The sequence below is a fragment of the Dreissena polymorpha genome, chromosome 1 (assembly GCF_020536995.1).
Source record: "Dreissena polymorpha isolate Duluth1 chromosome 1, UMN_Dpol_1.0, whole genome shotgun sequence".
Classification (NCBI taxonomy): Eukaryota; Metazoa; Mollusca; class Bivalvia; order Myida; family Dreissenidae; genus Dreissena; species Dreissena polymorpha.
The window spans coordinates 188,777,111-188,849,199 of NC_068355.1; the positions used below are offsets into that span (position 1 = coordinate 188,777,111).

The 72,089-nt window shown below is 34.9% G+C and overlaps 1 protein-coding gene and 2 long non-coding RNA genes across 4 annotated transcripts; all 3 read right to left on the bottom strand.

The window, feature by feature from the left end:
- Window positions 1-2,255: 2,255 nt before the first annotated feature.
- Window positions 2,256-2,899, bottom strand: LOC127865163 (uncharacterized protein DDB_G0272724-like). The gene is made up of 2 exons (XM_052405081.1): window positions 2,892-2,899; window positions 2,256-2,589 (listed from the first exon to the last, which is right to left on the bottom strand). Exons 1-2 carry the CDS (start codon window positions 2,897-2,899, stop codon window positions 2,256-2,258), a joined length of 342 nt encoding a protein of 113 aa, XP_052261041.1.
- Window positions 2,900-27,370: 24,471 nt separating this feature from the next.
- On the bottom strand, window positions 27,371-38,473 carry LOC127864292 (uncharacterized). Of its 2 annotated transcripts, XR_008041681.1 has the most exons (5): window positions 37,485-38,473; window positions 34,139-34,687; window positions 32,236-32,444; window positions 28,750-28,881; window positions 27,371-28,189 (listed from the first exon to the last, which is right to left on the bottom strand). It is a non-coding gene; the product is annotated as an uncharacterized LOC127864292 (long non-coding RNA). The 2 variants fall into 2 exon arrangements; XR_008041680.1 differs by lacking the exons at window positions 27,371-28,189; window positions 28,750-28,881 and adding an exon at window positions 31,628-31,737 and having other exon boundaries at window positions 37,485-38,469.
- A 108-nt stretch (window positions 38,474-38,581) lies between these two features.
- Window positions 38,582-48,081, bottom strand: LOC127864296 (uncharacterized). Its single transcript, XR_008041686.1, has 4 exons — window positions 48,014-48,081; window positions 43,139-43,288; window positions 40,788-40,946; window positions 38,582-39,895 (listed from the first exon to the last, which is right to left on the bottom strand). It is a non-coding gene; the product is annotated as an uncharacterized LOC127864296 (long non-coding RNA).
- Between the last annotated feature and the right edge of the window lie 24,008 nt (window positions 48,082-72,089).

Below are 72,089 nucleotides of genomic sequence, written 5' to 3' on the forward strand. Positions count from 1 at the left end.
ATATGTTTTGTAAAAAAATATTACATGTTCGTAAAACTACCAATACTTGCATGGTTTTGGGGGAATGTGGAAGACTCCCATTATGTATTACTTATTTTACCAATTGTATCAGGTACTGGTGTAAACTATTGACTATGACATCTGATAGATACCCTAGGCAATGTTATATTATGCTTAAATCAATAGATGATGCTGGAAGAATTTGTTGGGCGACCAAAGTAAAATCTATACTTTTCACATACGGTTTTGGATATGTGTGGATATCACAAGAAATTGGTGATTGTGATATGTTTATCAATGTTTTTAGAAATAGATTGATTGACTGTTTTACTCAAAACTGGCATGACACTGTGAGTATCTCAAGTCGTTGTCACCATTATAGTCATTTTAAAACCCTACTTAATATTGAGCGATATTTGATAATAGAAATGCCAGCCAAACACAAAATAGCCTATGCTAAATTTAGATGTTCAAACCATAAACTACAAGTTGAAACTGGCAGACATCTGAATATTACTTTCCAGAATCGCGTGTGTAATGTTTGTTCACAAATTAATATTAATATGACATTTGTGGATTGTGAATATCATGCATTTTTCCATTGTACTAAATATACAAGTATTAGAAATCAGTTTCTGTTCAACTGGTATAACTCTGGTACTGACTTGTATAACTTCTATGACTTATTGTCAACGAATGATTTTGAAACTATTAGAAAATTAGCAGTGTATATTTTCTATCTTATGGATTCTATAAAAGACTAGATACATGTATCAACATTTACTTCAGTACAATAATAGTGTGACACAATTTTGCAGTCTCTGTATATTACATGATATGTATGTAAAAAATACGCAGTGTATGTTTTCTATCTTATGAATTCTAGAAAAGACTAGATACATGTATTAACATGTACATCTGTACAATATTGCAATGACACAGCGTGATAATTTCTGTATATTACATGGTTTGTTTGTGGAAAATGTGCAATGTATGTTCTCTATCTTGTAAATTCTAGAAAATACTAGATATACATACATGTATTAACTTTTGCATCTGAACAATATTGCTGTGGCATAGCTTTGCAATTTCTTTATGTTACATGGTGTGTATGTAGAAACTCTGTGGTGTATTTTTCCTGTCTTACGAGTTCTGGAAAAGATTAGAGACTTATTGTCTGTATACTATCACTATGACGTAACTTTGTAATTTCTATATATTACATGATATGTATGTAGAAAATCTGCAGTGTATGTTTTCGTTCCTATGAATTCAGGAAAAGGGACTAGATACATGTGCTAACATTTACATCTGAATAATACCACTAACACACAACTTACATGATATGTATTTTGGGCCGGAGGCCTCTGTTTCTTTAATAAAATGTTGACTTGACTTGACTTGTCAGGCAACTAAAGTACAAAACACACATGAATGCGTCATCTTGAACATACACATATATGAAACCGAATTTTCTATCATACATGGTAAAATAATCAAGCGTTACAACATCTTTAAATTTAATAATGTATTTCATGACTGTATCAATTCATAGCTACATTTGAAAATAGCCGACGGATTTTATGCATAAATTAGGTGTAATTTTCCCGACAGTTCATACACCGATGAAATGCAGAAAAATGCTATTCAATTCTTATAATTACAACACAAACTGATTTTAAAGCTGAAATTCTATCGTGGTAAGGGTCATAAAAGCCATTTTTAATTTAGGTATGAATCTATTTTCAGTTTCGGTTTCATCTCCATTAAATGGGAATATCGCTGAAGTTCGCGCAAAAAAATAACGTCATTTCTCTATTGACCAATAAAAAACAACGTCATTAAGTTTCTCGCAAAACATTACGTCATTTTGGCAACTTGTTTATGACCAGAAAGTAGTGTCATGAATATTCATGTTTGAATTTGCATACATCGGAAAATGAAAAACAGGTCACGTGAACAAATTATCCAATCAGAATGCAGCATTCATATGAAAGTGACAGAAGTTGTAATTATTTTCAAATAACGTTGAATTCGGATTATCGGTGTTCGCAATAACGGTGTTGAAGTGTACATATTTATTTTTCACGTAATTACATGTATTTTCATGAATGTGTTCAACAACAAATTGCTACCAATAAATGACTTTAAGTGAACGTTAGTATATTCAAAAGAAGTACGAAGTCTCCATGGTATAAGTTTCCCCATAATTCCGAATTTGAATTTAAATAAGTGCATAATCATCAATTTTGATATTACAAAAAGTGGTAGTGATAATGGGGGCGGTGGTTTTTGTGGATAGCGGTGGACGTTGTTGTGGTGGCTGTTGAGATGCGGTGGTGGTTGTGGGAGTGTGGTAGTTGTTGTGGGGATATCAGTAGCGGGGGAGGTAATTGAGTTTGTGGCGGTTCTAGCTGTGGGTAGGTGGGGATGGTGTAGATGATGGTTGCTGTGGTTATAGTGGTGATGCTATAGTGGTGGTGGCCGTGGTGGTTAAGTTGCGGTGTGTTGGTGATGTTTGAGCCGGTGGACGTGAAGGGGCGGTAGTGGTTATGGTGGCAACTGGTGTTTGAGTCGGAGGTAGCGGTGCTGTTTTAGTTATGGTGATTGAGTCAAGGCCGCATAAATGTGTTCAAATCACGGTGTTTAAAGGCTTAAGACGAGTTAGGGTCGAGTTTTCAGTGTGTGTTATTGATGTTTTATCTGGTTGTTTATTTGTTTTGTTCGAAACATTTTGGTAAAAAATAACATTTAACAATATACTAGTATATAATCTGAAGAAGTTAAAACGATATTTTGCAAAAATTGACCTCTGTCAGGTTTTTCGTGAGAAATTAATGTTTGTAAAAAGCGAACATTTGATATAAGGGAGGCTATCGTGGTGCACTTACGAAGTCATTATAGCGAAGTTCTTTCCCTTGTTAATATGTATATTGAAATCTGCATAATTGCGCGCAACACAGGAAAACGAGACATTTGTGTACAAGCATGCACTATATATTTTTATTTTTGCAAATTATTATTTTGATCAATTATATTTCGCTTTAATAGAACTATGTACGCAAAAGTAAAAGTTTGTGTCGGAACCTCAAAACCAAATTACGAAGGCAATGGCGAACAAGCGTTGAGCGTCGAGTAAAAAAACAGCAAAAAACTCCGTATACAATCACGCAGAGTACAAAAGAAAGTGTACTCCTGGTACGCCATGCTAATTATAACAGGCCATTAATTCAAACCACCGAACCAAACATAACGACTCAGTAATAATTTTATATGTCTTCTATTGTTTGTCAAAACAAAAAGACGATCTTTGATTTCACAAAAATTATAACAAATATAAGAGATAATATGTTTTCACTGAGCATGGACTAACAAATGCAAAACCATTAATGTGTAACGTGAATTAATTTATATAATTCGTATCGGAAACTTCATTTCCCAATGTTGGACAGAATTGACCGGCAATGCGCCGGGAGAAACGGTCCAAAATTGGAAAATGTATTGCTTGTCAAATGACGCTCTGGGAAACGGCGTTTAACGCATGTGCGTAAATTGTCGCCCAAGATAGCTCTTTGCAGTCTGCTCAGTTTGACCACAGACGGATTGTCTGAATTTTCGTTAATAAGATAGTTCCTTTAAAGGAAAACATCCATAAAGGCGGAGTTAACGGACATTTGAAAAAAAAGTCTGAATAATGAAATACCGGACAGACGGACGGTCCAACTGTCATATGCCACCCTACCAGGGGTTTAATAATTAGCTTAATATCTAAAAGAGTTGAGAAAATAACCCTCAGGAAAACGGTTATTATAATGAACATTTAGGTTTAAGGCCTATAACTTCGCCAAATATCAATGGGCCGGAACGAATTACACAATTTATCTTTCAGTCATGTAGGTAGACTCGCATACCAAAAAAGCTCAATATCTGATATAGTTCCGTTAAAAACCTACGCAAAACAGAAACATAAAAATAAATAAAAGTTTCATGGTCCAAAATAATATAAAGTATAAAGAAGGGAAACTCCAGCTGCTGGAGCAGTATTGCATCCTCATTATATACAATTAGTTGGTCCTTTATTCAAGGCAGATGACCAATTGCCAAAGCAGCACAAAACAGCACAATGCACAACAACATAAACCCATATACGAATAAAGCTATGGTCACCGCCTTGGAATGATCAATGCAAAGCATTGGGGGTTGAAACCGGTTTAGTGCACTCAACCTCACACTTGGCCCAGCAATATTCATGATACATATAGGTGTAAATAAAATAAATTTAACCGCAAAGCATTGAAACTCAAATTAAACAATAATAAAAAGGAATTAAAACGCATTCAATGTAATTACCATTAAATTACTCAATGGTAGGAAAGAGACCAGAGCAACGCAGTTGTTGACAATTGCGATGGTTCATCTGTGTTGATGATGGTGAAAGTAAAACTGTGTAGTAATAGATGTAAACATTTAATTAGGAGTTTTCTTTGAAACTTTAGAGGAGGCTTGAATTTAAAGAGAAAATAGTATTATGGTTATATGTCAGTCATACTTTATGATACATTTTTTATAAAGGTTTTTGATTTTCAAAGTTTGATTTCAGTCTTCATACATTTCTGAAATACTGTTCACACCACTCAATAACACAATACTGGTTTACTTGTTATATTCCATAAATTTATATTACAAAACAAGTTTAGTTAAGCATTAAAATTCACCTTGAAAAATGCAACATTAAAAAAAATAGGGAGGGAAGACTCCTCCCGCACCCTCCCTGGTTGTCTCCCCCCCCCCCCCCCCCCCCCCCGCTGTCTAAAATTCCTGCGTACGGTCCTGGAGAACTTAAAGAGAGATTTACAAACCTCTATGTCTTGTATAAGGCAAGCAGAGTGTATAGAGTAACAGAGTCTACCCGTAGGGACAGAACTTGGCACAATATTCCCTCGACTGTAGGTCAGGACTTGTTCGTCTCCTCACTGATGGTAAAGAGACACTTTAAGCTGACCATATCATTCAGATGGCCAAAATTGGATGTGGCTACACAATGATTTACAGTTTTTTTTTTACACATTATGATTATGCACATTCCTTGTTTTGTAGTAGTTGGGAACAACTTAAAGTTGTAGCCCCACAGAAACTTGGAGCGGTCCGTACCGCATCCAAAGAAAACTTAAACAATTACTTTACTGAATTGTAATTTTGTTCTGAATGATACAAGCTACCTTAATGCTCCGGAGCTTATCTTTCCTGTGGACGAATCTGTTTTATCAACAGAGCATAGCCCTCCCGCGATTGTATTAGGAAAATATACAGTATTATAAGCTGTTACGTCACCAATTGACAATGATTGGGGCAGCAAACGCCGTGACGTCGGAAACTATGTATCACCCTCCTGTATTTTTAACGGCACAAGGTGGTCAGATGATTCTTGGGTGGTTTTGAAGCGCTGTCTTCCGTTCGTATGTCAGAGGGTGGATGGATCAATAGAGGCTTTTTTGAGCGTTGTCTGAACACTTCACAGAACATCGAATCAGGACAAAACTCGCCCTCCGACTCTTTTACCCAAATCAAAGATATGTAACTAAAACAAAATATAAAGACGGAAAGTGTCGTCCCTAATAAATATGAGCAGATTTCACTGTCTAATCTTGGACGACACTTTGCGCACATGCATTAAGTCATGTTTTCCTGCCAAATTTTGACAAAAACACTCAAGGACCTGTATTACCAACTTACAATAAAAAATACTAACCCGCCCTAAAGAAGAGAAACATATTTATAAAACATTAATTAAAAACAATGACATTCCAGCTTGTAATACTAAATGGAATTCAGAATTTTTAAATATTGAATGGAAAAAATTGCATGCACTTGTATTCAATATAACTAAAGAATCTTATATCAGATGGCTCCAGTTCAGAATAGTCCACAGAATATTGGGGACAAAATCCCTAATGTTCAAAATGAAAATTGTCGCTAATAATGTATGTACATTCTGTAAATTGAAAGTTGAAAATATAATGCACTTGTTCTTGTACTGTCCACATACCCAGGAAATTATTAAATTTGTTGTTGATATTGTTCGTAGAAGTAGACCAAGCATACATATTCACATTACATGTCAGGATCTTGTACTTGGAATTATTAATCCAAAATGAATGATTTAAATATAGTATGCCTAGAGCTTAAACGGTAAATCTTTCATTGTCAAAGAAAAAAACAACAGAATTCCTTCAAAATATGGACTTGTAATCAGTATGAAACAAACTTTTGAAATTTACAGAAATACAATTAAATCAGAAGAACAATTAACAATATGGTCTCTGGTTAAAATATTTACTGACATCTCATATAATGACATAACCAATCATAACACATAATATAAATAATGCTTATAACATATTTATTTGTTGTCGTTGTTGTAAACTCTGCACTATCAGTATTTCGTATACAATGCAATTCAGCACTTTATATTTAATTCTCTTATGTGCAATATTTTATGTTAAATGATATACATCCTTATATTCAACATTAATTTAGTTTGTATTGTACAAACTTGTGTTGTTGTTTTTTTCTGTTGTTGTAAAATACTTGAACTATAACACAATTATAATGTGATATGAATGTATGTTGAATGTACTACAATTATATTTATTATACCACATTTATGTAACCATCAAAAAAGCTGTACATGAACTACTTTGTGTCATGTTGTTTTTTTTGTTGTAAAATACTAGAACTATAACACAATTATAATATTATATGAATGTATGTTGAATGTACTACAAGTATATTAATTATATTATATTTATAAACCCATCTAAAAAGCTGTACATGAAATACTTTGTTTTATGAAATTTATAATACTTTTTATGAATTTATACAATATTATACGTATGTATGCATGTAATATTATAATAGTATAAGGAGTGAATAAAATTATGCACGAAAAAAAAAATCGTGTTTTCCGAGAACGAGGTATATATTAAAGCTCCAGTAAATCAAAACTTCAAATAATTTTTGCAGACATCAATAGCAAAGCACAACGGAATCGATTAAACATCAAGGAATCAATTTAATAGTTTTAATTGAAAAGTTCTATTTGAAATCCCTAAATACGCATTTTGCATCATGCTTATTGATAAATCATGTTTCTATTCGTGCGATATGTGACGATGCGATGGAGTTGATAGAGTAAGTACAAAACCTCCGTACCCAGCATTGAAGTGAATTGATTTGTTTCTTAACAAGCGCTTTTAGAAAGGAACATAATTCAACGTCTTTCTTTTAAACAAAATAATTTTCATTGAAATAAATGTCATCAGTCGTGAAACGTTGGCTATCTTCGGAATCCTCCGTAAGATGTACTGTAAATGGTCTGCTAATCCTGAATTAAGTGTCATTTCCTTATATTAGAAAGTATGGATTTTAAGCATGCGTTTATATTATTCAGAAGGAATGGGTTTAAATATAACTTTGTCGCAAGAGTTATGGACAAATTTACTTCCGCTTTTGTCACAGGACTTCCAAAACTATACTTATGGAAGTCACTCTGATAAAGCAGAAGATTAATTTTATTAATCAATCTTATGGAGGATTCAGGAGATAGTCCATGTATCACAATTGAATAAGCGTACTAATGTTAAATACCAGGTTTCGTATTGTATATTATAAACACTGCACAACGGTAAACCAGGTCCCTGTTTGTTTGTATAGGTCCCTGTGAAAACTAAAACGCAATTCATTCGGAAAATTCGTGGCAATCGGAAATAATTAATCATCTTTCGCTAAAACTCAACATAAAGCAACACAACTGTTTGGGTTGATCATTGTCGATGTTATTGTTTGTACCATATATGTTTAAATAGTACTTTGCATTTTGGCACGGTACTCAATCGTCCAGGGTACTGCAGTAGACACAATTGACTATCGAGAACACGGTATTATTTCAATATGAGGAACAAAAACTACCGACAAATTTAGCGTCATGATTAGGCGTAAATAGTTTTTATTATTTAATCACAAATATGTGCAGTATTATTCAGTTGGTATGGAAGTCGTTCGTGAAAGACTTAAATGCCACCGAACTGCTAGCTTGCTATAAATAACACAGTTTGACTTCGATTGCCTATTGAAAAGTATTGTGCTAAGAATCTAAGATGTTCCATTTATAAGAAACAAAGATATTTTTATAGATCCGCGTCAGTTAAAAATGGGTCTTATGCCATGTGCGACTAGCGCAGGTATGGTCCAGCCTGCGCATCTCGCAGTAGGTCAGGAGATACATAATAAGACCACGAAACCTTGAGAAACTGCGCAGACAGCGCTTTATCTACCCTAGCCAACGCGCCAAAAGACCTATTTTCGCATGACGCGACTAGAAAAGTATGATTTGAATGCGTGGAAAGAAAACTGCATGTCTAAAGAAAACTACATGCTTATCAACCATTTGAATACCATATACTTCGTTGGTGAAAAATAGACTAATAGTTAAAAAATGAGGACACAAAGGATGTGATCTCCCATATTATAATTTTTATTTACGTGTGGTTTGAATACACATGCACTTGATAATACAAATTTCAGCGAAGAATATGCGACACACAAGTCACAAAAACCAACAACAACAATTTAAATAGTTTTGTTCCATTAACTTATGTAAAGCGTATTTGTCCAACTGTTTTCCAAGTCACAGTATTATATGTTAGCTATTATATGTTAGCGTTTCCGATCGACAAAATCTGTCAGCTCGCGACTAAAGTTGATAATGTAAAAAATGGCGACCATCAATTCTAAACTATAACTGCGAGTTTTGAGGATTTATGAAAGCGGAGAACATTGAGCGCGACCATCGCACATTTTGTAAACGAATATTTAATGTTAAGATGTCAACAAACTTATTATCGCTATATGCCAAAATTGGTCCATTCCCCTTTGTATATGTACAGATATGTCAAAATCGTTAAATTCTTTTTGAAATAATATACTGTAAAGCAGGGTAATTGTATTATAAAACAAACTGGTCCATCAAAGAGATAAGAAATTGAACACAAACATAACGCAAATAATTGGTCATCAAAAGTACGGGACATTCTTAACCAAACTGGTTTTAACGATGTATGGCTATTCCACATATATACGGAATTAAAATCAGTATTCGAAAGATCGTCTTATCTTGATATTGTTGAAAATAAAAAAAACATTGGAATATTATTGCTAAATTAAGTTTGTCGTCTCACAAATTATTTATTGAAACGGGTAGACACCGAACATTGTTATAGATGAATGTAAATGTGTTAAACGTTTATGATATCGAGGGTGAATATCACTTTGTTCTTAAATGTCCTTACCATGTCGATGTAAGGAAAGCTTTAAATGGGCCTTTTCACATTTGTCATTCAAATGCTTTATATTGATAGATGTAAATATTGGATATAAAATGATCCAGTAAAAAATCAAGAATAAAATATAAAAACAAGAAGGAAAAAAGGTAACCTTCAGTAGGGCTCGAACCACTGACCCCTGGACTCCTGGAGTAAAAGTTATACCACTTAGACTACTCGGCTATCCTTCCGGATACAATATATAATGTATTTTATTCTATATTTAAGCAATCCTTGTAGTTTCACAAAAAATAACGACAACAACAGAACTCTCCAAATTATTATTTCGTTTCGCGTTGCAACGCTTTATAATTTTCGGGATTTTAAGTAGTCAAAAGATGCATATAATGGCTATTTTAGAGCACGGTACATGTCCAGTATTACTGTTTCCTCACAAATATCATAACTAAAAATTTGCGATTCTGGAACAACTTTGTTCAATTTTGTCAATTTACTCAAACGTGAAAAGGCCCCTTTAATTCCAAAGTATTATAAATCTCGCCTAAATATGATCCAGTTTATCGAACTAATTAATAGTTCAAAGAAAAAAGTGTTAAGAAAACTAGTCATGTTTTGTTTAAAGGCTTTGAAATGCGAGAATATGTTTTTATATATGTAGAATACATTATATATCTTTAATAAAGCCAATAAGCTTAGAATAAAGTAATACTTGTTGTAATCATTAAACAACGTTTTTACATTATGTGGTCACTAAGTATTTACCTTTTCCATGTGACATTGTCACTTAAACATGTTGTATATCATTGCTTTTTAAATCGATCTTTCTCTGATATGATGTATGTTTTGTATTTAATTTAAAAGCATGCTGTTATTGTATATGCATGTTTATGACGATGAGCTGTTTATATGCTTTAGTCAAAATAAACTATTATGTTCTGTTATGTTCGGTTAACTTGCGACTATTATTTTTGACTGATGTAGGTCAATGAAGTAAGCGTTTACCGCAGATTGTTTAACACATAATTACAGGTTTACCATTTACTTAATATAAAACGGTAATTTGTACAGTACATTAAAGACACTATCGGGCATCATCCTCACTCTAAACAATAGTTACTTATGAACAGGTACAAGCAAAATGGTTAGAAATTGCATCCATATGGCGAGTAAAATGTAAAAACAACAACATTTAAAGCATCTGCGCGTAAGCAATTTAATTTCAGTAAATGTATATTTCGCTTTTTATAGCAATTTGTTAATATTTGCTGATTCAAGTTCCTTCGTACGCATCTTGTGTTTTATAAGAGTTCGAAATAGTTGCTGTCGTTTGTAAAGTTCCATGCACGAAAAGCGTGAGCGTTGCCACAGACCAGGTGTTGTTACTACATATTGACGTGCAATTTAGTACATTAAGTATTTTCATTAGGATGAAATGTTAAAATCGGAATAAATGCACACGATGAGAAAGTATTGACCCATTGAAACTATAAAAAAATACGTTAATTCTCGACTTAAACATGGCAGTAGATGGTACGTTCATATCAGTATTGGTGACGGGTGGAGTAGAGGAGTTACGATTTGATGTCAGTACATGAAAATGAATAAAAATGAAATTGGAAATACATTAAATGAAGCATTTTTTTTCAGTCTAAAATATGTAATATGTTAAATGTCGTTTGATCGACATTAAATACAATTCTCGTTGATACAAATACATTTATTATTAGAATTATGGTGTGGTTCATTCTTTGTTAGACTCACATACTTTTCCTTAGCACCGACTTAAATGTACGTTGAATTTCTTTTTTCATGTGTACTCACAAGTGGATTTTGTGTGAATCCTTTTTAAGATTATTAGAGATTGTATTTAAATCAATTAAATTTTCCTATTTTTATCAAAATCTCACCACTGTAGACAATTAAAAGTTAATTACATTGGTGTTCATAAGTCAAACTTCATGTCCTGTGACTGTAAGTAATATAAAATACGTTCAAAGAGTGAACAACTGCAGTGCATTCAGCGCTTTGATTGTATAATATTCAAACGCTAAGACGGAAACGCAAACCGCAACGGAAAGCGGGTTGTCTGTACACTCGTGAACCACATTGATAGAACGTAAAACATATTAACAAATCGTTAATCAAATACTATTATTTTTAAGCGACTGAAAATAAATGAATTAAATGCATATTTAATACTGAAATAAAGTGTACCATGCGTCCAACTAGACCTACGAACTGTTATACATGCCGCAACAACTGTTACACTGATCTTTTTTAAACTCCTACTATTATAGCATTATATATTACATATGAAATATATACCATGGAAAATTGCTTGTAGGCCTAGTTATTTATACTTTCAATACTTTCATCAAATGTTATTAATGATAAACAGGAAGGCCAGAAAACTGCACTGCTACATCCACCGTACTACGGGCGGGACCATACATTAATATTCTTTGAAGTCCGTATGGAAAAACCAAGCCTGAGATTTTTTTTCGATAATAATGCCAATTCAAAAAGGATTTTATCAACTCTACAAATAACTTTCTGAACATAAATGATAAATGTACATGTTTTATCTTTATTTAAAGATTTCTGTAATCATATTAAAAACTGAAAACGAAAACAGTTTGGCCAACCCACCAGCACTATGCATTTGAAATCTAAGTGAAAACTTACAATACATATAAGCATATAAGGAATGGTGTATGTTCTTGTGTTATACAAGTTAGACCTCCGTAAACAAAAACGATTCCTGCCCATAAGGCATAAGCACGCCACAGGCGGGACAGTTTATTACTGGACCCCAATGGACAGAATACAGTAAGATTGTCATGGAGTCTCTAACGATCAAACAACAATTTCTTTGCCTTTCCGCGGAAACCCAGTGTCTGCGTCTCATCTGTGTATCGTTGCGTTTTACCGAGATGCTGTTGCAAAGACAACACCAGTAAGATAAACTTCGGGTTTTACTTAGAAATATTTCACGCGACATGGGGCGCTATTGGTCTCCACCAAGAAAGATGCCCGTTTAACGCAGTGGTTCGTACACGTACTACGTAGGCGACCCGGGTTCGATCTCCGCTAAATGCCAATGTCGTTTGTTTGTCACCATTGAATGTTTTTCAGCAAACACTTTAATACCGAGTGGCTGGAAATTGCAACTGTAGTTAAAAGATAACTCCAACTTTTGCGAGTCTAGTCAGTAAATTCACCATTAGTTCTTGGAAATACTCTGGGTACACACAGAATGCAGCCTTCGGCGCGGAAGGACCTCATCAACTTCGATATGCGCATACACGTTCGTTGTTCCCATGGCGTCTTAATGCTTTCTGGACACGTTTCAACGGCACTATATTACCATTAAAATCCTGTAGCGTTATATGCACAACTAACATATGTCTGTTAGCAATAAATATACACTGAGTATAAAGTAATAATCAAGTAGGTGTTTATACGTAAGGCTTTTTGCTTTGGTCAGGTCTGTATCCATTTCAAGAAGGCAACTCGTTCAGTTATGATACAACACAAATTAAAATCAGCACTATCTATTTTCGTACAGTCTATTTGTCTGGACGTCCTTTTTGTGCATATGCATATGCCGCGGGATAAAAATATGCTGTAAACGGGTATTTTAAGCAGTTTATGCCAACGTCCAATCAAGGTACGGTAAATATATGGTCTTCAAAAACCTTATTTTAAAAGTTTTGTTCAAATATTGTTTGAACATATTCCTTAATACATGTATACATGTATAAAACAGTATCAGATACCGGGCCATATGAAAAGTTTGGTATAGGGACGAGGGCATATGTTCATTAAAATAAAAACATATTTTCCATAAAATTACAGAAAATAATGGGATTTTCAAAATTTAAGTCAATTCAGTAAAACAAGTTTAAAATGCCATTATCCACTTCTTCTCATGTTTTTAAAACAGATTTCAAATAACAATAAAAAGATATTTCTTCATTATAAATTTACTAAAACTTATATTTTCTCCTTGGCATATTATTTTAAAATCCTTCAATGGAAGTACATTGGTCCATTTTAACAGGAGTAAGAATATATCCTGTTATAGTTTAGCTGCGCTGTGGGATAACTGGGCTTAATACATGTAAATGTCTTCCCAGATTAGCCTGTGCAGTCTGGATGTTAATTCTTAAAGGAAAACTTTCATAAATTGGAAAGGTGTCGTCCTTGATAAGCCGGTGCGGACTGCACAGGCTTATATAGGATGACACTTTACGCATTCAATCCATTTTTCCCAGAACGCATCTCATCTCGTGTATGTTATTCAAATCATTTTACTTTTTTATATACCGGCATTTAAGATTTTTTTATTTAATATATATTTTTTATTAATGTTGTTAGTTTCTTTTTCTCAGGGCCACTCATTCCATAAATCTATATTTGTAAAAGTATTTAAGATTAAGGTTCTGCTTTGGAAGATCGTTGACCTTATTGCTTAATTTGGCCAGCACACAACTCATGATTATGAAATTATAGGACTTAGGCAAAAATAAGGTGTCGTTTAAAGATTGCTCATAAGACGTTAAGTTGCGTAACATTTTCCCTTATTGTCTATGTTCTTTGGAAACTGCGTTAGCCATATTTGGTATTATTCCTAGACCGAAACAAGTGTAATTAAGGGAAATTGAGGATGATTTATCGTTGATCATTATACATGCGATTATATTAATAGACTATATGCATGTATGCCATAGATAACTCCCACGTGCATGTTATTTATACTTTGTGTTCCGTGTAAAATACTGAATGGAGCCTCGTTCTGGGAAACCTGGGATTGATGCGTGTGGATAAATTGTCGTCCCAGATTACACTGTGAAATTCGCACCTTCTAGTCAGGGACGACACTTTCCATCTACACAAGATTGTCTTTTAGAATCGACTTCCTGTAAACGCAGAATTCCATAAAAGCGGCGTCTCTGATAAGCCTGTGCAGACTACACAGACTACTTTACGCACATGCATTGAGCCCAAGCTCAATTGTTCCACGTACTTTTTGTCACAACTGAATCTGACAAAGTGATGATAAACTATATACGCAGTTTTTGATGTTACATAGTGTTCCACCAAGGTTTTTCTCACAGACCATAGCTATCCCTTCTGATCGTATTCTCCCAAAATGTGTATCATGTAGTCGCTGTTGAAATAAAAGATAATCGTTCAGGAGAACTGTTATATCAATATGTTTTGAGAATTCTGCGTTATTAAACTCGTGATTTATTGACAGCAGATTGAAAATGATTATATTGATATGCTTAGTACGTATTTACTGAAGCATCGTTCTGTGACAACTGAGCTAAATGCTTATTTGTGTGCACAGGCAAATATGACACGACACTGTCCGCCTAAACCGGATAAATTTAAGAAGAGACTTAATTTAAACAAACAATACCATTACAGCGGAAAGTTTCTTTCATGATTAGCCTGTGAACACTGCACAGGCTAATCCGTGACGACACTTTACGCGAATGCATTGAACATAGTTTTCCCAGATCTAGGCTAATGTGCGGACTGCACAGGCTAATCTGGGATGACACTAAACGCACATGCATTAAACCCAATTTTCTCAGAACAAGGCTCACATATCTTTGAAATCGATGTTTCACGTTGACGTTATAAATTAAGCATACATTGCTTTTGATTTGAACAATAAAAATAATAAAACATGTCACTTTTCACTGAAATGTTGGCAATGAAATTATCTTGATTTCTTACAACTTTCAAAAACTATTTATTGCCATGATTCGCTTGTTCAGAAAATACAAGCGTAACTGCGCCTTGATGATTTGTGATGCATGCGGCAGTTTAATATGTTTCACTATTAACTTGACAATAAGAACTTATGTAATTGCACGCTTAAAAATTGGGAAAGATTTACTTCTGTTATAATGATGTATTTACTAGTTTCGAAAGGGTTGATGACGATCTAATCATAGTTTACGTATCGAGACACGTGTTCGGCTGTAGATCATTGCAGCTTTACATGTGGTTATTGACCTATTACTGAATTCCGCAATAATAAAAACGCAAAAATACTAAGACACACAACATGTTTCTTTAAAACAACCTATTTCCATCTATTTTGCATAATACTTGATAACAGTCAAAGTGTCGAAGTCTTAGTTTTAATTGTCAACATTAACCAAGAAATGTCGCATAGGTTTCACATTATAGGAATGACGAGCAAGCGTGTGCACACGACAACGAAAACAAACCAACTTTTATTTCAACGACAAATCAGACGAATATCATATACAATTACATGTCATTGATACTTTAGCTATCCGTTTCCGACAGACTAAAGTACATACGTTAATGCGATGAAGAGAGGACGAGCGGAGTAAACTGGTTTGATAATGATTACTCTAACTTTATCAATTGTGCGGTATTTAATAAAGTAGATTAAAGCATCTGTCTGATATAATTTCCCGCCATAAACATTTTTTTGAACTTGGCATTTAAGCGTGATGTTGTTTACTCACTACTTGACTTCCCGTGTTTAAATTGCGATTGATTGTATCGCTTCCGAATTGTTGCATTAACATTCCATATGCAGATATGACAAGCTGCTTTCATAAATACAATTGAGCCGTGCTCTGTGAAAACGGGGCTAAATAAGTGTGCGTTAAAGCGGCCTTTTCACAGATTTTGGCATTTTTTTAACTTAGTCATTAAATGCTTTATATTGATAAATGTAAACATTGGATCTTAAAAGCTCCAGTAAAAAATCAAGAAAAAAAATAAAAAAAGGAAAAAAACATTGCCCGGAGCAGGTTTCGAACCAGTGACCCCTGGAGTCCTGCCAGAGTCCTGAAGTAAAAACGCTTTAGCCTACTGAGCTATACCGCCGATTATACAATCTTGATGTATTTTATACCTTATATAAGCAATCTTCGTAGTTTCACAAAATTTAACGACAAAAACAGAACTCTCCAAATTATTCAATCGTTTCGCGTTGCAACGCTTTATAATTTTTAGGTTTTAAAATCGTCAAAAGATGCATATAATGGCTATATTAGAGCATGGTTAATGTTCAGTATTACTGTTTCCTCACAAATATCATAACTAAAACGAAAACTTACGAATCTGAAACAACTTTTTTCAATTTTGTCAATTTACCAAAGCGTGAAAAGATCCCTTTAAGTGTCGTTCCCGTCTAGCCATGCAGTCCGCACAGACGTATCAGATACGACACTTACCACGAAAACTAGATTTTCGCTCATAAGATACTTCCTTTAAACTAAACAAGAAATATATTTTTAAAAGATATACGGCGTTGATTGTGGTCGACGTTTATGAACGATCAAAAGTTGTCTGTATGAGATAAAAAGTAGCGGATGCCTTTTTTCTGCGCAGTTCTTAGCTACATCACAAGCAATTCAATTACGGGGTGTTGCGCCAGATTTCGTGGCTTATTTTGCTTTATGTGATATTATTACTCAGATATCTATATTTACAGAATAGAAAAACACAAGAAACATGAAAATAAACGAGTGCATATAGGTCAGCCGGCAATACTCGAATTTTATTTAATTGCATAATTATAGTATAGTGAATTATTGTGCTCATGCTTAATAAACTGGTCTAAATGGATAAATATTTCTAATTAATTTTATCAAAATTGGTCCTTATCATGCAAATGTTGAAAACATATTAAAAATCGATGATTGACATACCACAATAATATCGCCGAATATCTTTATTTAGTATCTTTCTGATCAAAACAGACTTCAAGTGCACAAAGTTTACGAGACGGCGTTTATATAAAGATTTCTGCAACTGACCGCAAACTGACCTCGATATCTTGCGGATTGGAATGCGATGCATTAAAGTTAGGTAACAATTCTGCTGCTGAAACGACGGCTTGTTTACGCCAACTGTACACGACCAAGGCAACAGCTGTGCCTAAAATATTGATATATCGACAAAGCGACTAAACGAACTATTTACTCCATCAGACAAAAATAGCATAGATTCCAATTTTTTCCTTCAATGAAAAAATCGCAACCCCTTCTGCGAACTCCGGTGATGAACTGTATATAAACTCTGACTTTCACACACTGGCCGCGAATTGACCCGAAACCTCGCGGGTTGAAATGCAATGCAAGTAAGTACTAAATATAAGAATATAGCCTTTAGTATAAACGCTTTTGCGCTGGTAATTCTCTGAAAATAAAAGGTGAACGCACAAACTGTATTTATGTCGAAAATTGATTGTAAAACTGTTCTATCTATTGAGCCTTTTCATTAGAGATAAAATTGTTTCATGCAGTAAAACAGTGTTACAAAGACGCGGATATGTTTCCAATGTTCTTGTGTTATACTCAAATCAGCCAATGGAATAAATGAAGTGTATTCATTCGTACCTAGCCGCGGGGAATTTTATTTGAATATTATTGGACACTTACAAAGGTCAAGTCAGGGTGAAAAGCTGGCTTAATACAGCTTACGCCGAAAAATTCCATCAGAGCGGAAAGTGTCGTCCCTGATTAGCCAGCACGGACTGCACTAGTTATTCTGTGACGGCACTTTACGCACATGCATTAAAGCCCGTTTCATCAGAGACAGGCTTAATTGAACTTATGGCATATTAAACATGACCAGTGGGAGACCCGTTTTTTTTGTCATTCCCGGACATTCGGCACCCCGCAAATGGGTCGGACAGGACAATGGCACCCGATTATATTGCACATTTGTATGGTCCGCAAACTTATGAGGTGCCGATCGTTGGGTAATGCAAAAAAGCGCATTGAGCCGATTGTCCGGCTGCCGTTGTTCCGGATACCTTTATAGGCTTAATACTTAAGTGTTCTGTGTGTCAAACATTTCCACTTTAAATAATGTAAACACAATTAGTGACACATTTGCTTTTTAGCTAAACATTTTCACTTCTGTAACACGTTTTGAACTTTAGAATCACATTTGCAACTTTTAATTACCTACCTATGCGCGTGAAAACTGAATCTTCACTCGAGCGCTTGTAATCACGCATATCTATCATTCACGAAAGGTCGCTGGATTGATGTCCCATAGCTTTTTGCTTCACGTTTTATTTTAATAACAGGCAAGTTTAATTGTTCAGGGTTTTTTCAGTGTAATTTGACTTTTTTTTCATAAAATTAATGCTTATGTCAGAGATCAGAGAATGTTCGCTCAGTTGCTGCAATGAAAGTTCAAATTGCCAATATGCTATAGGAGAAAAACAGTAGAATAAAAGAGACATAGGGTATGCTTAAAAATTTGCAAATACGATCGCATCAGTCGAGCGATCGCGTAGCCGAAGCCAGAGGCGTTGTGTTGCTGACTTCCTCTTGAGTTCTGATGCATTCAAGTGGCCGCAAGAATTATGATAATTATTTTCATAATGAGACCCTCGCACCTTTCATGATTTTGTTTATGTATATGACACCTAAATGCTTATTAGATACACAAGATTCGTCGCTTGATATGTATGACACGTCGCTATACCGGGGCAATACTATTTACTTCAGTTTGTATCCTTTTTTAGCTATGACAATGCCTAAATCCAGATGTTTAAAAAGATATTACGATGGTATTTGATGCGTTAGTATGATATGGCTGCTAAATAGTGAATACTAAGATAAAGTTTGTATAAAGACACCTCCTGCATCGCAGAAGATATAGTTTCACAAAATAAAAGTGCACGAAAAAACAGTGATGCTACCTGGTTGCGAACGATAGCATCGTAGAAAACTTCGAAATCCGACAATGAAGTTATACAAAGTTGTGTTTTGCTTGCAATAACGTACTAAATGGCCAAATTATGTGCATCATTCATGATTGGTGCCGAGTCATCCGAAACTGTGCATTGTGTGATATGCGCCAAGCGTAACCCAAGACCAGTCTGAGCATTCGCGCCGTGTTTATCAAGTGCCTTAAAGGGACATGTTCACATATTTTGGCATGTATTGAAGTCTGTCATTAAATGCTTTATTTTTGATAAATGTAAAAAATTGGATCGAAAAAAGCTCTTGTAAAAAAAACAAGAATAAAATTACAGAAAAAAAAACACAAGTAACGCATAACTGGGCTCGATTCACTGATCCCTGGAGTAAAAGTCTAACGCTTAGACCACTCGGCCATCCGTGCTCATACCATGGGTGCTGATTTAATACTTTATATAAACAATCCTCGTAGTGTCACAAAATATAACGACAACAACATGAACTCTTCAAATTATTCAATCGTTTCGCGTTGCAACGCTTTATAATTTTCAGGTTTTAAAATTTTCAAAGAATGCATATAATGGATAATTTAGAGCATGTTAAATGTTCAGAATTACTGTTTCCTCACACATATCATCACTACAACAACAAAAATCGAATCTCAAACATTTTTTTCCATTTTGTTCAATTAACCAAAACGTGAAAAGGTCCCTTTAAATCCCCGAGAGGTTTCGTGGCCCAGTAAGCGGATAAGGTAGCTCCTTACCAGACTACTCGGATGCGCAGGCGGGTCTTGAGCTAAACTGGCCGCATACGGTTAAGACCCATTTTCGCATGTCGCTCCTCATAATAACTATGCCGAAGCAAAAGCCCCGATTTTTATTTCAGACAAAGTTTGTAATTTTAATAGTTAAAAACTGTTACGACTATCTTCATTGAAAGCGTTTTATTTAACTGTATAGTTAACGGTTAAATTCAAACTCATACAGAACAAATCATTAAGTCATCAAACGCTACAATATAACTGCAATTTGAAATAAAGACTGCAATGAACTAGTTAAAACCACATACTCCTAAACCCAATATTCCAGTCAGCAATGATATGTGTGTGAACATGAGACAAACACATATCGTTTACATTTTTTACCAACATGCGGTCGTTTATTGTTATTTGTGAGATTTTGTTAAATAAAACATTGCATATGTTTATTGCAAAAGTAACTTATCTAAAGACGAAGTAATGTATGCGATATGCGGTTTTGTTAAGGTCACCATTGCCAAAGCTATATATGCATGTGTCGCAGATTTTATTTAACATGTCATGTTTATGTAGGTTTACATAAACGGCGGGTTTATGAACAAAATATCGACGTATTTACGTCTAAAGATGTTTATCACAACGGTAAATATTGGCATGGCGTAGAGGACATATCTCATATGGGGACCGCGGTGACGGGCTAATGGGATTTTCACACATATTTGATACGTTCATATTTTATATGCGGGTCCAATGCCCTCTGGCGGCTTGGCGTACTCTCTGGTCAGTCTGTTGCGCGAATTCACTTAATAAACGGCGACAGTCCTCCGTGGGGGATATGTTCATCCCCTCATCATATGGTGTGAAATATTTTTATTCACTTTGTCGTCATGAAAATATATGAACATGATAATATTGTTTACCACGAACAACCTTCCTAACTTTAAAGGACGTATTTTAACATACAACGAAAATGGTTAGTTTTCAACAATTTTGTGTTTTACACTTTAACAATACCAACGACAAGATAGGGACATCAAACAAAGTTAATATAAAATGTTAGACAATGCTATCGAGGTATAAAACAGTTGCAGAAAACGAAATTTATCGAACTTATTTAGTTCCCTATTATGAATGGATACACGTTCAGCCTCGTTCTGGAATTCTGCGAGTAACGTTATTTCGCGCCCTAATCAGTTTTTGCTTATTGTGCAAAAAGGTCTATAGCTGTAAGGTTATATAATTTACACAATTATATATCTTTATACAACGAGACTAAATAATGATAACTCCTTGATTTGGTGCTTCTCTTGATCATGACAAAGCGAATGCCGAATTCTCACTACAGCAGTAGAATTTAAGATTACCAGTGCACTTTACGTTTCTCTGATGCCTTGAAGGTGAGTTTGTTTGCTGTAAAAGACAACAACAACAACGTTAACACACGTTTGTGCACTAAAAGAGTGTTGCAAACAATTAAGCAAAGCAACATATTTCCATCTAAACCCTTAAATTCCAATAGGAATTGAGGCTTGAAGAAAGCAGACAGACAGATAGACAGAAAGATAGTTTATTCAGATTTATACAATTGTACAATGTCTTCATGCTTAAATACACATTCTATTCTCTGTCTCGAAACAAGGCATAACAAGATAACATTACTGAAAATAAAAATACCAATAAATACAATCGATGGTAAGAACACCTAGGTTCTATCAAGGCGGTACTGAAGTTAAATGAACAGTATTATTAAGTATAGTATTTCTTTTAACAAAAGCTTCTTTAATAAATCTACAAACATTATACATTATTGATTTGTCACAGGAATTTATATACAGATGGGTTTATACAAAATGAACGGCTTATATAAGTTTGTCTTAACTCAGTGGCATATACATATTAAAATGGTATTCATCTTCTAAATCAAAGTCATAACAAAACAGAAATAACTTGTATACTTTAAAGCATACTTCAGGAATAACCGCTGCAAGATTTGACGTCGGCAAGAGGTACAAAACACTTGAGCCGAGCACTTGGAAAACGGGGCCTAATGCATGTGTGTAAAGTGTCCTCCTGATTAGCCTTTAGGTCCGTTAAGTTATTACTTTACGCCACTTTTAGCCAGAACTGGATTTTCGCTGAAAAAGATACTTCCTGTAAACGAAAACTTTCGTTAATGAGGAGAATGTCGTTGCATGTGCTGACTGCACAGGCTTATCAGGGACGACACTTTACGCCTTGATTAGATTTCGTGAAGTAGTCTTCGTTGAAATGTAAAATGCAATAAATGGGGAAAGTATCGTCCTTGTTATCCTGGGTGGACTGCACAGGCTTATCAGGGACGACACTTTACACACATGCATAAAGCCCCGTTTTCAAAGATCTCTGCTGAATTATTTTCATATTTAAATTCCTCCATTTGAAAGCCATATGTACGAGGCACGCGTAAACAGACTATCAATGGCGTTCCATGTTTTGTCTGTCCGCGTGTTTGTTTATTTTGGAATCGATTAAGCCTTGCAAATCTGGATTTCAAATTATGCGCGTCGCTCTGGTCACTGCATTAGAGGCGCTTGATTCACGCTAATTAAGCGCCTGTTTGAAAACACACAAACCACGCGTCGTCCCTCTAGATGTTTATAGCGGACCGGAAGTATTTGAAGTAAAAAAAGTGTGTGAGACTGATTGTCGTCCATTTTCTGCACGTGCGCACCTGAGAGAATGTTAGCAGCCGACAGATCGGGATCGAATACGCATTGTGTTTTGATTTATAATTGAGCCCAACAATCGCATATTTTGTAAAGTTTATACAATAAGAGGACAATGGTATGACATAAAAAAATCTCTTTAATCAATGAACAACATAACGTCAACGGTGTTCGTTTTCCTGTTACCGTCAAAGAAGTACTTGTTTGTTTGTTACCCATATCTTAAAATATTTATGGGCCTTGCTCTATGAAAAGGGGTTTGATGCATGTCAATAAAATGTCGTTCCAGATAGCCTGTGTAGTCCGCACAGGCTAATCATTGATGAAACTTTCCGCTTTTATATTTTTTGTTAAAATAAAGTATCTTCTTAGCAAAAATCCTGTTTCGGCGGAAAGTGTCGTCCCTGATTAGCCCATGCAGACTGCACTGGCTAATCTTGGACGACGCTTCATGCACGTGCATAAACCACTTTTCCCTAGAGCTCGGCTTTATATATTATATAAAATACAAAAGCAAAACGCCAAACACTCGTATACCGTTTGAGGTCACTTACCATCCAGGGCTACCTAAAATAGAAGACATCATTGACCGCCACTGGACCACAATCGAAAAATCAAGCAAGCTTAAACGTATATTTCCCGAAAAGCCCATTTTGGCATATAGAAGACCCATACTGGTAAGTGCCAAAAGTACACCAACTTCCAAAGAAGCTGTTCTAGGAGAATCAAAACCATGCGTTGCCAAATATGCAACATGATGCGCCCATCAAATACATTCAAAGCCACATCTGGTGCCATTTCGTCCATTAAAGGTAACCACAACTGTAAAACTGCAAATGCCCCATACCTGATGACATGCAGTATATGTAAAAAAAAATATGTTGCGAAACAAAACTGGCATTGAACAAGCACACATCAGCAAATCTGGCCACTCGTTTGACAATATCATTTTGTTTTGTATAGAAGCAAAAACACAATGGTCCGACGACCATTATATTATATTAAATATTTATATATATGTTTGTGTATGTATATATATATATATATATATATATATATATATATATATATATATATGTATATATATATATATATATAAGGCGACTCAATACTCTTCAGCCCCATGGAATAAATAAAAACGACATAAAAAATAAAACAACTTAACGCTAAATTCTAACTTCCATTTTAATCATTTAAATGTTAAATCGATATAATAAACATTGTAAGCGCCATTTTATAACACACAATTTTAATAAGTGTATGTACATAATCATAAAACGAAGAATAAATATGACACAATACTGAATGCAAAACGTTCACTGCAAATTATAATATTTTTCATTATAACATCGATATAATTTATATTACGGGCGTCAGTCTATACCACAATTTAAATATGCATAAATATATAAATAAACAAGGGCTGTTTGTAAAACATGCATGCCCCCCATACGGGCTCTCAGTTGTAGTGACAGCCATTGTGTGAATATGTTTTTTGTCACAGTGACCTTGACCTTTGACCTAGTGACCTGAAAATCAATAGGGGTCATCTTCGAGTCATGATCAATGTACCTATAAAAGTTTCATGATCCTAGCCATAAGCGTTCTTGAGTTATCATTGGGAAACCATTATACTATTTCGGGTCACCGTGACCTTGACCTTTGACCTAGTGACCTCAAAATCAATAGGGGTTATCTGCCAGTCATGATTAATGTACCTATGAAGTTTCATGATCCTAGCCATAAGCGTTCTTGAGTTATCATCCTGAAACCATTTTACTATTTCATGTCACCGTGACCTTGACCTTTGACCTAGTGACCTGAAAATCAATAGGGGTCATCTGCGAGTCATGATCAATGTACCTATGAAGTTTCATGATCCTAGGCCTAAGCGTTCTTGAGTTATCCGGAAACCATTTTACTATTTCGGGTCACCGTGACCTTGACCTTTGACCTAGTGACCTGAAAATCAATAGGGGTCATCTGCAAGTCATGATCAATCTACCTATCAAGTTTCATGATCCTACGCCTAAGTGTTCTTGAGTTACCATCCAGAAACCTTTTTTTCTATTTCGGGTCACCGTGACCTTTGACCTTGTGACCTGAAAATCAATAGGGGTCATCTGCGAGTCATGATCAATCTACCTATCAAGTTTCATGATCCTAGGCATAAGCGTTCTGAGTTATCATCTGGAAACTATTTTACTATTTCGGGTCACCGTGACCTTGGCCTTTGACCTAGTGACCTCATAATCAATAGGGGTCATCTGCGAGTCATGATCAATGTACCTATGAAGTTTCATGATCGCCCAAGTGTTCTTGAGTTATCATCTGACAACCACCTGGTGGACGGAACGACAGACCGACCGACCGACATGAGCAAAGCAATATACCCCCTCTTCTTCGAAGGGGGGCATGCAAAATAAAACGACACATAACTAAAAAAAAACAAGACTGAAAGCCAATAAGTTAACCTCTATTGTGCATTCGCACTGGGATTTCGTTAACTCATATCTGTATACACCCCTGAAGAAGACGTGTAGTCAAAAGCGCTAGGGTATAAGATACACATTTTTTACACTGTTTGAACAATTTCTTTCTATATATATATATATATATATATTGCCATTTAACATTAAACAAAATGAGCTCACGGTCACGTTTTTACACCAGTTCAATAGGGGAAAGCTATAAAATTGATACGACAATCCTTGCGGTTTTTATTTGTAAAGACAACAAATTGTCACTTAGCAATACTATTCCACGTGTATAACAATGTACTTTATTGAGAATGCAACATTACACTTAGATTGGGAAACACATATCACCAAAATAAAGATGTTTAATTATTTACATATATCATAAAACAAAAACAACAGCATTAGTGATATGCGCTTTGTCTTAACAAAACAACCACAATAAAATTACGCACGAATATAGACAATATTAAACTTGGTAAGCCAAACAATATAAACACGTTATAATAAATGCAAAAGATGCCCGGTTATAGTTAAGATGCTAGTTTATCTTTTAATATTAAAATCCTCTTAACAAGTATCTTTGAAGATATTTACACAATCAGACATAGGCATTAACAATCATGCAATAATTTAGAAAGACCCTGATCCATATGAGGTACTTTCCATAGACATTATTACCCTATATTTACTTATTTAAAATGATTATTTGGAGTACACGAACATATAAACACATTATAATTAAAATTGCATTTCATCCGAGATGACAAATATAGCACAATTATATTTATACCAAATACTTAAATTTGTATTTGGAAACATGTGTTGTTTAGCTACCAATACAAGTTAATGCAAAATGTGTTTTTTTCTATATATCAATTTGATCTAACATGTCACACAATTTACAAACATCAAGCTATTTTCAGCTATTCAAAAACAGAACAAACATGTTTCATGCATTCAATAAAAGTTAAATATAAACATTCCCAAATATGAGGAAATCTGGTCATAAAACATTTGCTGAACTTGTAGTGGAAGATGTACAGAAACTGGCCCTACTGAAAGCGAATAAGGGATTGTGGGAGGGTCAATTTGAAAGGTCAAACACGCTGTTACAAAACTAATAAAATGTCAAACTTTATCATAAGCAATATGTCAATACTGTTCACGTTTAATATAAGCACATTCATAAGTGTTAAAAAAAATTGCAAAACAGACATCTTTGTTTTTATTTTTAGCTGGGTATTTTCGGAGAAAACCCGAGGTAATGTCATAGCCAGTTCGTTGTGTCGTCCGCCGTCCGCGTCGTGCTTAAACCTTAACATTGGCTCTAAAATCAAAGTGCTTCCAACTACAACTTTCAAACTTCATATGTAGATTCACATTGAGGAGTTCTACACACCACACCCATTTTGGGGTCACTAGGTCAATGGTCAAGTCACTGTGACCTCTCAAATAAATTATGTCAAGCTTTCATTTATTCAAAACTGCACCCGTAGCCGAGCATGGCACCCTTTATGTGGTGCTCTAGTTTAAGCAAATTGTATTGCTCTGTTGTATTACCCATAAAGGCATTTGCATTTCTTGACTATTGTTAGCATATGGCAACACTCCCTTTTTTTTCATTGGCTGATTTCAAATTACAAGGTACTATTTTTTCTTCAGATAATGTTAAACAAAATTAAACAATGTTCTTAATAAAAAGCATTTCATATAACAATGTGTTTCTATTGCCTTAAGTATATTTTTCTCTTCAGAAGTTGTTACTGTGCATTATTTTAACAGTTTAATACATATTTTAGCATTGAAACAAGTAATTTTTTTTATAACAATAGTTTGTACAAATTAATGTTAGCAGTGAGTTTATCTAATAAAAATGGCAACAATACATGGATACATTACATTTAAAATACAATTGTTTTACAGTTGCTCTATGTATAAATGGCAAAATATACACTTGATACAGTGATCAAGATATCTTGATTAAGTTGCTCACTGATTAAAGAGGATACAATCTTGTCGTCGTTATGTACATATACAAATATAAAGCATAATAAACTATTATGTCCGAAAACAAATTTTAACACTTATGACCATGTTAGTATATGATAAAACAACACAACTTAACAATATTTTGCCATTTTTCATAAAACTGTAAAACAAATTTAATATTTATTTTTTAATTCACAGTTTCATTTAAAGCTTTTCAACAAGAGTCATACTCTACTCATTTAACAAACACTATCCATTGAAATCAACAAAGTACTAGTAGTAAATACAGAATCGATTATTTCAGGTAGATTAAATAATTTTGCCCAGAATTAATTTATATTCCCATGAAATACATGTACATAGTATGCTACTAAAAAAGATTCATGATAAAATACCGACCCGAATGAGCCAATTGACTAGTATTGTTTTCATAAGGTTGATTGACAAAAATCTGAAGCGTAAACATTTTACACCTTTCTGAACAAATACTTTTCATTAGCTAATCTATATTAACGGGTTAAAAACAGACAACTGAAACATGTCTTATAACATGAAAACACTCCAATGTTTTTTTCAATCTTGTTCAAGTTACCAGCATCATTTAAACAGCTTTGGCAATCTTAACAAATCTTTGATAACATTGTATTTCCCATTTATTTACCATCATGAGGATCAACATCTGTAGTGAAAGTTTCATAATACAGGCAAAGACATTGAATTGACATGCAATATGTGTGCTTTTAAAAATACTTTTAATGCTTTGCTAAACCAGGGACCTATACAAACAACTTGGTAGGTCACATAAAAAATAAAACGTAAACTATTGTTTTTCGTTGAATACAACTTGGCTGGTCACATACACAATAGAGCATAAACTATTGTTTGTCTTTGAATACAACTTGGCTGGTGACATACAAAATGTGGCTGTTGACATGACTTTCTGGCTTTCCACTTGAATTGTTGTGATGTGTCATTCTGCCATTTCGATCTGAACAAGGTCATTCATTTCCATCCGTCATAATATTCAAAGAGTCAGAGTAAGTGCTGACCAAACCAGGCCGTATGCAGAGACTAGCAGAACTAAATCAGTATTTATCTCTGAGCTTCTTAGGTTTGACTGCGGTCAATATGGTAACAACTGCTGCAACAGTCTGTGTTTGTGATCGGATGGTTTGATTTCGTCAAAAGGCATCTGAAAAAAAGACTTGTTACTGTAAATGTCAGTTTTTCATTTTATCTTTGATACCGATGGAAAAAAAGAACACGCGGAGCACTTGGTATTTCAGAATGATACAACTAATCTGATTTGAATCCATCGAGAAAATAATGGTCCTGAGACTACTCATAAAATAATAATTAATAATAAGTGATTAAATTAAAGTGTATTCTTTTTATTACCAAACCATTTGGATTGTGATTTGATGAATATACATTTTGCCGTCGGAATCAAACGTTTTGTTTTGAAGTAGTGAAAGGGTTTGCCACCATTCACCTACATTTTGCTTTTGTCTCAAAATTCCACATATGTCAAAGAAAACGAAATCAAAATACACAAGTAGGCAAGTTCACAGTGTGGTTTGGAAAATATGTTAAGTTTAATCACACTAGAAACAATATTTTTCGAGTTAAGACTATGCATAAAAATCCAACAGCAGGATGCACGTATGGAAGGACAAAGGTAAATCTACATTCACCCACACATCTATGAACTTGGGGGCGTAAAAAAAACATGCACATGACTTGAACACTCACCTGAGGTTAGCTCTGCATTTTGTTCACAGACTGAGGTCGTCCTTCACCATGGAGATTCCAGAATATCAAGATGATGACTGCTTCTGGTGCAAATGCTTCAAGAACAAACTCAACGCCTTGCTATCCGGGTTTCTGCAATTAAGTATGTCATGTATAAATTAAGACAACATTTTTTAAGACTTTATAAGCATTTCATTACCCTGGCAACACACTTGATACTCTCTCAAAAAGCCATTCATTAACTTAATAACAAACAAACTAGAGCTTTGTCACAGACGTGACGAATACCCCCACATGAAGAGGGGATGAAAGGTACTTGAAATAGGGAAAACCTTGCTAAATGTGTAAAACGCACCCGTGACCCCTTGACCTAGTTTATGGCCCGGAATGGCCCATGTTCGAACATGGCCTAAAGGTCATCTAGATTAAGTTTTCGACCAAGTTTGTTGAGAAGGGGATGATAAGTACTTGAAAAAGAGAGCGGACACCATACTGAATGTGTAAAACGCATTAAGTGACCCCTTGACCTAGTTTGTTTTCCCGAGAATGGCCAGTGTTCAATCATGGCCTAGATATCATCTATATTAAACTTCTGACCAAGTTTGATGAAGATCGGAAGTAAACTTCGTCAATAAAAGACAGAGAGCAGACACCATGCTCAATGCATTGAATGCACTAAGTGACCCCGTGACCTAGGTTTTGGCCCGGCATGGCCCATGTTCAAACTAGGTCTAGAGATCATCTAGATAAAACGTCAACCTAAGTTTGGTGAAGATTGGATGAAAATTACTTGAATTAAAGAGCTGACAACATGCTGAATGTTTAAAACGCACTAAGTGGCACCGCGACCTATGTTTTGACCCAGCATGACCCATATTTAAACACTTAATACGGACCGACCGACAGACAGACAGACAGACCGACAGACAAGTTCACTCCTATATACCCCCCCCCCTAAACTAAAAGCTACGAACATCACTGATCCCTCTTCGTAATTCAATGTTAGTTTAAAAACCATACATACAGTTAATATGGAACCTGATTTTGTCAAGATTTAAAGAGTCAAATATGTTGGTACCTGCTCATAAATTGTTTCATGTTATTGTTGTTGTGGTTTTGAGTTTTAATGTAACTAAAGATGTTAAATTTAAAATGCAAATTTGAGGGTTTAGCTTGCAAGTTTTGCATTTTCTTCACATTTCTATATTAGATACAGTTGTTTGTGGCTGAACCCTTAAACTTAGATTAGATAAACTGGTCAATTTATTGAAGAGCAGAAACCCCAGTTTGTAGTGGGTTTTACCTATTGGGTATTTGTGAAAGCTGTATTGCATCAAACGGATTAGGCTATTACGACTGGGTCCCCTTTTTAGGTCCCCTTTTATTTTTAATTTATGTGAATGATATGGCCGCTGTGGTAAGAAATAAAATTTTACTTTATGCTGATGATACTGGCATCCTGGTAGCTGGTAAACACATTTCAGAAATTGAATCCATTCTTTCTAGCGATCTCGTTCTTATAAGTGAGTGGTAAGTGGACAATAAACTTTCCCTACATCTTGGTAAAACAGAATCTATATTGTTTGGCTCAAAGCCCAAACTAAGGTCAAATTCTCAGTTAAATGTCTCTTGCAATGATGTGTCAATTACTCCATCAAGTTCTGTTAAGTACCTAGGTGCTGTATTGGACCAGTTCCTGTCTGGTAAAACAATTGCTAGATCAATTATTACAAAGGCAAACTCAAGGTTAAAGTTCCTATACAGAAATAGTAAGTTCTTAACATTGCACACCAGAAAACTCCTTGTCATGTCTCTTATACAGTGCCACTTTGACTATGCCTGCTCTTTTTGGTACCCTGGTCTTATTCAGTCACTTAAAAATAGGCTTCAAACTACACAAAACAAGGTGATTAGATTTGTTCTGAATATGGATAACAGATCACATGTTGGTCAAGAACATTTTTCACATTTAGGTTGGCTGCCTGTTTCAAAAAGAGTAGAACAGATCATACTTTGTCATGTACATAAGATTAAAAATGGCCTTGCACCAGAGTATATGGGTGAGAATTTTAAGCCAGTGTCTGGCGTACATAATGGTTGTACTAGGTCTAATATGGTAGCTCAGCCAGAATCTGATCATTTTGCTGAAAATTTTACATTTGAAGACTCTGGTCGTTTTTCCAAACCAAGAGTAGGAAGTTTTGGTTCTAAAACATTTACATATAATGGTATCTGTTTATGGAACAATCTTCCTCAAAACATCAGGGATGTACCTAAACCTAACAATTTCAAGGGTGCCATCAAGAAACAGTTTTTAGAGTCTTTATAGCTTTTTATAGTATAATTTTTATTATGAATTTTAAGTTCTGTTAAAATACTGTGATACATTTTTAAGTCTTATGATCAATAAGATGCAAGGATCTCATAATTATTCTTTAACTTATAGTATGCTACAAAGTAAGTTTATTAACTACCTATGCAGTGTGTAACTTTCTTATGCAACTTCTGTGATAATAATGAACATGTGATTATATTTATTCATTCTTAATCAGTAATATACTTTATTAAACAGTACATATTTGATACATATACATTATTAAAATCTAATACATGACTGTTTCATGGTTACTGCCACCAATAACAAGGACCACAATGGAAATAAGTGAAAATCATTTTTCTCTTTTTTGTGTTATCCTTGGTATTGTGTGTGCATTCCATGGTTTGCTATGTATATTGCTGTGATAATATCTTTTATATTGTCTGCATTATGTAGTAACTATGTAATGTTCATATGTTTACCAAATAAAATCAATCAATCAATCAATCCTGAATGCTTTGTCACAGTGAACACGTTTGCAACGGCAAGGTGACTTAACTATTGAGATGCAGAGTTTGATAATGTGAACATCGCTCACTGGGCTTGAACTTATGAGTATAAGACCTCTGTGAACAGATAGAAAGACCTTAGGGCATCCCAGGAATGTGTCCCTGTAAACAAAATTATTTAATGCATTCTGAAATGGCATCAGATATATAAGAAGTCAATCAATGTTGTTTGAGTAAACAAATATTTAAGAAATAAATTATGTTTGAAGGATCTTGATACAAATGGGATATACATTAAACACTTGATACAAACATAGCCTTCTATATATTGTACACTTGATATAAACATTTTGTGTCCCTCAGGAACCAATATTTATTAAATTACATGCAACACTAAAAGGTGGGTTGGACATAAGGATGAAAGTAAGGACGGGGAGAATTACAAACAAGGACACATGTGTACGCCCCCCCAAACTGAGCCCTTTCAAGGCAATACAAATGGCGGCTATTATAAATATTTAACACTTACATAAATGATTTGTTTAAGTTAGCAGCCAGGATAGAGTTTTATCAATATTTAACACAAACTGTTTAAATTAAAATTTGGAGTTAATCACTGCACATTATAAATGGTTAATTACATGTACATTACCAACCTACCTTATTGACAAGGTAATCTTGGCCGCTGGCCAAGAAAGTATGGAGCCCCAGGTTCAGAGTGGCTCCACCCTGCAGGTAGGACTAGTTGAGCATTTGCCCCAAGGTCCTGGGCCAGGAAGTGTCACTGGGCGTCTGGGCCCAGCTGACCAGACAGCCTGTTGTTCAGCTAGGTACCGATCTATGATTGCATGGGTTCCTGTAGGAACAGGCTATTAAAACAAAATTCAAGAATTTAAATAAATATTGAAAATACATGAAGAAAATAATTTTAAAATGAGCTGAAGGCTTTTACGTAATTATTTTACTAAAATTAAATATAATTTAAAAATTATATTAAAGCAGATTTGTATGCAAGGATTAACTTTTGGTTCAGGGGCTGAATGTCGGTCGAAAATATACAAAACTTAATGCCCTGACCTTCTATGATTAAAATTGATATCAGATCAAGTGCTATTTGCATTGTATTTACTAAGTGTGATCAATGTAAAAGTACATTATTCCCATTTGATGCTAGGAACTTTTCAGGCACATAAAATACTGATGTTAAGTGTAGTATATAAGCCTCATTCTGGGAAAATAGGGCTAAATGAATGTGCAGTCTGCACAGGCTAATCTGGGATGACACTTTTATAGGACTTTATGTATGTGCAGTCTGCACAGGCTAATCTGAGATGACACTTTAATATGACTTTATGTATGTGCAGTCTGCACAGGCTAATCTGATATGACACTTTAATAGGACTTAATGTATGTGCAGTCTGCACAGGATAATCTGAGATGACACTTTAATAGGTTTTTATGTATGTGCAGTCTGCACAGGCTAATATGGGACGACACTTTAATACGGCTTAATGTATGTGCAGTCTGCACAGGCTAATCTGGGATGACACTTTAATAGGGCTTAATGTATGTGCAGTCTGCACAGGCTAATCTGAGATGACACTTTAATAGGGCTTAATGCATGTGCAGTCTGCACAGGCTAATCAGGGATGACACTTTAATAGGACTAAATGTATGTGCAGTCTGCACAGGCTAATCTGGGATGACACTTTAATAGGACTTAATGTATGTGCAGTCTGCACAGGCTAATCTGATATGACACTTTAATAGGGCTTAATGTATGTGCAGTCTGCACAGGCTAATCTGGGATGACACTTTAATAAAACTTAATGTATGTGCAGTCTGCACAGGCTAATCTGAGATGACACTTTAATAGGACTAAATGTATGTGCAGTCTGCACAGGCTAATCTAAGATGACACTTTAATAGGACTAAATGTATGTGCAGTCTGCACAGGCTAATCTGAGATGACACTTTAATAGGACTTAATGTATGTGCAGTCTGCACAGGCTCAGGGCTTTTTTCCCTTACTTTGTGAAGCGGCCCTGGCCCCCTCACTTTGTGAAAAAATGAGTGGCAAACTTTTTAAAATTGTGAAAAAATGAGTCGCGAACTTTTTAAAATTGTGAAAAAGTTAGTTGCGAACTTTTCAAAATTGTGAAAAATTGAGTCGTGAACTATTCAAAATTGTGAAAAATTGAGTCGCGAACTTCTTAAAATTGTGAAAAACTGAGTCGTGAAATTGTTATAATTGTGAAAAACGGCCAATTTTGTAAAAAATTCACGGCCATGTTAGGTTTGTGAAATGTCCCTATCAACATTTTAAAATGTCCTTCCAGGGCCACTCGCAAAGAAGGAAAAACAGCCCTGCAGGCTAATTAGGGATGACACTTTAATAGGACTAAATGTATGTGCAGTCTGCACAGGCTAATCTGAGATGACACTTTAATAGGACTTAATGTATGTGCAGTCTGCACAGACTAATATGGTATGACACTTTAATAGGGCTTAATGTATGTGCAGTCTGCACAGGCTAATCTGGGATGACAATTTAAGCACATACATGAATCCCCAAATCGCAGAACACCGCTAAGATACTACTTATTTTTCTTGTTGCTGCTGCGACTGGGCCATAGACAGAGATGGAGCGAGTCCCGACGCCGAAGTCGCCACCCCAAACCCAAGAATTGCCGACAACAACTGTTGTTGAATGGCGTCAATCGCATACTGCTCTCCAGGCCTAAGGTTCACATTTTTCGAGAACAACATATCGTGGTCAGTCACATTAACGGACGTGTCAGGCAACGCCTGCTCTACCTGTTGAATCAGATCGTTTCAGTTCGAGCAACTTGTCCGGCCTAATTTGTCGACGCAATCATCCAATTGTTGCTAAGCGACATCGATGCCGAGACGGAAGTCGAACTCACCAAGGCTCTGCTGTTGGAAGTGTTGATGTAGCCAACATGGGAGAAGATATTGATAGGAGGCTTGGTAGTCTGACGCAAGACGTCTCCGTGCTGAATTTCTTAAGCAATTGTAGTATTTGTGCAAGAAGGGGGTTGTCATCGACTTTCACTTCAATGACGTTAGTCATGTTTGCTAGTAAAGTTCACTGAAAAGGAAATGGAAAGTAAACTAAAACCGGATTGTTTAGTGACACATGAATAAGCCTTGCAACACCTTACTTTACAGACCTGTTTTTTAATCAAACATCGTGCCTTTAATTGATATTTAGAATATTGCAATTAATTTTTCACCAATTAGAACTCAGAATAACGTAGTATCAATGTTTTACATGCACCAACTTGATATTGGAATTTTTGGGTTTGTAGCAAGGTGTTATATTTATTTTTTGTAAATCAAAAACAGGCATTACTTGAGCAATTAAGAATGTGAGACTGCACACCTTTAATTGTGTGACTATAGAACTTTAAATGTGAGGCTACATAATTTTAAATGTGATACTCAGCAGCTTAAAATGTGAGACAACACAACTATAAATGTTACAATCTACATATTTAAGTGTGAGTCTGCACACCTTTAAATGTGAAAGTTTATGACTTATACCTGAGACATAACAACTTTAAATGTGAGACAATACAACTGCATGGCATTTAATAAGAAACAATAGATGTGAGTTCAAAATAGTAATTAAACTTAGTTAAATAAGCAAACTGGAGCTGTGTCACAGACGTGACAAATACCCCCACATTACGCATTGAAACATAATATTTTGCATGTCGTCTTCACAAAAAACAGCGGACACCATGCTCAATTTTTAAAACGCACTAAGTGACCTCTTGACCTAGTTTTTGACCCAGAAAAGCCCATGTTCTAACTTGGCCTTAAGATCATCTCCATAAAACTTCTGACCAAGTTTGGTGAAGATCGGATGTAAACTAATTGAATTAGAGAGCGGACACCATGCTGAATGTTAAAAAATGCAAAAAGTGACCTGGTGACCTAGTTTTAGGCCCGGAATGGCCCATGTTCAAACTTGTCCAAGAGATCATTTAGATAAAAATTGTGACCAAGTTTGGTGAGGATTGGATGAAAACTACTTCAATTAGAAAGCGGACAACATGGTGAGGTTTAAAACGCACTATGATACCCCATGACCTAGTTTTTGACACAGCATGACCCATATTCCAACTTGACCTAGACATCATCTAGATACAACTTCTGACCAATTTTGGTGAAGATGTGATGAAAACTACTTGAATTAGAGAGCAGACAACATTGTGATCTTTAAAACGCACTAAGTGACCCCATGACCTTGTTTTTGACCCGGCATGACCCATATTCAACCTTGACCTAGACATTATCAAGATACAACTTCTGACAAATTTTGGTAAAGATTGGATAAAAACTACTTGAATTAGACAGCCGACAACATGGTGAGGTTTAAAACACACTAAGTGACCCCGTGACCTAGTTTTTGACCCAGTATAGCCCATGTTCGAACTTGACCTACACATCATCTAGTTACAACTTCTGACCAAGTGTGGTGAAGATCGGATTTAAACTATTTGAAATAGAGAGCCGACACCATGCTCAATGTGTAAAACGTACAAAGTGACCCTGTGACCTATTGTTTGATCTGGCATGGCCCATGTTCGAACTTGGCATTCAGATCATCTAGATAAAACTTCTGACCAAGTTTGGTGAAGATCGGATGAAAACTATTTGAATAAGAGAGAGGACACCATGCTGAATGTTAAAAAACGCACAATGTGACCCCATGACCTAGTTTTTGATCTGGCATGGCCCATGTTCGAACATGGCCTTTAGATCATCTATATAAAACTTCTGACCAAGTTTGGTGAAGATCGGATGAAAACTACTTGAATAAGAAAGAGTACACCATGCTGAATGTTAAAAAACGCACTAAGTGACCCGGTGATCTAGTTTTTGACCCAGCAAGGCCCATGTTCGAACCTGGCCTTAAGATTATCTAGATACATCTTCTGACCAAGTTTGGTGAAGATCGGATGAAAACTACTTGAAATAGAGAGCGGACAACATGCTGAATGTTTAAAACGCACTAAGTGACCCCGTGACCTAGTTTTTGACCCGGCAAGGCCCATGTTCAAACTTGGCCTAGACATCATGTACATACAACTTCTAACCAACTTTGGTGAAGATTGGATGAAAACTACTTGAATTAGAGAGCGGACACTTAATACAGACCGACAGACAGACCGACAGACCGCCTGACCGACAGACCGCCTGACCGACAAGTTCACTCCTATATACCCCCCTAAACTATGTTTGTGGGGGTATATTTAAGCCAGTTATTTTGGTTAAAAAACTTTAAAATGTGCTATAACTAGGGGCTAGCTCTGTGCAGAGTTTATTTTAACCATTTTTGGATTGGGACACTTCGTAAAAAATCATAGTGTTTTGAATTTAATTGGGAGAATGGTTGTGGTTATTGCTAAACATAATTTAAAAATTGAGAATAAGTGTTATCAAGATAAATTGTGCTAAGGTTCAACTTATAGAGCTGCATAAGGAAACAAACTCAATTTGTAACCTATTAAAACATTGTTTGGGGTGAAATCTTGAATTGAGAACTTTAGTCAGTGATTATGGAAAAAATAAACTGTTTAAGATTAGGAATGGGACTCAATTTTGGCCCCAATTTCGACAAATGAATAACACTGTATGATCTCACCTGAAGCTCAAGAAGCTGAGCTGATATGCTGGCCTCGCTGATATTGCCAAAGGCTGAATTTGAGTTCTGATTAACTCAATGTTGCAACCTATCAAAACATTCTTTTTCTTCCAGGAAACCATGAATTGAGAACTTTAGCCAGCAATCATGGATATAGACTTTATGAGATAAGAATGGGGCTGAATTTCGGCCCCAAAATTTCAACAAAATAATTAACACTGTAAGGTCTCACCTGAAGTTCAAGAAGCTGAGATGACATGCTAGCCTTGCTGATATTGCTAAGAGACGAGTTTGAGTTCTGCTTTCTTCAGGTTGCGAGTCGAAGGGCGTACTGGACCACACAACAAAACTGCTGTTATTTTCCAAAGCCTTCTCTTGCATCAATTTAATGCGAGGCCTTTTGGGCTTGGAGTGCTATGTGCTCATAACCAAACCAGACGTGTTCACTTTAAGAACTTTGTTCACAATAGTGGGCGTAATTTGCGGCTGTGGCACACCCCATGGATGTATGGATCTCTTAGTGTTTACAACAAAGTCTTTACTGCCTGTCTGTGTCAGCATGGATGTATTGTGCTCTGGGTGTTTACAACCAAGTCTTTACTGCCTTTCTGTGTCAGCATGGATGTATCGTGCTCTGAGTTCACAGCAAAGTCACTACTGCCTTTCTGTGTCAACAAGGATGTATTGTGCTCTGTGTTCACAACCAAGTCATAACTGCCTTTCTGTGTCAGCATGGATGTATTGTGCTCTGTGTTTACAGCCAAGTCATTACTGCCTTTCTGTGTCAGCATGAATGTATTGTGCTCTGTGTTTACAGCCAAGTCATAACTACCTTTCTGTGTCAGCATGGATGTATTGTGCTCTGTGTTTACAGCCAAGTCATTACTGCCTTTCTGTGTCAGCATGGATGTATTAAGCTCTGTGTTCACAGCCAAGTCATTACTGCCTTTCTGTGTCAGCATGGGTGTAATGTGTTCTGTGTTCACAGCCAAGTCATTACTGCCTTTCTGTGTCAGCATGGGTGTATTGTGTTCTGTGTTTACAGCCAAGTCATTACTGCCTTCCTGTGTCAGCATGGATATATCTTGCTCCTGGTGTTCACAACCAAGTCATTACTGCCTTTCTGTGTCAGCATGGATGTATTGTGTTTTGGGTGTTCACAGCATAGTCATTACTGCCTTTCTGTGTCAGCATGGATATATCTCTCTGTGGGTGTTCACAACATAGTCATTACTGCCTTTCTGAGTCAGCATGGACATATCGTGCTCTGGGTGTTCACAGCATAGTCATGACTGCCATTCTGTGTCAGCATGGATATATATCTCTCTGTGGGTGTTCACAGCATAGTCATTACTGCCTTTCTGAGTCAGCATGGATATATCTTGCTCTGGGTGTTCACTGCATAGTCATTACTGCCTTTCTGTGTCAGCATGGATAATTCTTTATCTGGGTGTTCACTGCATAGTCATTACTGCCTTTCTGTGTCAGCATGGATATATCTTGCTCTGGGTGTTCACAGCATAGTCATTACTGCTTTTCTGTGTCAGCATGGATATATCGTGCTCTGGGTGTTCACAGCATAGTCATGACTGCCTTTCTGTTTCAGCATGGATGTATTGTGCTCTGTGTTCACAGCCAAGTCATTACTGCCTTTCTGTGTCAGCATGGGTGTATCGTGTTCTGTGTTCACAGCCAAGTCATTACTGCCTTTCTGTGTCAGCATGGATGTATTGTGCTCTGGGTGTTCCCAACCAAGTCATTAATGCCTTTCTGTGTCAGCATGGATGTATTGTGCTCTGGGTGTTCACAGCATAGTCATTACTGCCTTTCTGTAACAGCATGGATATATCTTGCTCTGGGTGTTCACAACCAAGTCATTTCTTATTTTCTGTGTCAGCATGGATGTATCGTGCTCTGGGTGTTCACAACCAAGTCATTACTTCCTTTCTGTGTCAGCATGGATGTATTGTGCTCTGGGTTTTCAAAACCAAGTTATTACCGCCTTTCTGTGTCAGCATGGATGTATCGCGCTCTTGGTGTTCATAACCAAGTCATTTTTGCCTTTTTTTGTCAGTAACATTGCCAAAAGTCTGTTCTATTATGATATTTTGGCCGCTGAGAGGACAATCTGGGGCAGTCCGTAACCCTACTGTTGTCCAAACTATCAACAGCAGACGTATGCCACTAGGAAAGCTCACGCTTTTATTGTTCCTTGATTCTCTCCTGTTCAATTTCTGTTTGTCCCATAAAGATTGGAACAAGTGATTGAACTTTTTATTCTTCATGATATTTGTTGTGATGTCCAACAGCAACAACTGACTGTTAGCGTTACCATAACTACTGCTATAACTTTTTGTGTCTGTAACACTCGTCCCTTTCAGGCCCACGCGGTACTCTAGCTTAACAAAACTACCCAGGCTTATGTTTGGAAAACGTGACGTGGGCATTGCGTTTGTCAGAACAGAATCACCCTAAGAATTTCCTGCAGAACAGAGTTGTTCAACGATGCTGACTTTTTGAGGCAGGAGGTCAAGGGGGAGGAGTTAGAAGTCAATGGAGGGGGAGGGTCAATCTGGACTGGGGCTTCTGCAGGCAGGACTGGTGTGGTTGCTGGGCCAACTCGATATCAATGCTGGTGCTCTGCTGAAAACAACAACAACACAGTGGGTGATAGGAACTTGTAACAAAGTATATTACAATCTATAACAAACTATGCCTCTTGACTGGCTGTGAAGGTTTTCGAAAACATGAATTTCTAATCTGGCATTTTATTGGTTCCTTGTCCTTAATAGCATAAACATAAATACAATTAAGTCATTTTGTATTAAAACAAGCAAAGTGTTGGCTAATGCTATACTTATCTGTAAATTTATATCTATAATCTTTACTCCATTTCCAGAAATGTATTTTCATAAGCCAATATGCGGATCACTAATGTTAGAAAGTGTCCTCCCAGATTAGCAGGTGAAATTCACATAAGCTAATAAGGGAGGGTACTTTCTGACTAGACTGGATTTTCATAAAGAGGATAATTTGTTCAATGAAAAATACCTTTAAGAGGAAAGTGTTGTCCGTGAATAGCCTGTGCGAACTGCACAGGCTAATCTGTGACAACAATTTAAGCACATGCATTAGGCCCCATTTTTCCACATCACAGCTTATTTATCTATTAGCCAATTTTTTGCTGCATAACACAAAGAAGGAAAACCATCTGGTTAAAAATTTAATATTTTTTTATTGTACTTACTCTATGAATCACATTACTTTTAAAATGCCATTAGATATGTTTTATTGTTATTATATGTTTCAATAAATGGGAGGCAACAATATTAATATTTAATAATAATATTAATGTCTCACCAATGTTGCAAAAAAACACACACACATATTATTTTACCTTGCCTTTACTGATCTTTGATGGTTAAAATCTGTTTAAATTCACACTAGAAAACAGTTTTAAAGTCAATTTACATGTAAGTTGTAAGACATTATAAAAATAAATAAAACATTAAACAACTTAAGGGCAACAACTCACTGCTGGTGCAGATCTACAGTTCTCTCCCTAGATAGTTTCAGCTAAAATGTCCTTCATGTTGCAATACGAGGACTTGAAAGGCTGTGTCACCCTCACATCGCTGGACTTTGATTTGGCTGAGCCTTTCACTACTCCTTTGTCTTCTGTGCTTAGCAGTTGCTGTAACATTGAGAAAACCAATATGAAGTCTTTTGAACTAGTAAATTAGTAATACACCAGCAATTTTTTTGCCAAATTGAAAAAAGTATTTGTACCACACCAATGAGGAAAATTGGCATAATAATATCAAACATCGGGAAAATTCTATCTTTTAATATGGGAATTATAGGTCTTTTTAATTGCATGGAACTTAATTGCACAAATCCAATCAAAATATATTCGTTGACATGCGTTTTTGTTGAAATATTCAGTTTCAGTGCTCATTTTATTAGTCCACTTGCATATACCGGTAAGGAAGTGCCTATTATGTGTACTTCATAAAGATGGAAAGAAAAGGCTTTTTTTCACATACCCCTTGGAGTAAAAATTACTGTGAAACCATTATTATTCGTCAGATATTAATTTTTGTCTTTTTGTCCTTTGACTGATGGACGAATTCAAGATCCTAACGAACAATCATTTTCCATATTTGAAACAAATAAGACTGAATTACCGTAGGCATGAGGCATTTAAATCCAGCCTTATCCACGCATATACACAGGGCTCGAAATTAACACTCGCACACTCGCAAAATGCGAGAAAAAAAGATTGCAAGGTAAGTTATAAGCCACTAGTATTTTTTGCAAGTAAAGAAATAGTGAAAAAACGAGTTATATTGCTAAATGCGTTCGACGGCGTGAACGCTACACTGTACGTCAATTTTTTGAACGTCCGAATACCCATATGCGGAAGCGCGCACCTTGTTTGTAGACTGGTATACTTATAGTACAGATACCCAGATGGTATTGATAAAAAGAACATGAAACAGTCGACCATTCACACTAAATTTAAATCCGGTTTTGACACAAAGGGGTGTACATCACCCAGTGTACTGACAACTGACATTTCCTGTAAGACGCGAATGCAAAAAGGCTGTATCGAATGCGTCGACTTCGTTTAGGTATAATAGTGTTCATTAGCGCTTATTGTTAACAACTTTATTACCCATTGTGTGTATTGTGTTTTTCAGGGGTGTTGCAGATTATACCAACAATACGCGGTGAATCCGGATTAAAGACAATACTATTAAATGCAATTAAAATATGACTATGTGTGATCAACACCAGACTGAAATATATTCTGCGCTTTTATTACAAATTAATAAAGAACATATTGAATTTTGTTTGGTTGTTTGGTTTTAACTGCATCTACTATTTTTGTACATTAACATAAAAACCCGTACCTTCGTTGTTTAAAACACTCGTTACCGGTTATTCAGTCCCACTTATCCACTAATCATAACAAAGAACGTGTCAATGACATAAAATAATAAGGGACAGTTACTATCACCTGAAATAACACACTTGTTAATTGGCATATGTCAAGCAAGGCCCACCTCCTGCAAGTGACTACCAAGTGTCACCCCTCTTTCCCCAGCACGAATTTTTCGAAACCGCGTATTACATGTATTACAAACATTACAAACAAATCGGACGCTTTTTTTTCAAAACCAGTAATGGACGAATTTAAGTGCTGACGAAATAGTCATTTTTTTTAAAAAGGATGAAATTTCGTGCTGACGAAAATAAATGGTTTAACACTTTGGATTATTATAAAGAAGATACTTCTTTCCAGCAAAACCACATTAAAGAGCAAATTGATGTCCCTCTTTAGCCTGTACTGACTGCACATGCTAATATGTGACAACAAGTTAAGCACATGCATTAAGCCCCATTTCCCCACAGCATAGTTTATTTATCTTTATAGCATGATTTTTTTCTAATTGTACTCATTATAATATTAATCTCTTTACTTTTATAATGCCTTTACAGATGTTTTACTGTTAATATATTTTTCAATAAATGGGAGGAAACAATTAAATATTAATGTCTTTGCAAAGTTGCAAAAAACACACACCTAATATTTTACCATGCCTTTACAGATATTTGATTGTTAAAATCTGTTAAAATTCACACTAGAAAACAGTTCCAAAGTAAATCAACATGTAATAAAGTTGTTAGACATATTTAAACAAACAACTTAAAGGGCTACAACTCACTGCTGATACAGATCTTCAATTCTCTCCCTTCTTAGTGTCATTGATTAAACAGCAACTTAAAGGCAAAATCTCACTACTGGTGCAGATTTTTTATTATCTTCCTTGTTAGTGTCAGCTAAAATAATTAAAAAGCAACTTAAGAAGAAGAACTCACTGCTGGTGCAGATCTACAGTTATCTCCCTTGTTAGTGACAGCTAAAATGATGTAATATATGGATATGGATAGGCCGCGTCCCGGCACATTGCTGGACTTTGATACGGCTGAGCCTTTCATTAAACAGTCTTCCGCTGTGCTCAGCAATTGCTGTAACATTAAGGGGACCAATATGATATATTTTGGCTATGTCCGTATTTTGAACTTGTACATGTAAGTTAGTAATACACCAGCATTTTTTGCAAATTCCTAGCATAAAATCTTCAAATTGAGAATGATGGGTCTTTTTAATTGCACGGAACTTAATTGTAAAAACCCATCAAAATATTATTTTACATGCGTTTTTGTGGCAATGTTAAGTGTCAGTGCTCATTTTATTATTCCACTTGCAAATACAGAAGTGTCTATTATGAGTGCTTTAAACAAGATGTGTTTGTGAAACACAATGTCCCCCTATATGACGTTTGAACTTGAAGGATAACCTTGACCTTGACCGTTCACCACTCAAAATGTGCAGCTCCATGAGATGCACATGCATTTCAAATATAAAATTGCTAGCATCAATAGTGCAGAAGTGACATTACATGAGCGATTTTGACCCATATATTTGACCTTGAAGGATGACCTTGACCCTTCACCATTCAAAATGTGCAGCTCCATGAGATACACATGCATGCCAAATATCCAATTGCTATCTTCAATATTGCATAAGTATTCATAAAATCAGTGATTTGGGCCACATATATTTGACCTCTGACCTTAAAGGATAACCTTGACCTTTCACCACTCAAGATGTGCAGCTCCATGAGATACACATGCATGCCAAATATCAAGTTGCTATCTTCAATATTGCAAAAGTAATCATAAAATGAGCGATTTTGGTCACATATATTTGACATCTGACCTTGAAGAATGACCTTGACCTTTCACCACTCAAAATGTGCAGCTCCATGAGATACACATGCATGCCAAATATCAAGTTGCTATCTTCAATATTGAAATACTGCAAAAGTGTACATTAAATGAGCGATTTTGACCCATATACTTGACCTTTGACCTTGAAGGATGACCTTGACCTTTCACAACTCAAAATTTGCAGCTCCATGAGATACATATGCATGCCAAATATCAAGTTGCTATCTTCAATATTCTAAAAGTTATTGCAAATGTTAAAGTTGGCGCAAACCAACAGACCAACAAACAGACAGGGCAAAAACAATATAGTAGTGGGGGACATAAAAAAGGGAAATAAATGGCTGTTCATATACACCTGGGAGTAAAATTATGTTACAGACTACTTGCCCTTAATGACTACCTCCTGACAAAACTAGTTCGTTCGTACTTTGATGACGCCCAAACATAGAAAATTTCACATTTACCAATACCAAGACACGATCTTTTTTTGAAAGTAAATTGCAACATTAACTTTGTTTGATATGTTTAGGGGAAATTAAAGTTTCAGAAAAAATATACCCAAAACATCCACAAACACAAATCAAATCACAGGGCTTGTTTTGAGTCATTTTTGTGTCATCCTTCGGTCTTGAATTTTTTTTAAATTGCGAAAAAGAGTACATTGTGAAAATTTCAGTTGCAATTTTCTTTAAATTGTGAAAATTTGAGTCACGAAATTCAGAAATTCATGAAAAATGCCATTCCCTAAGAAGGAAAAATAGCCCTGAGTCATGGCTCCTTTCTGACAGACTATTATTTCAAAAAAGGCCCTGACAGATAAAACAAAGCAAAATATTAGTCACCAATTCAAGATGGAGACTGGAATGTTTACCCCCTGATACTAGATAATGATTTATATTTGTTGGCACCTCCAGGTTATAAAAAAATACTTGTTCATGGACACGTAAATTTGTGGATTCCTGATTTTGTAATAACACGAATTAGCCCCGGGTCATTTTGTTATGTGTTTGAGTTTATTTAGTGGATTAGTAAACCCACCAAATGAACATTAATTAATTTCCAACAAATAATAATGAATTTAGAGCTTTTTTTCAACATTTTTTTAGTAAAGTGTTTGAAAAGCTTTATTGTATTTATTTTTTAATTTTGATACACAATTGTTCATTTAGAACAATAATTTTAAATCTTTTTTAGAGAGGTGTATTCCTTGCTCAATACAGGCGAAAACCAAAAACTAAACCTCGCTGGGACAGACGACAAAAGTTAGACCCATCTGGAATTTGATCGAACTGATTTCAAATAGATGTATGTTTACTTACATAACTTTGCAATAATTTGTTGAATTAGTAAGAACAGAAAATATATACGTCATATTTTTAAGTCATCAATATTTTAAAATAGTTAAATATACAATCAAAAAATTATCATATGTAAGGAATAACGCTAAGAATCAAAGCAATTATAAGCATTTTATACACATCACCGAAAAATAAAACAGCACGATATGTATTAATTCATTTTTTTTTTTTTAAGAATGACATGATGTAAAGATACAAAATTAGAAAGTATCCTCTATGATTAGTCTGTGTGTGCAATACACAGACTAATGTGTGGATGACACTTTGAATGCGTTAAGAACCCGTTTCCCAGAATGAGGCTCATCTTGTTAAACTCTGTGACAGACTGTAGGTGGAATTGCTTTGAGCCTCCTTTTGAGAAAACAGTAATTTATTATTAATATTGCGTAAAGTGTCTTCCCAGATGAGCCCAAACAGCCATACAGGCTACTCTGCTAGACGGACTTTTTTTTAGAAGAGACTTCCTATATTAAAAAAATTTCATAAATGCATGGATGACATTAATGAAACTACATACTGTTCTTTTCCACCTCATCTTTTTTTGCATTCTAAATAAACAGGAAATACACATGCATACATTTTCCTTGCCAAGTTATGGGTCTGTTCAACGGACCCACACCCAAAGCGTTTATTTAAAAAAAAATAATATCCTCAGGATAATTATATCTCAATCATATTTCGATAAAATCTAAACAAGAGATGTGTTTGTCAGAAACAGAATGCCCCCTATTGCTCCGCTTAAATGCAAATGCTTAAATGCAATCCCCAGCCATGGAAAGGCCGCGTCCCCCGACATCACTGGCCTGTAATATGGCCAGCCTTTCACCAGACAGTTGTCCTCTTTGCTGAGCAGTAGCTGTAACGTTGAGCGAATCAATATGGAATATGCAAACTGCACAGGCTAATCTGGGACAACACTATACACACATGCATTAAGTCCTGTTTTCCCATGCAACCTTCCATTGTTGCCATTGCATGCATGAAAACTAACTCTAAAGCTTTGATTACACTGTTCTTGGAATGAGGCCGGGGTCCTTCTTATTGAGAACAAATGCATTCCATGGAATCATATTTATAAGCTTTATTAAATATCTCACAACTTTATAAAAACTCGAGGCCACATGGGGATGACTGAAATTCTCGAGGTGTTGTGTAACTGAGGTTCCTGTATGATAAGTTGGAAAGCATCGAGCTGAAGAAGGGTTTGAGTTATTGATCCTCAAGTAAAACAAGTCCTGCTGTAAACATGATATACACAATAAAAGACGCCATTTTATGTTTTATTAAATCATATCATTCTTATCAATTTCATCTTTAACATTCTTTGTACACGGTTACACTGTTAACCATTATTATTTGAGGGACATTATTTATGTTGATTTTAAGGGTTCACTGATCCACAAATTTATCACACACACAAAATAAACTAATGTGTCCGTAAAAGTCTTTTTTGACCACGAAATTTCGGATGAATATATATATGAGTTTACACTTTACAAACAAGTAAAGAGGATATTTTATCTTAAGTAAATTCATAATTTTCTTTTCAACCTCAACTTTTTTGCATTCTTAATACATAGGGAATACATAAGCAGGTCTTTTCCTGGCGTATTTATGGGTATGTGAAACGGACCCATACGCAAAGCGTTTTTCTTTCCTTAACAAGGGCTGTTTGTAAAACATGCATGCCCCAAATATGGGCTGTCAGTTGTAGTGGCAGCCATGGTGTTAATACGTTTTTTGTCACTGTGACCTTGACCTTTGACCTAGTGACCTGAAAATCAATAGGGATCATCTGCCAGTCATGATCAATGTACCTATGAAGTTTTATGATCCTAGGAGTAAGCAGTCTTGAGTTATCATCCGGAAACCATTTTACTGCGTCAAAGTCACCATGACCTTGACCTTTAACCTAGTGAGCTGAAAGTCAATGTACCTATGAAGTTTCATGATCCTAGGCATAAGTGTTCTTGAGTTATCATCCAAAAACCATTTTACTATTTGGAGTCACTTTGACCTTGACCTTTGCCCTAGTGACCTGAAAATCAATAGGGGTCATCTGCCAGTCATGTTCATTGTTCCTATGAAGTTTCATGATCTTAGGCGTAAGCATTCTTGATTTATCATCCGGAAATCATTTTACCATTTTGAGTCACTGTGACCTTGACCTTTGACCTAGTGACCTGAAAATCAATAGGGGTCATTTGCCAGTCGTGATCAATGTACCTATGAAGTTTCATGATCCTAGGCCTTAGCGTTCTTTAGTTATCATCAGGACACTATCTGGTTGACGGACAGAAGGACCGACAGACTGACAGGCCGACATGTGCAAAACAATATACCCCCTCTTCTTCAAAAGGGGGGCATAATAAGTGCCTTATGATTAATATGTCTCAATTATATTTCAATAAGATCTAAAAAAAAGGATATAACTAGCATAATATGATTTTATTCTTTTAATTTTAAGAATTAGAAATAGTTATATTAAATTTGTTTTTCTGAAATCAATGGACTTTTCGCACGAAAAAAATAAAAATCCCCAAATTGCATTTTTTCCCAAATTGGCCATGAAAAGGCCTGATAATTAAAACGTCTTTGTTACCTTCTGTGTATTCAGGTATCCTTGTCCACCACATCCTCAGCATCCTTGTCCTGACTCAGCAGCGACTGGAGCAGCAAAATAGCTTGATGTTTTTCTTGTATGTATATTTAGGACACAAATTTATATAAATGTAATGAAAATCAATAACAAATGTTCAACAGCATAAAATATGGCAAATTAATAAATCTCACATCAAGTGTTACCTTTCTGTAAACATTGCGTAAAATATAAATATATACTCCTCCAAAGATTACTTAAACAACATTTTATTTAAAAAATATTCATCCATATACATTTCTTACATGGCATGGTGTTTATAGAAATGAAAGTCTAAAAATAGCCTCAGTTGCTATGTACATGTGCATCTATGTACAAATATGAAATTTTCAGTTGAAATGCTTTGTTTTTTCATGCACAGTTTACAAGAACTAAATGTTAGGACCATAATGACACAAATGATATGACAACATAACATAATATGCATTAGATCTAATGTTCTAACAAAACCCCTCACATTGTCAGATAACAATATGTTTACATAAATTATTTGTATCTTTTAGCTACACACTTACACTACTATGTTCGTATGCTAAACAACACATTGTAATTGAAATACTTATCACTAATTACAACAACTAATACATACATGTACACACTATTCCACTCTGTACACCAGGATGGTGTCGTCCCACTTCTGTCCCACAATGATGGAGGATGTTGTGCTGCTGTAGCAGACTGACCATGGGCTCCTCACTCCACCTTCCCGTGTAGCAAGAGTAGCCAGCTTACTCTTACCCTCCCAGCCCACCTGTAGTACAGTGTGGGGCCGGCATCCACAGACCAGCACCTGGCCTGCAGGGGTCACATGTAGACTCCATGGGTACCCTAGTGCTGGGTCTGAGTACGTAGCCAGGAGTGTGCCATCCCTGGCCAGGGTGAGAAGCTTGTTCTGGTCCCAGCTGGTGATGATGTACAGCCTGTCTCCTGTGGGACTCACAGCACACTTGTATACTGCAAAACAGAGTAACATCAAGATATTGAAATACTGTCAATGTTAAATAATCTTATTAAACAGACTGCAGTGATATTGTATTACGCATATGTTGTGATAAAGAGGCCTTTACACATCTAAAATATATGCATACATTTCAATGATTCAATAGTTAAGCGTGACAATAAACTTCAGTAGCAGAGCTATTGTGTAAACGTTTGACATGTTGAAATGCGACTGGTGAGTAAGATATGAATTGAAGCAAAATTACACAGTCTATTCGATTGAAAAAATTACCCATACAGAAACAATTGCTCAGTTCAATCAACATGTTTATACCATGTTACTATGTGCAGCATGAATAGATTTCCGACACATGTATACATGTGATAACTATGTACTGAAATAAGTGAAATTGACCAAAGCAGTTATAATTCATACATGTGCCGTGTTACAACGTTATTTGTGTTTTTCAAGTGTTTATAGCAAAAAAAAAAATTATTCAAAACAGCAGTTATCGACACTTTTCTAGATAGTTAGTTACCAAACCAATTTCAACAGCAAAATGTTTAAATGAACATAGATCTACTACTATAATTGCAATGAAATTAATACATACATTTGAACACTTCATAAAAGAATACAACCACAAGAGTTATACGGTGTTATTAAATTGTTCAATCTATCAAACATATTGTACATGTACAATCATTAAACAACCACAAAATTAAGACCAGGTAAGAAAGTGTATCTTTCCCAGGAACTCAGTTTCTATTTATAGACATGCCATGTAATGACAGTCAAAGTACTTCATTACTCATGTTTATAAATCAATAATTCTGAAAACATGTATTATTTTGTCTACTGTAGCAATAAAATGGCACATATTCATTATTGAACAATTACTTTATATTATATCAGGGAGTTTCTGCTATGTAAAACATTGTCCTAAAAGGTACCCGATTCCAAACCAATATTGAACAAAAAAAATCCCAATTTCAATTGTTGTCTTTTTTGTGTGTTTTTTTTGTTAAAGAAAGAAGTGTCATAATGCTTATTATATATGAATTTTATTGTATAATAACCTTACAAAGTATATAACTATAAATTATATGATTTTTTCCAAACTGGCAAGGTATAAAGGCCTGCTGTGGGACAATTTGGCATTATGGCAAGCATGTAACACTGCACAAAATGCCTAGAAATCATGCCACGAAAACCGCATGGATTAGAGCTATAAGCAGGCAAGATGCGACGCCAAACGGGTAGGTATCATTAGTGTATCGATATCTTATATGTCGATGTACATAAATATCGTAAATTTAGGAGTATTACACCATGTAGGTGGCAAGCATTATTATTATAAACATTTTATTTAGTATTAATTGGTAAAAAAAAAGAATTTGATTTAATATGGCCTAATTTTTTTTTTCTGTATTTATTTAAACCCTTGTGCGTATATTGATGTTGCAGATACACCAGGGTATGCTCTAATCATTGGGGGATAGAAATGGTCCAAACTCCATGAACAGGAACAAGGTGCCAACAAAATACCACGGGCAAAAGATCATTTCTATCTAGAAAGTAAAGACATGTAAATCTCTAATAAAGGTGATGAATTGCCGTTTCAGCCTATCAACCCGTTTTAAATTATTTATACATCTCATGCTGTTCATAGTATGTGAATATAATATAAACAAGGGCTGTTTGGAAAAAAATGCATGCCCCCCATATGGGCTGTCAATTGTAGTGGCAGCCATTGTGTGAATACGTTTTTTGTCACTGTGACCTTGACCTTTGACCTAGTGACCTTAAAATTAATAGGGGTCATCTGCCAGTCATGATCAATGTACCTATGTAGTTTCATGATCATAGGCCTTATTATTCTTGAGTTATCATCAGGAAACCATTTTACTGAGTCACTGTGACCTTGACCTTTGACCTAGTGACCTGAAAATTAATAGGGGTCATCTGCCAGTCATTATCAATGTACCTATGAAGTGTAATGATCCTAGGCGTAAGTGTTCTTGAGTTATCATCCGGAAACCATTTTACTATTTCAAGTCACTGTGACCTTGACCTTTGATCTAGTGAGCTGAAAATCAATAGATTTTATCTGCCGGTCATTATCATTGTACCTGTGAAGATTCATGATCCTAGGCATAAGCATTCTTGAGTTATCATCCTGACACTAATTAATTGCTTCGAGTCACTGCACTGTGACCTTGACCTTTGACCTAGTGACCTGAAAATCAATACCGGTCATCTGCCAGTTATGTTCAATGTACCTATGAAGTTTCATGATCCTAGGCCTAAGCATTCTTGAGTTATCATCCGGAAACCATTTTACTATTTCAAGTAACTGTGACCTTGACCTTTGATCTAGTGACCTGAAAATCAATAGTGGTCATCTACCAGTCATGATCGATGTACCTATGAAGTTTCATGATCCTAGGCATAAGCATTCTTGAGTTATCATCCAGAAACCATTTTACTATTTCAAGTCACTGTGACCTTGACCTTTGACCTAGTGACCTGAAAATCAATAGGGGTCATCTGCCAGTCATGATCAATGTTCACATGAAGTTTCATGATCCTAGGCCTAAGCGTTCTTGAGTTATCATCCGGAAACCATCTGGTGGACAGACCGACAGACCAACATGTGCAAAACAATATACCCCCTTTTCTTCGAAGGGGGGCATAATAATATATTCAATCAAAATTAATTAATTATAAACCATGAATTTTTACTAAAACTTTTCACTAGAAAATAGTGCAAAAAACAACAACAGTTAAAAAATGTATGTTATATGACACTCAGATCATGCATATTTATACATGTATGTAGCAATATTATTCAATAACATTTCAAAACATCAGACCTTTATTTCTAGCTTATCACTTAGGCACTTGGTTATTAGAATTTGAGTATGAAGTACCTCCTTTGAATTTAAACTGTATTGTTATTTGCATTTAATCAGTATATTTGTTTGTTGTTGTATTTATATAAAAGAAACATGCATTTATATCTTGCTATTACTTTTTTATAGGTGTTTGAAAGTGCTGATCAGTCATGATGATTCTTCAAGTCCACCGAGTTAGAGTAATTCCAGGGATCAGATTGAATGATTTCATGGGTAATGATATCAATATATATCGTCTCCAAAAATGGCTATTTATTCTTTATAGGGTTTGGCATTTATGTATATATTTATGTAGATATAATTTTAACTCAACAGTAACATGCCTCTAGTTCAAAGATTCTTATGATTAACAACCACTTTTTTAAAAATGGACGTGAATTGTTTTTGTGAGAACAAAACATAACATACTTTATGTGGTAGGACTAAGAAATTAATATTAACTTTATTGAAAACCATTCAAATAAACATCAAGATTAATGTATGTATAATAATAAACTTATTCATTTTAGCTAGACTGCATCCAAAGATTAGGCTTATTGAGATACTCTCAAGTCTGTTTTCTGGGAAGAACCAGTACATAGTGTTTTTGTAAAGGTCATGAGAACCCTCCCCAAGTAGGGATCAAACCTGTGGCCTCCCAATGGCTAGGCAGGCACCATATCTACAATGCCACAACAAGATTATTAAACGATACAATATATAAATAAATAAATATATATAAGATTTATGTATTTCATTTATGCCAGGTCACATGCTGATGACACCAGTGTCGGTGATGGCAGCTCTGGAAGTGTCGGTGGGCAGGCATCTCCTGACGAGCATGGAATATCCACAAATAACAAAAAAGAGGGCCATGATAGCCCTGTATCACTCCACTGCTGAAGAAAAGTCTGAAACAAATATTCTTGGCATGTGCAAATACTTAAATATAGGCCCTATTTAAGCACATGTACACTTTTGTGACCCCCTGGGCTGGGTCAAATTTAACCTCAGGGGCATAATTTTAGCAAACTTTGTAGAGGACTATTATATCTCACTACATACAAAATGTGGTAGCCCTAGGTCCTAGAGTTAAGGACAAGAATATTTTAAAAGTTTTCACAAAATAAGCAAAATATGAGCGTATATAATGTTCAATTGTGTGACCCGCGGGTCAAATTTGACCCAAAGGGCATAATTTGAACAAACTTGGTATAAGAGGACTATAAGAATGATGTTACTGCATACCATATTTGGCAACAATAGTCCGAATGGTTTTTGACAGGAAGATTATTTTAAAGATTTTACAAAATAGGTGCTTTATACGCATTTATTCAATTTTGTGACCCCCAGGTGCAGGGTCAAAGTTGACCCAGAGGCATTATTTGAACAAATGTGGTAGAAGTTTATTAGATGTCTATACATACCAAATTTGGTAGCCCTAGGCACAATGGTTATGGACAAGAAGATTTTTAAAGTTTTCACAAAATAGGCCCCATTAGTGTATGTTCAGTTTTGTGACCCCCGGGCAGGGTCAAATTTGACCCAAGGGGCATAATTTGAACAAACTTGGTAGAGAACTATAAGATGCCACAACATACTGAATTTGGTAGCCCTATAGGCCCAATGGTTATGGACGAGAAGATTTGTAAAGTTTTCGCAAAATAGACCCTATATAAGCATATGTTAGATTAGATGTCACTACATACCGAATTTGGTAGCCCTATGCCTGTAGCGGTATTGTGTTTTTATTATTTTTTAAGAAACCTTGTTTAAGACCTTTCTTATACTTAGATTCTTATACATTCTCTGTACTTATAAAGTAAACGTGTATGTTCATCAATTGAGAGTTCTGCAGGTTATACTGAATTTTACAGACCATTATCTGACAAGCTGCCTCTTACTCTTTTATGTATGTTGACTTGGCAATGTGTATTAATGTGATTATAAGATTGGTGGTTTCGCCAAATAAATAACCTATGGACAGATTGATTACAAAAAACCCGAAAGTTGTTCTCTCACCATTGAGAATTCCGATTACACGTAGTATTCATTTGCCGTTAAATTATAGACAATTACTTTTTTATAAACCTACAGTCAAATTAAGTTTACTTCGAACATCTTTCATTGGAGGTACAATGCGGCTGGGTTCTAGTTCGCAGCGTAATTTAGCTCCGTGTAATCGGTATCCTACAATAAATAAGTGCAACTCCAGGAAGTGTTTATGTTGCAAGTTTTTAAATATGTCCTCTTTTATTCTTTCATCGGTTAATAACCGCAAATTTTCAGTTAATATTAAATCCGATGTCTCATGAAATTCTATGCATGTGGTTTATGTTATTACTTGAAATGTACCCTGTTGTGGTGCGCAATACGTTGGGCAGACGGGTAGATCACTTAAAACACGTTTTAGGGAACATTTTTTTAAAATTAAAAATAACAATAAATTTTATAACTTCATTTACCAGCACTTTAATAAAACAGGTCATAGCGTAACTAATATTTCAATTCAACCTGTGGAGCAACTTATTTTTAATAATAGTACTTCAAGTCAGTGCCAATTAAAAGCAAGGTGCATGTCAGAATTTGAATGGATTAAACGTTTGCAATCAGCTTACCCACTTGGATTAAATGATAATATTCTAAATGTTGGAACAATTTCTAAAAATAAATCGATTAATTCATTTTCTCTGTTTAGTAAACGTCTAAGAAATAAACGTTCACATGGCATTAGGAAAAATGGTAACTTAAGGCGTAAATTTAAACGTCTGCTTTCTTTAAATGATTGCTACACAGTATTACAAAATGGGGGTAAACATAAATTACTAAGTGCACTTTGCTCTCTTTCTGTTTCTTCGTTGGCGCATATTGATAAGGAATGTAAACTTATTTTACTTCAATCTGACCCTCTATATGAATGTGCTTGTATTATTGAATCTTTCACTGACTACTATCTTAAACCTTTTATTGAAAATGTACTTAACAAAACTAGAAATCGTATCAAAATTGAGTTTTGTAACAAAGGTCTTGATTTAATTGACCTTCCTAAAATATTCAATGATAAAAATGTACGTCGGTTGATTCCCCCTTATTTCCGCAATACTGAATCACCACTTATTTGCTACAAATATAGTAAACCTGTAAGAAGTATCGTTTTTAATTATAATTCTATTTCCACAGATTTAAATGTAATAAGAAATTGTCCTACATTATGTGACTGTACTAGTTCTAAATATATATATGGTCCAGTTGGACATGTTATTACTGGGGACCTTAATTTCATTCAAAATAAAAACCTTAGAAATTTGCTACGCAGAGGCCCTAAGTACAGACTGCCTATTCCTGTTGATTTTGATGACTGCATTAAGAATATCGTAACTTCCTTACATGATTATTGCACTAAATGGTGCAGGAAGGAAAATGCTGAAATTACTGCACTCAATGATTGGAAAACAAAAATATTTAGTATGGCCATGAATAAAATATGTTTTTATGATACACATCCTTTGGCCCTACCACATTCACCTAAATTTAATAAACAAAATCTCTGTAAATTGCTTGAAGACTTAAAATCTAAATTCGTCTTAGTTCCTGCTGATAAGGCTGCTAATAATGTTATCATAATATGACGAGTGTTTTATGTTCAAACTATTTCACAAGAACTTTCACAAACTACATCATATTGTGAGTACAATAAGCTACCTAATGAAATTATAACCGACCATATTGCCCAATGCATAAAGTTAAATGTAATAGTCAATATTACTGACAGGAAATTGCCATCACTTTACTGGATACCTAAATTACATAAGACGCCATATAAAAGTCGTTTTATCGCTAATTCAGTGTCTTGTACCACCAAACAATTATCAGTGTATCTTACATCTGCATTGAGTGCTATTAGATATCATATAGCTAAATTTTGTAATAAAGTTTATGAAAATAGTAATATTAACCTATTTTGGTCAATAAAAAACACCTTAGAAGTTATTGATAAAATTGAAAATAAAAAATATAAGGTGTCGCAGGTAAGTACTTATGATTTTTCGACACTATATACAACGCTTCCTCACGCTTTAATAAAATCCAAACTTGTTTCTTTGATTGAAAAAACTTTTGCTAGAGAGAAATGTTTGTATCTAGCTTTAAACACTAAAACAGCTTTTTTTACTAATCAGATATTAGATAATTACATCATTTGGACTGGTCTTGACTTTTGTGCAGCACTTACTTTTCTTTTGGATAACTTGTTTGTTGAATTTAATGGTAAAATATTTAAACAAATTATTGGCGTTCCTATGGGTACTAATTGTGCGCCACTTATAGCTGACCTTTTTTTATATTGTTATGAAAGCGAATTTATGTTAGAATTATCTAAAACTAAGCAAGTAGATTTGATTAATTGTTTTAACCTTACTAGTAGGTACATTGATGACATACTTAATTTAGATAATCCATTATTTGAACAATATATTCACAAAATCTACCCAAAAGAACTAGTCTTAAATAGATCGTGTATATCCAATACAGACGCTGCGTATTTAGACTTACATTTAACTATTAATAATAATTTGATCAAAACTAGTTTATACGACAAACGGGACGATTTTAACTTTGAAATTGTGAATTTTCCGTTTCTAGATGGCAACATCCCTAAAGGACCTTCCTATGGTATTTACATTTCGCAGTTGGTACGTTATGCCAGAGCATGTTCGTGTATTAAAGATTTTAATGATCGTAATCTAATATTAACTAAAAAATTGCTAAAACAAGGCTTTTTGTATCATAACTTAAGAAATAAATTTGCTAGATTTTACTCTAAGTATGGTGATTTAATTTCAAAATATAATGTTTCTTTAAAATGGCATTTAAATAATGGAATCTCCCATCCATCATTTTACGGAGATGTTTTGAAGCGTGTCCGCAAATTAAAATATGTTAAACCAAATGTTCATATTAAACTTTTCAATTTAATTAACTTGTTTTTATCAAAAGGATACAATGCTTATGTACTTAAAAACACGTGTTTGATGGTTTTCGATTCACTATATCTTTCTTCCCTTAAAATTTGGAATCATTAGTGATATTATAGGCATTTTTCACTGTTGAATAAAATTGTGTCATTGTGTCGTATGAACAAATCTGCATGAATACTACATTATAGGCATTTGTCACTGTTGAATAAAATTGTGTCATTGTGTCGTATGAACAAATCTGCATGTAAACTACATTTGGACTCAAATCGTACATCAAATCATTTCTGTCTTCAGTTGTCAAAACACCTATATACTGTTTGATTCCAATAATGTCGCTTTAATGGAATTACCATTTGTATTCATTTGCTTCTTAATATTAAATCACGTAAACTTGTTTTATTAGTAGCACAGCCCGATTAATATTTTTATTTAGTACTGCTCTTGGAATTTGTTCACGTCATTATGGATTTTTGTGACGTCATACGACCGACTTTCCCAGTGGTAATCTACATGCATAGGTCATTGGGTTTATAACGTTCCATTTTATTTATATTTTCTCTCTGATAGGCGTTTCTTGATTGATTTAATTATTTTTAATTTGTTTAGCAGTCACATAAACAACCAAGCTATGTAATATGGAATTTTTACACCCATTATTGCTGCTTCTTCCTGTATTTGCGCGATGATTATCTGAGATATTAACTCTATGATTCTACATTCTCAAATCTTTTCTATAAAGAAGGAATGTAGTTGACAATTGTTAATAGTTTTATTTGATCGTTCGTCAAAAAGTTGTAATTCTGTTACTCTTGTATCTTCAATGCAATTGAGTAATTAAATAGTAATTAAATTGAATGCGTTTTAATTCCCTTTTATTATTGTTTAATTTGAGTTACAATGCTATGACGTTAAATTTTATTTACACTTGAATGTATTATGAATATTGCTGGGCCAAGTGTGAGGTTGAGCGCTCTATAACCAGGTTTAAACCCCCAATGCTTTGCATTGACCGTTCCAAGGCGGTGACCCCAGCTTTATTCATATTTTGTGTTTATGTTGGTTTGTATTGTGCTGTATTGTGCTGTTTTGTACTGTTTGGGCAATCGGTCACTTGCCTTAAATAAAGGACCAACTAATTGTTTTTAATGAAAATTCAATACTGCTCCAGCAGCTGGAGTTTCACTTCTTTATATTGTAACACTTTTGTCCTAGTAAGCTGACTGAATTCAATTTGAACTATCATACATGTAGGGATGCTCTTAAGCCTTGGTTATTTGGCGGTCAGACGGATGTTAAAACAGTCACGAACTGCTTGTTTACTGGGGTTAGGAAAAAATACTCCAATTTGACAGGGTGATGAAAAGTTTTGTTTACTTCCCTTCTCAAAATAAAATGCACTTTTTAACAAAATACGCTTTAACAAGGGACAAAATTGTCACAAAACCAGGTTTTCATTGTGAAAAAAAAATCTGATAAAGGGAGAAAACTCAAACTGAACTTTTGAAATGACCAAAAAAAATTAACCCCCTTTGTAAGTTTTTTTTTTTTTAAATCTATTTTTAGTCGTGGCGACCTTGACATTGGAGATATTGACGTGATTCTTTCGTGGGACACACCGTCCCATGATGGTGAACAAATGTGCCAAATGATTTTGAAATCTCACAATGAATGACATAGTTATGGCCAGGACAAGCTCATTTATGGCCATTTTTGACCTTTGAACTCAAAGTGTGACCTTGACCTTGGAGATATCGACGTAATTATTTCGCGCGACACACCGTCCAATGATGGTGAACAAATGTGCCAAATGATTTTAAAATCTGACGATGAACGACATAGTTATGGCTCGGACAAGCTCATTTATGGCCATTTTTGACCTTTGAACTCAAAGTGTGACCTTGACCTTGGAGATATCGACGTAATTATTTCGCGCGACACACGTCCAATGATGGTGAACAAATGTGCCAAATGATTTTAAAATCTGACAATGAACGACATAGTTATGGCCCGGACAAGCTTATTCCGCCAGCCCGCCAGCCAGCCAGCCAGCCAGCCCGCCCGCATTCGCCAATCTAATAACCAGTTTTTTCCTTCGGAAAACCTGGTTAAAAAGTGTATTTTTTCTGCATTTTTTCCGAAAAGTGTATTTTTTCTGCACTTTTTTCATAATTAAGTGCACTAAAGCGCATTTTTTCTGTTTTTTCATTATCTTTAAGTGTATTTTACTGTACTTTTAGTGTATCTTCTGTAGACAAAGTGCATTTTTTTATGCAATAAGTGCATTTTTTTAATGAAGTGCATTTTTTGTGCATATTAGTGTATCTTCTGATTTGCAAAAAAAAAATTCTTTATGTACAAGTGTAGTTTTAGTGCATCTTCATAAAAAAAGAGCAACACTATAGCAAATAACTGAAGTTAAAGGACAGAGATATAGTGTTTAATAGGAGGATTGTACTGAATTCTTTTTTATCTTCACATAATGTTTATGGTCTTATTGTTGCAATTTGTCTGCTCATAAAATATGTGAATCAGTAGAGCAGCTTTTAAAGGGAAAAGTACAACTAAATCAGGCTGTGGGTACCTAATAAAAAATATTAAAGTGTTATTAAATATTATGTGAGCTTGCCAGAATCAATTATATCTCCACAACATAAAAAATAAGTATTTGAACATTCTTACACTGATATTTAACCCCAATTCAATTAATGTCTACCACATTGCTTATTAACATACATTTTAAAAGACAATTTAAATAATATTTATAATATTATTATTATTTACTAACTTGCTAATACCATTCAATATGTTATATTGAAATATTCACAATTAAATATAATATGCTAAGTGTGCTGTGTATTATTCAATAAATATCAGATAAGATCAGGATCAGATAAGAGATCCATTAGCATCATATACATTAATCCCTACTGTGCTCCATCTAGCCCAAACAAAGGGGTGTTTATAGACTTTTGATTGGTTCTGGCACCATCTATTTGAAAACAAACCACAGCAAGTTATTTGGAGCACAGGAAGTTATTTTTTGTAAACAATTTGGTTTCAGCAACTTAAATTGAGCTAAATTTTAAGTTATAATTGAGAAACATTAAGGTAGCGCACCTCTAATGGGCACATATCCAAATATAATCTAATTAATTATTTTCTTAATCAGCATCATTTCACTGAACTACATGCAAATTTGTAGGTAGGCTTTCCATGCTTTTTAAAAAAATATACCTATTTTTTCAAAACCACCCCCACGCTCGGCTTTTGTCCAGTTTATTTTCACCCCTGGGGTATATAAAAGTTCCATAATTCATTCAAATTTCCAAATATGGGCATGCAGTTGGTGTGTACAGATGCTGTAAAGGTGTTAAAAGTTTAAACAAGATGAAATAAGTATTCTTTTACAGACATTTATTTAAACAAAAAAAAATTATCTATGGAAGAGCGCCATGAAATGTTAGTGATTTCAGCCAAGTAAAAATTGGGTCGATTAAAAACAAAGTGTCATAAAATTCAAAATAGTATCATTTAAGTAATATTTTAAACTTAGTTTTTATAGAAACACTATATACAGCAAAAATACCAAGAAATAGACAGATTTACCGTTTACTTTTTGAAATAAAAATAAAAATGCAACATGCATGGTTCGTATTTTCAACAGTAAATCACCCAATTTCGCCATAACGTTGTTTTAATTTTAATAATTGAAGAATGTGCATAAAAATTGCAACATATTTAACAATAAATATAGCTTATATGCCATATTAAATCAAATTACGTTAGAAAATAAATCAAACGCGTCGCAAAAAAGTATACGTCGTCGGCAGGATTCGAACCTGCGCGGGAATATCCAAAAAGATTTCTAGTCTATCGCCTTAACCACTAGGCTACGGCACCTAATAGTAGGCTCTTCAACCTTCGAAGAAATCGCGGGAAATCATTAGAGGTGCGCTACCTTAAGACTTATTATTCTAGTGTCAAATGTCTTGAAATTCTTCCAGCACATGAAATATTGTGTGATGAAAAAAATGTGTATTTACTACAATGTGTAAATCTACAATAAGTTTGTTGCAAAGAAGATTCAAAGTGGATGGTTTAAGTGATATGGTCTCATAGTTCAACAACTGCCGTTTTTGTTGGAATACTGAAGAACAGCTGTAACAGGTTTGTATTTTCATTTCTGCATCTCTTTTTAATTTAATTAATTATGATCATTATCATATTTATGTATTGTCACTGGGAAATGTAAATGGATAAGTAAATGTAATGCAATTTGAATTATTATGGCTGTATTTTATGGTTATTGTCATCTTAAAATTTATTTATACCTATTTCTTGTCATTATATAATGAACAGATTTCTTTCCCCCATATTTAATAAGAACTTTTATATTTTATATTTGAAGGTTAAACCCCAAGGTGAAATTTACATTGATCGGAAGATCCATTGGACAGAAAGTGCATCATTGCCTGCCAAAAAAGGGAGCAAAAGGGGGATTACCTGATGTATGGACATTTATACCAGGTTTTACCCTGCACGAGCAGTCCAACTTGAGGGGAACAGGAGTGGGAAACCGCTCCCTGTAGCTTGTCCTTGACCAAGAAAAGATGGATTTGTTGAGAGGTAAAACTATATAATAAAGGTTACTGCATTTTAAAGACGTCACACTTCCGACCAGTCCACACAGCCAAAGGAGACCACGTATATTAGTACATTTATAAACAGTATTTTCTACCAAACGTTATTTCCTTAAATTATTTATGAAAATGGTTAAGTCACATGTGATCACGAGATTAAAATTGCAAAAATAAACAAACAAAAACAACAAGCCAACAAACTTGTTTTGATTTAAATTGATGATATTTATAGCAACTGTTGAACAAGATTACCATAACGGCAATATTTAACACTTACATTATAAAATATCTTTCAGGACCAGATCTCAAATGAGATCATGCACGAGAAGCGCCTCGCAGACCATGACAGTACTATTCAGACCTGATCAGCTGGTGAACTGCTATATCAAGGGTGGTTTATGAATGCATTCTTTGTAAGGAACAGTGTATAACAACAAATATAGTGACACTGGGGCTAAGCTGCTAAATATTGTCAGCATGTATGCAGTGATTTTCCTTGGAAATTCAAAACAACCTGTATATACTGGCTCTCAGAAGGGCATAATTTAGTGCAATAATGAACAAAAAAGGAAGATCTTAAAAATAAGGTATAGATTTATATAAATTTCATGAATACGGTTCATTTATCATATATTAGGATCCAGAATATGATTGAATTAAATGTGCTGCTTTTGTCCATTTTAAAAAGGGATTTGGAATTAATGTAATATATAAAAATCTAGTAAATGATAGGGAAAACATTTCAGCTTAAGGAGGGGAAAACTTTAATATTTTTGAAGCGGAAACCACCTGTATTTGGCTGTTAATCAGTTACCATTAATCAGAGGGGAGAAAAATCACTGGTATGAGCTTGATATTTTAAGTTGTTAATTCCAGTTAGGCAATAGCCCGTTTGAATCCTCTCTTTTATGTAGATATGTAACCTTTGTTTTTGTTTTTTAAGGTTTAACATTCTAATATAAGTGTGTACTTATCTATTGAATTTTACTTTTTGTTTTTTATGTATGTGTTTACACAAACCTTTCATTTAAAGAATGAATGCTGGCTTCAAAATGCTTGGATTTTTTAAAATTTTGGTTAATTTTTAAGCATATTAATTTGAAGTGATGAAAAGTACACTTGAGCGTATAATGCGCTTAAAAAATTCACTTCCAACACTTCATAAAGTGTATCATTTGTATGACTGAAAATCCACTCAAGTGTATTAATGGGATTAAAAATTCACTTTTAATACTGTAAGGTGTATAAAAAAAAAAATTGTATGACCGGGAATGCACTCAAGTGTATTAATGCGCTTAAAAAAATTCACTTTCTATTTTGTAAGGTGTATTATTTGTATCAGTGGAAATGCACTCAAGTGTATTAATGGGCTTACAAAAATTCACTTTGAATACTCAATGAAGTGTTTTATTTGTATGTCTGCAAATGCACTCAAGTGTATTGATGCGCTTAAAAAATTCACTTTGAATACTCCATGAAGTGTATTATTTGTATGAGTTAAAATACACATAAGTGTATTGATGCACTTGAAAGATTATTTTAGTTGCTGATAAGTGTATTTATTTGTATGACTGGAAATGCACTCAAGTGTATTAATGTGCTTAAAAAATTCGCTTTTAATTCTGCAATGTGTATTATTTGAATGACTGGAAATGCACTTACAGTACAGCCAAAGCGGCACAAACATAATCCGCGGCTATGCCACAGCCAGATTATTAGTACGCGGCGGCCAAATCGTGTGTTGATGCGGCGTATCGCCGTGGCACTCGCCATCTATACGCGCAACGACGCCGAGTCTGTAGTTAACCTCGCGTACTTTAGCGGAGTAAATCCGCCGCATGCGTACGCGGCCGATCGAGTGAAAAGATATCCACCTACATGTACATGCATGTATGTGTAGTGTAGAATTAATTTACGCGCAACTGTTAATGTTTCTTTCGATTATCATTATTAAATTTGTAATCCGAAACCCACTTCCGAATTTTAATGCTAACGCGACTTTTGGCAAATTCTAGCGTCAAATAAACAGTGCTCAAATATCCTTTGTTTCATAAAAAGCGAGCGAAATTTATGCAGACATGTAGAAGGTCGTTTGGAAAGTTTGGGTGTATTTTGTGTTGTATAAATACATGAACATCACGTCAGGCGTCAATCGCGTGTTCAGTGGGAAAAAAACGCCCCAATTAGACGTTATTTTATCACCTCTATAAATAGTAAAAAAGGCCAAAATGTTTTTGATACTAAAGGAAATATCGAGAATGTTTGTGTATCGTAAATATTTACCAGCATTTGCTTCAAAACTGGAATATACGGGATTATCGGGTAATTAGTAGCAATATTAACTAAATAATATGAACAAAATAAAACATGTTTATATACGCATATTCAAACAATAGTTATCATAAGCTGATAATTAACAAAACAACAAATATGTCGTCACCGTCTTGATTATTGATGTGGCTTCAAGCTGCTAATTTTCTCAGCTTAAATATAATAGCATATTCAACATGCAATTAATTTATAAATCCACCATATGCAGGAGCCTTGACCACTTGTATGTGCGAAAACATAATTACGTGACCTTGTTTATGTGTGAAATACATACACTACGGGCGGGAAACAAACTTAATTGGCCAGACACATTAACTATGCTTACATGTATATGCTAAAACAATCCGCGCACAATAAATTTATTATGATTTTAATTATTATTATAATTGTTCTTTCAAAATTTGTTATCTACATGTAACTAATAAATTTTAAAAGATTTTTTATTTCATGATGCGCATCGACTCGGCATCATGTCGCGGATCGCGGCATGCCTCGGCGGACAAATGCGAAGTTTCACGGCGAAATGCGACTTGCCGCCGCATACTGACGCGGCTTCAACGACTGACGCGGCATCGACTTGTTTCACCTTGCCGCCGCGGATCGCGAAATACGTTTGTTCCGCTTTGGCTGTACTGTAAGTGTATTAATTCGCTTTAAAAAATTTACTTTGACCATGAAGTGTATTATTTGTATGTCTTAAAATACACTCAAGTGTATAAATGCCCTTAAAAATAAACTTAAGCGCACTTATTATCATAATAGACGCACTTAAGTGTATTATTTTGTGGAAAAAAATACACTTATATGTATAAACACACTAGTAAAGTGTTTTTTAACAGAATAAAATGCACTTGTTAAGCAAAAAATACGGTGTCAATAACATGGCAATTTAATGCGCATTAAATGTGCATTTAATGCGCATTTAGTGCACTTTTTCGAGAAGGAATGCTGAGATCACGTTTTCTGGAACATGACCGTTTAAATAAGCATTTATATAAGCATGAGTATAAAAGTGGGGTATTTTTAAAACAAATCGAGCCATTATTGATAGCAACTCGCACAGTAAACATTATTATTTTACGGCTTAACAGGAGAGACGGACATTTACTTTCTGGACGGATTATATTTGAGTTGGAGTATCTTGTTTCTTTTTTGTTTTGATCTTGTTCAATTTCTTAATAAGAAGTACATACATTTACAATAAAAATAAGAATAATATACATTTACAAAACAACATATACAAACATTTTAAACAAGAATAAAAGACTATATATGCTATAAAAAGACTTGTTGCTTTCTTTCGCAAACTGATGAGTAGTTAAACGAACCTGGAACATTTAAGTCAAAACAAAAAATTACACAACGCGACTTAAACGAACCTTTGAACACTAATATATTCACATAAGGTTAGAAGTGCCACAGCCTTAAGGTTAAAGGACAAGGAGATTTTTAAAGTGTTCACAAAATAGGCACTATATAAGCATATAATCAATTGTGTGGCCCCCAGGGCAGGGTCAAATTTGACCCCTGGGGCATAATTTCAACAAACTAAGTAGAGGACTATACAATGTCATTACATACCAAATTGTGTAGCCCTAGGCCTAATGGTTATCGACAATATTTTTTTTAAAGTTTTCACAAAATAGGCATTATATAAGCATATGTTCAATTTTGTGACCCCCGGGCAGGATCAAATTTGGCCCCAGGGATAAGATTTGAACAGATTTGGTAGAGGACTTTTAGATGTCACTACATACCAAATTTGACAGCCCTAGATCGGATGGTTATATGGACAAGAAGATTTTTTAAGTTTTCACAAAATAGACCTGAATAAGCATATGTTCAACGTTGTGACCCCAGGACACAGTCAAATTTGACACAAGGGATAAAATTTGAACAAACTTGGTAGACAACTATAAGATGTCACTACATACCAAATTTGATAGCCCTAGGCCCGATGTTTATGGACAAGAATATTTTTTAAAGTTTTCACAAAATAGGCTCCATATAAGCGTATGTTCAATTTTGTGACCCCCAGTGCAGAGTCAAATTTGACCCGAGGGGCATAATATAAACAAACTTGGTAGAGGACTATAAGATGTCACTACATACCAAATTTGATAGCCCTAGGCCAAATGGTTATGGACAAGCCCTTTATAAGCATATATTCAATTTTTTGACCCCCGGGGCAGTTTTAAATTTGACCCCAGGGGCATATTGAACAAACTAAGAAGAGAACTATTACATGTCACTACATACCAAATTTGGCAGCCCTATGCCATACGGTTATGGACAAGAAGATTTTTAAAAAAATCCCACAATAGGCCTTATATAAGCATATGTTCAATTTTGTGACCCTCGGAGCATGGTCAAACTTGATCCCAGGGGCATAATTTGAACAAACTTGGTAGAGTACTATAAGATGCCACTACATACCGAATTTGGTAGCCCTATAGGCCCAATGGTTATGGACGAGAAGATTTGTAAAGTTTTCACAAAATAGACCCTATATAAGCATATGTTCAATGTTGTGACCCCTGGGGAAGGGTCAAATTTGTCCCCAGGGGCATAATTTGAACAAATTTGGTAGAGGACTATTAGATGTCTCTACATACTAAATTTTATGGCCCTATGCCCAATAGTTATGGACGAGAAGATTTTGAAAGTTTTTACAAAATAGGCCTTATATAAGATTTTTTTTTAATTTGTGACCCCCTGGGCAGGGTCAAATTTTACCCCAGGGGGATATTTTGAACAAATTTGAAAGAGGTTTACCCCAGGAACATACCTGAGAAATTTCATTAGAATTGGACTTCCCAACTTTCGTTATTTTTAATTCTTTGTTTTTGACATCGATTGAATTTGCCTACGAGTTATGTTCTGAAAAATTGAAAACTGTTAAGATTGAGAAGGGCGTAAAAAAAGTTGACCAGTTGATGAGTTTCAATGACATAATAAACAAGGGACAAAATTGTCATAAAACCAGGTTTTCATTGCGAAAAAAAAATCTGATAAAGGGAGAAAACTCAAACTGAACTTTTGAAATGAACAAAAAAAATTAACCCCCTTTGTAAGTTTTTTTTTTTTAAATCTATTTTTAGTCGTGGCGACCTTGACATTAGAGATATTGACGTGATTCTTTCGTGCGACACACCGTCCCATGATGGTGAACAAATGTGCCAAATGATTTTAAAATCTCACAATGAATGACATAGTTATGGCCAGGACAAGCTAATTAATGGCCATTTTTGACCTTTGAACTCAAAGTGTGACCTTGACCTTGGAGATATCGACGTAATTATTTCGCGCGACACACCGTCCAATGATGGTGAACAAATGTGCCAAATGATTTTAAAATCTGACAATGAACGACATAGTTATGGCCCGGACAAGTTTGTTCCCCCCGCCCGCCAGCCAGCCCGCCAGCCAGCCAGCCAGCCCGCCCGCATTCGCCAATCTAATAACCAGTTTTTTCCTTCGGAAAACCTGGTTAACAAATTATTTGAATTGTGATGCAACAAAATGAAAAAAACTCTTCATTGCAAGTACTGTATTGATAAATAAAACATTTGTTAATTTTGAATGAGTTGTATCTTTTCATTGTATTGTTGTTCTTTGAGTGCTTTGTACAGTCACATGTGACAGTAACATATACTTTCAAATCACATATATCACAGGCCATATAAGTATAGATTGATATATTTATCACAACAGTCCATATTTATTTCCCAATTGATTAAAAACTAAACAATTGGCCATGTGTTTATATAATGAACCAACAAAGACTTGTAGAATAATATGAAAATAGTTTTTATTGTTACTGTGCCCACATGAATTTATAAGTGTATTTCTTTGATATCAAAATGAAACACTTCAGGTATCTGTAAAAAAAACTGTTGGAAACTTTTTTGGTTCATTATAAATAATGAGCATATATCTAATTACATAATTTTGCAGACATTTCTAAAAATTATGGGATACAGAGATATTGCTCATTTTTAGAATTTTCCACTTTTACCACAATTATTCCTAATTTTAATTGTATCTCTATTGATGGTTTTACTATATATACAATTAATCTTGTATTAAGAGACCACTCAAGGGAGTAATCAAAAGTGGTCTCTTAATAAAATGGTCTTTAAATAAAAAAGGCCATTCTGGAGGAATGCTTACCCTCAATTTTAATCTATATGAAGGATATTCTCTTTTGTCAACAATGATTTTAACTTTTATAATAAAATGAATATAAACACAATACATAAACAATATTTTACTTATAATGTGTTTTATTTTTTCACTAATTATAAATTATCATATATTATTAATGAATTGTGTGTACATGTTTATTTGCAAAAACAACATAGACAAGGAAATATTTTTCGCGTTTTTTATTACCTGACACATAATTTTCCACGTCTTCAAGCACCTCGGCTTTACGCTTAAGAATGTTCTGAATTTGAGTTTTACCGACTCCAAACTCATCTGCAATTTTACGTGCACTTTTACTCTTTGACAATTCCAAAACCCAAATTTTCTCGTTCAACCTTTACACTTTTCGTTTTGACATTTTAATTTCTGCATGTACGCTTAAGGAAATCTGACTCGATTATGATACATAATGAGCTGAAAAAATTAAAACACGTCAATTAAAAACAATCAAACAGACTTGATTGGAAAATTTATTAAGTAAATAACAATGTGATTGGCTAACAAATATCTACTAATTAGCATAATTACAAATTATGGTAATGTACGGATTTCGACAGATGTTGCCGATTAATAGTTTATTTTCCGCACTTCTCAGGAAATGTTTGTCGCATACAGTGCATTGTTTCTGCACCTGTTATCTATACTCGAGAAAAATCGGCGTTGTCTCTTAACGTTCCACATAGTAAACTTTTTAAGCTGTAGACTGTGCGTAAAACGTTCCTCTATTATTGAACTCAATAAATTGATATGCAGTCTACAACAATACCGGTCAGAACCGGTCAACGAGACAAAGCATAATCATAATGGTTAGTGTGAAAACAAAGCAGCGGTGTAACAGTACATCTTATCGGCTTAGATAAACAATTAACACGGATTTGTCCCTGAAAGATCAATACATTAACCACTTTTACCTCCTAGTGGTTGCTTAATTCAAGATTTGGACATCAAAATACATTGAAATCAGCGGTCGCTGGTCGCGTGAGCCAAAAGTCGCTGAATACAATATCATTATATACCGTAAATTCGCGAATATAATACGCACTTTTTTACCTGCCAAATTTTTCTTCAAGTAGGGGGTGCGTATAATATACGAATTTAGATCAGAACAAAAATTTTCCTGTGAAAATGTTCAACTTAATCGTTGTAATTCGCTGCGCGTAAGCCATTTTGAATTACACAATTACATCAAAGGGGGGCAACTGTGCTTACGGTAATTGTCACGGCTACACCGTATAGTACCGTACATGCTAAATAGACCAACCATCGATATTATATATATAATAATAATAATAATACTTATTATTTTATAATTATAATTATCATCTTTCTGAATATTGTCAAATGGAATTAAATGATATAAAAAAACAGCGTCTCTGTTTCTTTCTTTTGCTGACTGCTTGACCCGGGTGTCAGCAGGTGGCCCATGTGTTATCGGTAAAGGTGCTGAGAAGGGCCATCGCTTGTCAGCGGGACCCGTGTATTCGAGGTGTTGACAAAAAGGGTCCCGATCTAGGGGCCTGAGTAAACGATTGCTAATTGACACTTATTGACACTTACCGTCAAGGGTCTTTATAAACACAAGAACTTAGCAGTGGCCAACATTATCTTCCAAACATCTACAGACTACATATCGTCAAATCTACAGCATCAACTGCGATCAGAACAGCTCCAAATCACGCAAATCTTTAAAAAATATTTGTCTTGAAATTGTCGAAAAAGGCACTTTGTCAATCCATTTATAAATAGAATTTTCCCGCGGCTGACGTTGCACTTTAACAAAGTAGTTTTCATCTGATCTTTACTAAGCTTGGTCAGAGGAGACAGTCTACACGGATGTTGATCCGCTAGGCATGTCTTCAGAAGAAATTGCTCGCTTTTTCCAAAGCGACGATAAAGAGAGGGATTTCGAGGGGTTCGACGAAAGTGACCTGTGATCAACTCGTCACTAACGAGAAACAAAAAACAGCCCTTTTCAGGGCAACCATTTGTCTTAGAAAGAATTGTCTCAAAATTGTCACATTGGTATCAAATTAACCATATGTTTGCGTTAATAAAATAATCAACGGTAATATAAACAATAGACAGATATTTATTATGCAACTGTCATGACAACGGCCCGATAACACATCGCGTTCAATATACCGGGGTAGCACTGTGAAACAGATGTGTGATAACGCCAAATTGGTTTGCTATTTTCACAACACAAAAATATATTTTCCCCATTTTGTTGCTTACCCGACGCTTACGCTAGCAAATATATTTCTCATGTATTTTCCTGTCAAGTCTTTGTCTAAAAGCGCGCGAAAATTAGAGTGGGTGTAAACACTGTCGAACGTAATGTGTACTGGGAATGCAATAGCTTGCCGATATGGTCAATAATTACCGGTATTGCTCTAAATGTCGTTATTGTTTAAAATAATACGTTCAAATAAACTTAATGGAAAAAATATATAAAGACATTTAACATGTGGGAGAACAAATGACAGCGATCACTTTAAACAGGAATCTTCAATCTGAAATTTTATTTTAACAAGTGTGAATACATTTTTTTCGGAAATGACAGTGTCATGGCCGATTTCGGACACTGAATTTTTTAGTGCGTATTTTACTCGGATTTTGAATTTTTACCAAAAAATTTGGACCAAAGTTGGGGGTGCGTATTAAACACGAGGGCGTATTATATTCGCGAATTTACGGTAGCGAAAAAGCTCCGTGGGATTTCAAAATTGTCGCATAAGACAAAGGTCACTTAATACAAGTGGTCGCATCCACAAGATTGACTGTATAAAGAACAAAAATAAAGGAGACACTCATCGAAACTTTTCATAATCCAAGCAATTTAATTTCACGTGATTAAATCATTATCAGTAAAAAGCATTAATATTAACCGACTGGAAATGAAATCAGAATCTTAAAGCAAGCAGCCGAATAAGGCACTTACTTAATAAATTAACTCTTTTTGGGAGGAAAACATTTGATCTAGAAAGACATTCTCCTAGCACAGTTGTTGTTCGTGCCTCAACATACACCATCTCTGCAGCGGGCTCAATAAATTCCAGAAATCTTGGCGAAGCACATCGAAGTAATTTTACGCTCTTTCACGGAAATATCTAGGACACCAAGCATAATATTCTAAGTAGTTACCTTTAAAAACTGCATTTATTGTTAATTTATCGAGATATTTAATAACAATTATGAGAACAATTTTCATGCCCATTTACGCAGATAGCATCACTCCGCTAAAATGTAAACAAGGCCGTAACGGTAATGAAAAGCAAGTGTTAATCTACAAACACATTGAAAGTTTCGTGTATGTTTATGTTAAATGTGCAATCAAATGAAATAGCTAATTATGGGAACATATCGTCAGTTTGCAATTTCGATAGATAGATTATAATTATTTTTGATAATTAATAGTGTTTCATTGTATGAAGATAATGATCAATGTTTTTGTTTTGTTTTGTTCTGCTTATTTGGCTAGGCTGGTCTTGGTTATTGCTCTGTCATATATTTGTATACTACCATGTGCTAAAAAACCTCTTTGCCACACTTATTTTATGTCTTTAATTCACTCAGTCTTCATTAATTTGTAAGCTTACGGTTTAGATTAGCGCAAATCTCTCAGTTATTATTTATTACTTTTAGTTGTTTATCATTTTGCTTTATCTTTTGCTTTGTGTTACTTATTTGGCTAGGCTGGTCTTGGTTATTGCTCTACCTCAAATATATTAAATATATATATATATACTATGTGCTTCTAAGGCCAGCATTTTTTTAATTATTTGTTTTACGGGAGCGCCCGACCCTATTTTTTCGACAAATAAAAATAAAAATAAAAGTCACTTTCGTTTATTTTATTTACATTTCACCCGCCGACCTGGTATTTTATCCAAAACTAGAACAAAAAAATTGCAGAGATTGCAAGAGTGTTGTTCAAAATTTGTTTATAATACGGGCTGTTTCGTTGTGCCAAGTCGACTTGTAAAGCGTCAGCGATTTTGATTGGCTATTGCAGCCAATACCACA